Genomic DNA, 72,089 nt, shown 5'->3' with positions numbered 1-72,089 from the left:
GGAAGGGTATGCTCAGACGTGAGTCCCTTGCTCACTGCACCATCAGGATTCAAGCAAGCAGGGCCGAAGACGGCTGTGATGCCAGAAACCGGTCCCCGGAAGCTTGTTTCCTTTCTGGTAAAGAATTGGCTTGGTTGTTTGGTCTGCCCTGTTCCCATGATGCACTGGGCCAGGGACAGACTAATTTGCATATAGCCAGGTTCTGAACTAGGATGGTGCAGTGAGCTAAAAAACGGTGATGGATCAAGCCCTGATCTGTTGACTGGGTAGGAGTGTTCTGCTTAATTCAGATACTCTCTCCATCACCACCCCCTTTACTGTATCCATAGTAGGGATAACAGGCTTAGTGATTTATAATGCTAGGGCTATTAGTGAATTAGCGTGTCTTATGATCCAAAATATTAACCACCGTACATCAATTGCTTTATCGGAGTTTCTCTTAGACATGCGCGGAGCACGACAAGCTATTTTTTGCAGAATAGGGTTACTATCGACTACCTACATTGGAAACATGATCATGGCAGATCACTCTAAGTCAAATCAGTCTCACATCGATGCTTTGCATAAGTTAAGTAACTGTTGACAGAGGCTGGTGGGACTGGTTATTTGGGTGGTTGCCTAATTTTGCTTACCTTCGTTCAATTTTAGGTGGTGCTATATTAGCAGTGTGTATTATTATTTCTTTATGTTGCTGTATTCAATGTGTACCTAACTTGTTATCCATGTTCCATCCTCGAGTTGCTGATTTTCGACCAATAGGTTATAGTAATCATTGGTCAAGGGATGGCTTGCATTTTCTGTGAATAATATTGTTTGTTGATGGTGCTGATCGATGGTCATGGGATGGAATGTACTGAATGTGCCACTCACGTGGTCAAGTGTCGCGTGATGACCATCGGCCACCCCCATTTTTGGCTTAATTAGCGTATTTTTATATAATGTAGAACTGTGTTACATATTCCTGCCTAGTAAGAAGTAGGGCAGTAGGATATATTATCGACTTTGACTTACTTTTATGTTAATCTTGCTTTTCCACTTTATCTTGCTTTAAGGCAGTGCTTGCTATTGGCTTGCATATGATCTCATATTATCTTGCGTACTAATTCTGCTTCTTTACGCATAGAACCGCGTTTGCATGATCGACTCAATTTTCTTGGCTGTTGCAATTTTCTGAGCTTTGCAAGGTGGGGAGGGCATGTCTTGCTCTTCTCCTGTTTTTCACACTTTACCGACTAGAGAAACCGGTTCTTATCAAAGGAATGTACATGGTCCGTCTCGGAGCCATAGCAAAGTCCTGATCAATCGATGCTGTGATCTTGGTGCAGACTGGTACAGGCTCTCATGAGAATAAGGGGCGAGACTTGCTAGAAGCTTCGCTACGTTTGAATTAGTATTAAAGAAGGGGCTTCTACTGGTCAGGCGGAAGTTCACCGTAGAGCAGATGTGCTGCTGCGGGCTGGTGGGAACTTTGGGGCATATTAGCAACAACTTGCGATAATTATCGCAAACAGTGCTTAGCGTGATTTTTTTAATCGTCTCCTATCGCTGGATTTTATCGCGGGGATAACGCATTATTACCAACGTTTATCTCCACGGCGATAAAAATCCAGCGATAGCGGCGAATCCCATCTTTAACGTGAGATTTCCAGCAATAAAAATTCTATCGCTAAGGAAAATCTCGCTAATAGGCAGGTTTGGACTTAGCTGTAGAATCCACCTCCCATTGACTTTTATGGCTAAGTCAGGTTTTTACCAGGTGTAAAATCCTGGCGCTAATCACAGTTAGCGTGTGTTGTTTTTTATCGCGTCGCAGGTATTGCTAACAGGCAATAGCTGTGTTAGCGACTGCTTTCAGACGCTACCAGTTTGGGTATGCCCACTTTGCATGTCATTAGATATAAATATCGCTGACATGCAAAGCGGGCCCCAAACCGGTCTCTATCGCCTGGAAGCTGTCGCTTACTGCTGTTAGCGACAGCTTGGTAATTGGGCGATAAAAAAAAGCGCTGCTTTATAGAAAAAAAGTGCAGATAAAGCAGCGATCTGGTCCTTGCTAATATGCCCCTTTGTGTCTCGATCGAGCTCTTTGCCTGGCTAAGTACCGGATTCCCTTTAGCGAAGTGAGGCAAGATAATGTGCACTCGATGGGTGAGGTGTTCCTACTAACTCTTTTTGATCTTATACCTGTTATTATTATTATATTGCTGCATTTAAAGGGACCGTATTTACAAGGACAGGAAAGGCCACACAGGCTGGCTTTTCCTGTCCTTGTAAATATGGAGCAGTGAAATTCGCCACCAGCACGTCACAAAAAGTGATGCACTGGTGCCGCATTCCTGTGCTCTGAAAGTGACTCAGTGCGGCGCAGCCAAATGGTTTGCGGAATGCACTAGTCACTTTCTCGTAAATCTGTCCTTAAGTTTTTTGTTTTTTTTGTTTATCAAGGTTGACTTTTATTGTTTTTAGGTCTTGCCCTACGCAATGCGCATGCGTTGCATAGTAGGGTTCCTAATGTCATCGGCAGAGCTTTTTCAGCAAAGAAGTGCATGCGTTGCATTGCTTGCAATGCAATGCAACGCGTGCATATCTTGGCGATTTCCTTTCGGGAGCGCGCTGCGCCATTTGGTGGCGACATATGGTTGCACGCTCCCGAAAGGAAATCACCCATGCCCCCTCCACTTGCTGCGTGGCCAATGCTTGTTCATATAATGATGTGTATTTTCATTGCATTTCCTTTTTGCAGCCCTTTTGTGCACCTATTTACTGTGCTCGCACGCCCTCTACTGGCAAACGATAAATGTTTAGAAAATGCCGACTCATCTGAGCACAGCCCCGGATGATAACACGGAGATGATGACTCAGCATGTTATATCAGGTGCCCTCCCTTTCTATTCAAAGCAATGAGATACGGGACTGCACGAGACCACACCACGCCCCAGGGGGTCAGTTAGACCGCAAAAGACCACACCACGCCCTACTCCGCAGACGGCCAGTTTGACATTCAGTAAAATTGTACCAAAGCTGAGGCGGCATCTAACCGCTCAATAGCATAGCTTATTTCTGGGCAGTTGTTATGATGCTAATTTTATCACCCTTGAAATGATGAAATTCTTATTTGGCGGTGTTAAAAGAAGTGTGTGATATGCAGGTGCCTACAGTAGGTGCTCAACCTATCGAGCTGTCTCTCAGACCTGGCGGTAGCCGTTTGCGTTATACAGTGAACAGTGAGAGCCAGGCATTCCATACAAGTGAATAGTCCTCGTCCCCACTGTTGAAAGTTAATGCATATAACAGCACAGCACTGGTCTTGCTGCACAGGACAGCAGTGCATATAAGAGCACAGCGTCACAGTTGGCACACGGATGTAATGACTAGCACAGAACTGGCATATCTCCATAAGACTGCATTGTATGTAATACTATAGTCCTGGCATTCGTGCACAAGGCCACAATGTACGCCATAGTCTGGCGCTGCCCCAGCTGCACAAAGTGCAGCATATGGAATAATGTAGCACTGGCATATTTGTGCCTATTTTTTGGAATCCAAACAGGGTCACTGAGTGGAAGGTCCAATAATGTGTCAGTGATAATATACTTATGAGGCAAGACAAGGCAAATTATGTGGCATACTGCATTATAGTCTAAAGCAGTAATATTTCGTTTTTTTGTCATTTCAACAACTATTACTACTGTTTGGTAAAAGGTGCGCTCCAATAATTTGAGTTTAACCCGACTACAGCAATTAGCAACTGAACGTTGAATAGTTCACCATTGCAAGTGTCAGCTGTAGAATCATCTGTTGCACTTTTCATTTAGTAACTTTTCATCCTTATGAACTAGACACAAGGGGCCTCATTTATGAGGCTATGCGTCAGTTTTACGCTTCCAACGCATCAGCAGCATAAAACATGCCTCCTGTTGCGCACTATTTACTAAGCATATGCGTCACTTTGTAAACCCCTGCGCTACATTATACCTGCGTCAGGTATAATGTATGCAGGGGGGCCTTTCCCCCGCAAAAAGCCTAGTAGATTTGACGCAGTGAAATCTATGAGATTTCACTGTGTCACTTCTAGGACGGTGTTGCGTCAAAATCTTGCGCCGGCCTCACAGCAGGCGTAAGACTGACGTAGGCCCTTTCACATGGGGCATGCCACATGTGAAAGGACGCATTGCTGGCGTTGCGTCACTTTTGTGACACACTCCAGCAATGCGCCACTTTTGCGCTTACAGATAAGTCAGAAATACTGACGTATCTGTAACTCCTTGCGACATGATGCATCATACAGTAAATATTACGCATCAGGTATGTCGCAAGGAGTGCGCACTGAGAAGTGACGCATCGCTGCTTTCACGCAGTGATGCGTCATTTCTCATAAATGAGGCCCAATGTGGTTATGTCGAATCGGGAAATCATGCAGTCGATGGTGGGTTGTGTGAGGAACGTTGCAAATTCATAATTATGCAGAGATGGCCACGGCCACAGAATCATATAACTCCAGTCACCATGGAAATACAATTAAAAGATATACTAAAATAAAAAAATGCTTTCAAAGGTTTAGGGAGCTCTATAAACTGTCCCTAATTGTTTATTAAATTGAACAATGTCAGATTTGTCACAATAGAACAGAATGCTGAAAACGTTGCCCAACATATTAACCAAGCACCAGCGCCCGCAGAATCCCAGAATCTGAAAATATGAGCAAGGGGTGGTATTTGTTTCGGGGTAAGGCGGCCACCCTCTCTTCACTGAAGGCCGCCTGCGCTGCCCCAGTTTTATTTACCACACTCGGCGTCCGGCTTTGAAGTGTGCCAGTCGGACCCCAATGACGCGCTTGAGGAAGGCAGACACCACTCATTCGGCGGGAGGAGCACCTGGGAAAGGGCTCGCTCTGTTTTAAAAAAAAAGGAAAAAGCAAAAGTCTAATTTTAAATTCACCCTACTAACCTGTGTTTGTACTGTGTTTGCACTGTCCTACCTGTTCCAAGCTCCCCGGTCCACAGCCAATCGTCTGCTTTGTGTGGAGGGATGCGGGACGAGATCCGGGCTCCAGGAAGTGATTAACGACTTCCGGGCCCGACGACCAATCAGCTGCCTGCAGCTGTCAGTCCACACAGCTTAAAAACCGATGCCTATCAAGACGCGCAGCGGACGCACTTAAGGAAGGCAGACACCACTCATTTGGCGAGAGTAGCGCCTGGGAAAGGGTTCGCTCTGTTTTTAAAAAAAAGTAAAAAGCAAAAGTCTATTTTTAAATTCACCCTACTAGCCTGTGTTTGTACTGTGTTTGCACTTTCCTACCTGTTCCAAGCTTCCCGGTCCACCGCCAATCGTTTAGTTTGTGTGGAGGGACGTAGGACGAGATCCTGGCTCCAGGAAGCGATTAACGACTTCCAGGCCAGACGACCAATCAGCTGCCTGCAGCTGTCAGTCCACACAGCTTAAAAACCGATGCCTATCAAGACACGCAGCGGGCGCGCTTGAGGAAGGCAGACACCACTCATTCGGCGAGAGGAGCGCCTGGGAAAGAGCTCGCTCTGTTTTTAAAAAAAAGTAAAAAGCATGTGAAAGGGCCTACGTCAGTCTTATGCCTGCTGTGAGGCAGGCGCAAGATTTTGACGCAACACCGTCCTAGAAGTGACACAGTGAAATCTCATAGATTTCACTGCGTCACATCTACTAGGCTTTTTGCGGGGGAACGCCCCCCCCTGCATACATTATACCTGACGCAGGTATAATGTAGCGCAGGGGTTTACAAAGTGACGCATCTGCTTAGATGCGTCACTTTGTAAATAGTACGCAACAGGAGGCATGTTTTACGCTGCCGATGCTTTGGAAGCGTAAAACTGACGCATAGCCTCATAAATTAGGCCCCTTGTGTCTAGTTCATAAGGATGAATAGTTACTAAATGAAAAGTGCAACAGATGATTCTACAGCTGACACTTGCAATGGTTAACTATTCAACGTTCAGTTGCTAATTGCTGTAGTCGGCTTAAACTCAAATTATTGGAGCGCACCTTTTACCAAACAGTAGTAATAATTGTTGAATGACAAAAAAACGAAATATTACTGCTTTAGACTATGATGCAGTATGCCACATAATTTGCCTTGTCTTGCCTCATAATTATATTATCACTGACACATTATTGGACCTTCCACTGCCGAATAACTCAGTGACCCTGTTTGGATTCCAAAAAATAGGCACAAATATGCCAGTGCTACATTATTCCATATGCTGCACTTTGTGCAGCTGGGGCAGCGCCAGACTATGGCGTACATTGTGGCCTTGTGCACGTATGCCAGGACTATAGTATTACATACAATGCAGTCTTATGGAGATATGCCAGTTCTGTGCTAGTCATTACACCTGTGTGCCAACTGTGACGCTGTGCTCTTATATACACTGCTTTCCTGTGCAGCAAGACCGGTGCTGTGCTGTTATATGCATTAACTGTCAACAGTGGCGACGAGGACTATTCACTTGTATGGAATGCCTGGCTCTCACTGTTCACTGTAAACGCAAACGGCTAACGCCAGGCCTGAGAGACAGCTCAATAGGTTGAGCACCTACTGTAGGCAACAACAACAAACATTTAGAGAGGGTCAAAGGGGATTTTAAAGACCACACTCTGATATAGCCCCAACAGTACTAAACAAAATGGAATATCAGAGGGTCTGAAATACCAAGGAAGGGAACGCTATGTATAAATCTAGAGAGGACTAATCACGACTACCCTCATCAACATACCAAGGATGTAAGGGTCACCCTCACAAGGAGTCTACTCAGTGATCATGTGAGGATTCCCATCAGTCACCACACGGAACCGCCCTTCATCATTTGGGTTCCTCTTGAGACCACTATAGGTGTTGTCTATTCTATTTCACATGGAGGGGTCTGATAACAAGATACCCTCTCATGATCAATTAGATTAAAGTGGTCTCTTATCTCAAACGGAGATGATGTTATAGAGAAGGGACTGACATCGTAGTGCAAAAATAGGTAAAAGAAAAGCTAAGTGTGTGTGAATTAAAATTGGTTGAGGGGGTGCTGAATGTAGCTTTATTCTGTTGCTACCCACTCTGCCAATGTTAAAAGAAGTAGACAAGAATAATCCAATAATTCTTCGATCATTTCATGTATTCTGGGGTCAACATGTTTCTGCAAAGTGTGACAATAGTTGTCATTTCTTTCATCAGGACCACCATACAACATACGCTACTACGAATTGGTGCTCTCAAAGTAAAAAACAAAGAGTGCTCGAAATTATAAATAAATAATGAATAATTCAAACCCGATACTAGAGTCACCTGAGTCCACTAGATGTCTGTATCGGTGGTTTCATCGTTCCAATGAGGATATTACTAAAAATAATAATAATGGAAGTGTGAAGTTGTTATATTATAGTCATCTAGAACAAACATAGCATTCCCGTACTTGTACATTTTGTACTAGGTCAATCTCATGTAATCCTAGTGGGAAGTAACATTCTTCCAAGCACACTCATAATGTCATTTGCCATAGTGCACTGCTCTCAACTTTAGAAATGAATTGTCAAATTGGCCAAAGGAGATAAACCTCTTACCCCAATTGGAGGATATATAGACTTCACCCCACCTGGCCTCGGCTCAGGATGAAGGGGAAGCACCGCTCTGAAAAAAGGGCAAAAAACAGCAATGCTGAAAAAGCCACTTAATTCTACTGTTTTGCAGACAATCACAGAAATACACCTAACGCGCTGCCATATGCCCCTTAAACATATCATGGATAGCCTGTAAGCATGATTCGATTGAACTATTATGCTTATACAGCTGTTGCAACATAGGATATTCACCCGATCAAGGAATTATGTCCTGCATCTTGTTAGGGGCGTGGTGAGTCACTCGCACTTAGCAGTACCGGTGCCAAAGATAGTTCTCATTCCCTCTGGATTAGCGCTAAAGATATATGCAGTAACAGATATGCATAGAGGGAGCAACTTGCAGCGCTTACAGAGCTGGTAAGGAACAGACACACACAATGGCGGTAAACCGCAAAAACATATACATCTCTCTCACCTAACCGTCGGTACTTCGCGTTGGCGTCTGAGCCGATCGGGAAGGTGTGGGAGTCAGCCTGAGCCGTTGTATATAACGGCGTGTATGATTAGATAGTAGCGTGTCACATGGGCTATTATGTGAAACGCGGTTGGTTAATCCAAGGACCAATGATGTTACGGTATTCTCGTAATCCTCCCAGGTAAACAATGAAAGCAAACGGGTGCTCGGTATGTGTATAAGAATGATATATCGCCCATACTCATATAAAATACAGCCCAGACTGCGTTAGTTTGGCAAACGTTCCCCACGATATTGCTATAACTTGGAAGGTGTAGGAGTCCGCCTAAGCCGCTGTATAGAGCGGAGTATCAGGTTGAATAATAGTGCGTCACATGGGTTATTGTATGGAACGCGATTGGTTGGTCTGAGGACCAATGATGTTACTGTATTATCGTAATTCAACCAGATAAACAGTGAGAGCAATCTAGAACTCGGTGTGCATATTAGGATGACATATCGCCCTTGTTTGTATACAACAGCCCAAAATAATTAGTTTAACAGACATTCCACATGGCACTGCTATAACTTAGATAGTAATGCCTGTCAGTCAACGTGCTTATTTTACATGAATAAAGCTTTTGCGCAACATGTTCAACCATGGATAATGGTTTAAAGATGTAGAGGTTTGTTAAATCGTACATGTCCTGTGTATCAGACATTAAGTGACATATCAAGACAAAAGGTAGTACAGATCAATTCATTGGGTCTAGGCCCACAGTATTGTCAAGGATTATAGGTTGAAGATGGTACCATCAGGTAAGACACAATTTTACAAGTTAACCCATGGTATATCGTCATTCAGCCCTCCATTATTGGTGCCCAATTTAAAAACCCATTTTTGTTCTTTCAATAGCAGAAATCTGCCTATGTCAGTGATGTGTTGCGGAATGTTAGGCTGTTCAATAACTGTCCACTGTAGTGCAGTGGCAGGATGGCGTGCCTCAAGGAAATGATTCGTTAGTTTCGTAGTTTGCCTCTTGCACCTAATGGTGCTTTTGTGTTCCGATATCCTTATTCGGATTTTCCGGGTGGTCATTCTCACGTATCTTAGTCCACAGGGACATGTAATTAGATATATCAAGTTGTCGCTATTACAGTTTGCGAACTTGGTTTGAATCCAAGGCCGTGATGAGCCTATATCTATTTCTGTAGATTTCTTCGTTTGGGGGCAGGAATGACACGAACCACATGGATGGTGGCCTGTCACCGGAGGAAGGTCCCATAGTGTACTCAGAGCCCTGGGTTCCCTATTGCGTGGTCTCGTATGGATAAGACGATCCTTCAAGTTAGGGCCCCTCTTGAAGGAAAACAAAGGCATCTGAATTGTGGATTCATCAGAATTCAGAATTGACCAGTGACGTTTAACCATTCTCTGGATTTTATTGGACAAAGTTCCAAAGGTGGTAACAAAAGTAAGTCTTTCAAGGGGAGGTTTCTGCACTGGGGGTTCAAGAAGAGCTGAGCGATTGTTGTTTCTAGCTCTTTTCAGTGAACGCTGTACTAACTTCTTCGGATATTCCCTTGATATCAGTTGTGTTTTTAGAGTAGTTATAGCAGTGCCATGTGGAATGTCTGTTAAACTAATTATTTTGGGCTGTTGTATACAAACAAGGGCGATATGTCATCCTAATATGCACACCGAGTTCTAGATTGCTCTCACTGTTTATCTGGTTGAATTACGATAATACAGTAACATCATTGGTCCTCAGACCAACCAATCGCGTTCCATACAATAACCCATGTGACGCGCTATTATTCAACCTGATACTCCGCTCTATACAGCGGCTTAGGCGGACTCCTACACCTTCCAAGTTATAGCAATATCGTGGGGAACGTTTGCCAAACTAACGCAGTCTGGGCTGTATTTTATATGAGTATGGGCGATATATCATTCTTATACACATATTGAGCACCCGTTTGCTTTCATTGTTTACCTGGGAGGATTACGAGAATACCGCAACATCATTGGTCCTTGGATTAACCAACCGCGTTTCACATAATAGCCCATGTGACACGCTACTATCTAATCATACACGCCGTTATATACAGCGGCTCAGGCTGACTCCCACACCTCCCCGATCGGCTCAGACGCCAACGCGAAGTACCGACGGTTAGGTGAGAGAGATGTATATGTTTTTGCGGTTTACCGCCATTGTGTGTGTCTGTTCCTTACCAGCTCTGTAAGCACTGCAAGTTGCTCCCTCTATGCATATCTGTTACTGCATATATCTTTAGCGCTAATCCAGAGGGAATGAGAACTATCTTTGGCACCGGTACTGCTAAGTGCGAGTGACTCACCACGCCCCTAACAAGATGCAGGACATAATTCCTTGATCGGGTGAATATCCTATGTTGCAACAGCTGTATAAGCATAATAGTTCATTCGAATCATGCTTACAGGCTATCCATGATATGTTTAAGGGGCATATGGCAGCGCGTTAGGTGTATTTCTGTGATTGTCTGCAAAACAGTAGAATTAAGTGGCTTTTTCAGCATTGCTGTTTTTTGCCCTTTTTTCAGAGCGGTGCTTCCCCTTCATCCTGAGCCGAGGCCAGGTGGGGTGAAGTCTATACATCCTCCAATTGGGGTAAGAGGTTTATCTCCTTTGGCCAATTTGACAATTCATTTCTAAAGTTGAGAGCAGTGCACTATGGCAAATGACATTATGAGTGTGCTTGGAAGAATGTTACTTCCCACTAGGATTACATGAGATTGACCTAGTACAAAATGTACAAGTACGGGAATGCTATGTTTGTTCTAGATGACTATAATATAACAACTTCACACTTCCATTATTATTATTTTTAGTAATATCCTCATTGGAACGATGAAACCACCGATACAGACATCTAGTGGACTCAGGTGACTCTAGTATAGGGTTTGAATTATTCATTATTTATTTATAATTTCGAGCACTCTTTGTTTTTTACTTTGAGAGCACCAATTCGTAGTAGCGTATGTTGTATGATGGTCCTGATGAAAGCAATGACAACTATTGTCACACATTGCAGAAACATGTTGACCCCAGAATACATGAAATGATCCAAGAATTATTGGATTATTCTTGTCTACTTCTTTTAACATTGGCAGAGTGGGTAGCAACAGAATAAAGCTACATTCAGCACCCCCTCAACCAATTTTAATTCACACACACTTAGCTTTTCTTTTACCTATTTTTGCACTACGATGTCAGTCCCTTCTCTATAACATCATCTCCGTTTGAGATAAGAGACCACGTTAATCTAATTGATCATGAGAGGGTATCTTGTTATCAGACCCCTCCATGTGAAATAGAATAGACAACACCTATAGTGGTCTCAAGAGGAACCCAAATGATGAAGGGCGGTTCCGTGTGGTGACTGATGGGAATCCTCACATGATCACTGAGTAGACTCCTTGTGAGGGTGACCCTTACATCATTGGTATGTTGATGAGGGTAGTCGTGATTAGTCCTCTCTAGATTTATACATAGCGTTCCCTTCCTTGGTATTTCAGACCCTCTGATATTCTATTTTGTTCACCTACTGTAGGCACCTGCATATCACACACTTCTTTTAACACCACCAAATCAGAATTTCATCATTTCAAGGGCGATAAAATTAACATCATAACAACTGCCCAGAAATAAGCTCTGCTATTGAGCGGTTAGATGCCGCCTCAGCTTTGGTACAATTTTACTGAATGTCAAACTGGCCGTCTGCGGAGTAGGGCGTGGTGTGGTCTTTTGCGGTCTAACTGACCCCCTGGGGCGTGGTGTGGTCTCTTGTGGTCTAACTGACCCCCTGGGGCGTGGTGTGGTCTTGTGCGGTCCCTTATCTCATTGCTTTGAATAGAAAGGGAGGGCGCCTGATATAACATGCCGAGTTATCATCTCAGTCTCCAAAAACCGAATAACCCTATGAACATCTGAGTATCTTTTCTATTTGCTTGTACCGCAAACTGTTTAATTTTCTGTCTCACTTGGGGCACCACTTCTCGATGTCACGGATGCAATTGGGTGCCTAAAAACGTCACACTCTGAGAGGATCCCTGTAGTTTGTCAAGATTGATCTCCCATCCTTTGCTTTGTCAGTGCTCCACAATTCTGTCTAATCGAACCTGCACTTGTTCCTGCATCTTTCCCTGTATCATCACATCATCAATGTAATGACAAATCTGTTCTCCAGGAGTAATTGACACATCACCTAAATGCTCTGCCACCAGCCGGTGACAGATCGAGGGACTATGCAAGTTCCCTTGAGGTAAATTTGTGAATGTCATTTGTCTACCGTCCCATGAAAAACTGAATTGCTTTTGACATTCGGGGGCTATTGGTATCGAAAAGAAAGCATTAGCAATAGCAACAGTCGCATACAAAGTACCAAGATGTTTTTGTATTTTGTCAAGCAAAGTAACTGTGTCTGGGACAGCAACAGTCAAGGGAGGTGTATGCGTATTCAGTTCACGATAATCAACTGTCATGCGCCAAGAATTATCACTTTTGCACACGGGCCAACAAGGATTATTCCAAGCGGGTGTAATCTGGGTTATCACACCTACTTATAACAAATCCTGAATAATCGCACTCATTTGCTTGTGTCCACCTGGAATTCTATACTGTTTCACATGAATCACTTTAGTAGCCTGAGGCAATTTCACTGGGGGAATGTTCAAATGACCGACCCTCACAGCAACAACTGAAATGTATTGCTTCGATCCAAACTGCTAATGTCCATCATCTAAATGCAAAGTCATTCCCTTCAAAATATCAATTCCAATAATATATTTGAAGAGAGGCACAATCAATGCAGTATATTCTCTTTTTGGTACTCTCCCTATTTTCATGTGGACTTTAGTCTGCACTGCTGGGGTCTCTTTGCTGTCTAAACCTGTAATAGTGAAATAATGTCCAGTAAACTTTTTTGGATTTCCAGATATCAGAGTGGCCTCCGCTCCGGTATCTACTAAAGCTCGGCCCTCTGAATATTACAATGTCTCCAATAAATTTCAATATCAACATGAGGTCTGTCTGTTGTCTTTGTGAGCCCACCTTTGCACCAGAGCTTGACCTATTTCCTAGTCTGCCTTATATCTGTCTTTCGCCCAGGTCAAATCAGGATACATCGATTTGTATCTTTTTGGAATAAAATCCTCTTCATTCTCTCAACCAACCATTGCTTTCCAAGTCTCTCTTAATCTTCCTGTTCGAGCGGAAAGCTTTCTCCCCCTCCTTTTCTGGTATCTCACCCTCACTGCCATCTGACAATTGTTGCGCCTTTTCTTGCTTATGGACTCTCCTGCTTCCTTCCTTTCTTTCCAAACCTCTTTTTCGATTTATCTGCCACCAACTTGATGTAGTTATCCCATCTATCTCATTTCTCTCCACTCCATCCTGCCATGGGCATCTGCAGGGAGGGGCAAGGGGGGGCACTTGCCCGCCCCTGGATGATCACCCGGCCTGCAATGTCTGGTGCTGAGTCAGTGGCATTTTTATTTTCCATTTTTATTTCCATGCATTGTTTGTTATATATTAGAATGGATGATGATCGGAGATCGGAACTTTTAATTTTGTGAGCAGGCAGGCTTTTTTTGTATAATTTTAGGCCAGCAGGCAGCAGCACCATGGAAATCCCTATGACATCATGGCGGCAGACGGAGAGTGCTGCGCGCAGCGCCACCTATCTTACGCTGCATAGCCCCAGTGCCCCACCTAACTTACACTGCAAAGTATCGCACGCCCATGCCCGCGCGTAAGGTCACAGCCCCCACCCCCACAGTGGAGTGCAGTCAGTGGTGTTTGTTTCCAGGCCAGGGCCGTGACACCGTAGGAGCAGGAATTCGGGAAAACGGCCACCAACATTACAGCGCGATTGAAGGCCCGCGCTTGCCTGCTCCCATCCACAGCTTGAAGTTGAAAGTAAGTGAGTCATAGCATGTCCAAACTGCACAAGAGATATCCTTGTGCAAGCCGCGTGGAGCTATCCACATCCTCATTTGCATGTTCCAAGGTAGCTCAGTAGACTGATGTACCTGCAGCACAGATCTGTTCGTAACCTGGAGATAGTACAGTGAGTGGGGGGTTCATGCACCTGCTGGAAAGTTCTGCTAATTACTTGAGAAAGATTGCTCAGCTCTGTATGTTACTCCACCTGCTGCGGATGTCAGTCTGTAACCGGGAAGTAACAGGAACCACGTATGAAGTAATAGTAATGCATTGATAGCCACTGTTTCAAGTGCATGCCTCCCTCGCCCAGCCCCCAGTGTTACTGCCCCGCCCCCACACTTTCGTACCCTAGATCACAGTTCTCTATACTTCACTATTTTGCACTTTGGTAATCGATTATCTGGTTACTCATAGGTGAATGGGAGACAGTCTAGATGATGTAAAAACTTGAAATAGTTACAACGTATTGCGCCTTTTAAATACGCTTGTTAAGAATGACTTAGTCAAGAACAGAAAGCACGTATCTTCCTCATTTTGTCTTTGTATGTACCCGAAGGCATTCGATGGTTGAGTGCAGTCCACCGTGTACTCAAGACACAAATGGAGAGTGCGGTTAAGCAAGATCCGAGGCTATTCACAATATCCTTGCTGGGAGTTTACCTGCTGGTAGCGCCCTAGTGGAATTAAAAAAATCCTCCGGGAATTCCACGAGACCCCAGCAATGGACTGAATAACCATTGTGTATCCGTAGTCGAAAAAATAATGTGTTTTCTGTAATGGAAATACACCTTGCGTGTGTTAGATGGATAATAGGCGCGCCCGTACCGTATTCCTCTTGAGACGCCCCGCTGTTTGCGTAAACCTCGGGAGTGCGACACGCGACGTTACCTAATAGCAACAGATCCCCGGGAGTAAACTACAGGAATGTTTCCACTCTGGGGCGAGCTTTTGTGAATATGCAGCGTGTGTGGAGTGAATAAACACAACAGGAAGGCACGTTGGTGTTTGCTTCATTATCGTTAATGTTAGAGGTGAAAAGGCGTCGGCAGCGGTCGCGCGCTCTAGCGTGCACTGGGCGGGAAACGTGCAGCGCGCAACGCTTCCTTCACCCTCCTCGCCGCTCATTCCTATGAAAATCACCTTTAGTAACGCGTCTTGGTATTAGAAAGTGACTCGAAAAACATTGTAATTAGCGAGAAAATATTTCGATTTTTCTTTTCTCGGAATAGAAAGGGTGTGGAAACCACAGACGAGAAATAGAAGAAACCTGCATGGGTTCCCTGGAGCAGAAGGGGATTTGAAAAACTAACACGCCACAAGGCAGAATATGTGACTCATGAGTGCATAAATATTCATGTCGCAAGTTTTAATTCAGGACTGACTGATTTATTTATTTCATGGTTTTAGAGTGTGCTGTTGAACGTTTTTCTGTTATTATGGTGTATGAGATCATATGCGGCCTGCTTCCTGCTCCTCCTGCGCCCCAGTTTTTCTTGTGCCCCACCTGGCACACATCATGTCGGAGGATGGTAATGACGTTAACATTTTGCCCCCCCCCTGGAAAAAATTCTGCGGACGCCCATGCATCCTGCAATAGAGCCATGAACAGATCTCTCCTAGACAGCTTGTTATTGTCAGTACGTGTCTAAGACCTTGAAGGTCTCTCAGTTTTCATCCACTCACCTAACTCTCCCAACTCACGAACAGCCTTAACCACTTCTGCTAAAGTATTACCAGTTTGATTTATCAACAAAGTCATCATCACTTGCTTGTATGCGGGAGGAGCGGCACAAATTATTCTATTCTGCACTGATGCGTTCAATACTCCATCCATCAGTTTCTGTGCATGGTCTAGAAAAATAGAAGTCTTCATCACTTCTTCCTTCAATCTCTGTATACAATCTCTCAAAGTATACCAAGGTTTCTCATTCACTGGCCAATCTGACTCTGTTGGATATTTGTGGCTACATCCAACTACAACCAACTGTAACAAACTAACTTGATCTTCACTGGTATAATTCCTAAACTGCTCCTGCACTGTAGAATCTGAACTAAGTGTACAGAACTTTTCTGCATCTCGGGATCTAGCATCACACCAGCACGCCTGGATCAAACAATCGAACCATCCACGTAAGTAGAGATTCTTCAGGTTTCTACCAAAACCAATCTGAAATATCATTAATCTCCTGCTGAGGAAAATCTTCCATGCTATCTATTGAAACTCCCTGTGGATAATTCGGACCACCATGAATGTTTCAACGAATAATAGGTTGCGCTTGAACCACTTTGCACCCCTTCTAGATCCCATTTTCACCAATTGCCCAGACCTTCTAGTGGGAAACCCGTCCTCCCTGCCATGGACGGACCACTTTTTGATTCCCGTCTCCTGGGGCTCCCCACATTCCCACCGTGCCCCCACTATAGTCACCCGGAGGGAACGTAACTGGTCCAAACTTTCCCAAGCGGAATGGGCAGCAACCCTAGACTCCTTTAGACCACCCTGCAACTATCCTAACCAATGAAAATTTCAACAGATGGATCTCAAACTCTTTAGATGCTGTCCTTCCCACAAAACCCATTGAACCAAAGCGCAACACTAAGCCTGCCCCCTTGTACTCCCAGGATTTATGTGAAAAGAAACGCCATTGTAAAAAAACTGGAGAGGAACTGGCGTCTAGACTACTCTCTCCCCAGAAAAATTGTGAACAGAGCTACGATAAAAACCTACAAAAATGAAATTAGACCTGCCCAAGCAACCTTTTTCGAAAGCATGATCAATGTAACTGCATCTAAGCCCAAAGAAATTTATAAAATTGCAAAAACCCTTCTCAAACTTCCAGAAAACCCTCAAAACCCCTTTAACGCCCAACCCTGCTATAATGACCTAGCAGATTTTTTTTACAATAAAATACAAACCATCTATACCTATTTCCTCACACTCAGACCCTCACACCAGTCTAAAACTCCTGAGCTAGAGTCTCACACTCCAGCTACCCTCGCCAGCTTCCCTTCTCTTGACTCCCCCTCGCTACAATCCATCATGCTCCAAGTAAAATCTGGCTCCCCAAATGACCCAGCACCACTGCGCTCCTTGCTTACAGTTGCCGCACACATTCTTCCCACTATTCTAGAATTACTCAATGCCTCTTTAGCCATGGGAATCATCCCGCCCCATAGAAACGGGCCATGGTCAGAGCCCTCCTCAAAAAACCCAACCTAGATCGAAGCAACCCAGGGAACTATTCACCAATCTCCCTACTACCCTGGCTTAGCAAGCTCATAGAGAAACACGTCAACAAGACCCTGATGGATTTTCTAGAGACCCACCAGCTGCTTGACCCCTCCCAAACAGGATTCCGACCCATGCATGGGACTGAGAACGCCCTCATCACTGTGACAGAAGAGGCAAGGAAGATCATGGATCAAGGAGACACTGCAGCAATCATCCTTCTTGACCTAAGTGCCGCCTTCGACACTGTAAATCACAGCATATTATTGCAACGACTTACCAACCTAGGAGTGTCACTGAAAGCACTCACCTGGCTCGAATCCTTCCTATATGAGCGATCCTTCCAAGTCTTTGAGGGCGACATCACCTCCCCAGTAAGCCACTCGGCTGTAGTGTACCGCAGGGATCTTCCTTGAGCCCAACGCTCTTTAATATTTACATGAGCCCCTCTGCTGAGATCGTCCGCCCTTTTGGGATAAAAACAGTCACCTATACGGATAACACTCATGTGAAGAAGCAGTAAATCAGGAAATGCAGGATGATGATAAGGTTTCTTTATTTATATCTCAAGAAGTAAGGATCTCATCCACAGGAGACACAGGCAGGCAGTAACTGACTCAGTACTGGCCCTCAATTAGAATATCAACATAACTACATCATAGGATTCTAAGCATAACATTCTATAATCAGCAAGTCACACATACACAGGGATGGCACACCATAATGAAGGATACCACACACCTTCCCCTGAAACACCAAATTATTATTTTAAAATATAGTCACTAAGAGCTGCAGGAGCACAGGTCAAACGTGTACTTTTCCTGACAGGAATATCAGACTCAGCATGAACCTCCTTATCGGTTGAATTGTTATTTGTTAAAGTCTTCCCAGCAGAAATAACACCACTGTTCAAACTCTTGTCTTTCGAAGCTGAACCTGAAAATGAAGCAACTCGATTCAAATTCCAAATCCTTCCATCATTTAGTTTAACAGCATTACGAAAGAGTTTTGTGACATAAAAAGGAGAAGAGAACTTTGCACCTGAAGATCTAAGTGGAAGACGAATTCTCACCCGATCCCCAACACACACTGATATCAAAGTTCTTCTTCCTAAGCTTGGACTTGATCTTCTGCTTCAACAAACCTAGACCCCTGTTATGATTCTCTGTTTCCACCCCTAGATTCCTCATCCAAGTTTGAAACATGTAAGTGTTCGGTGTGCGACCTCGGAAAAGCACAAAAGGAATCTCTCCTATGGTGGAATGTGGTGTAACTCTATACACCATTACTCTTTCCATCAAATTATCTTTCCAATCTGACCCCTGATCTTTAGAAACCTGAATAGATTCCTTAAGTACTCGGTTGAACCTCTCCACCATTCTGTTACATTCCGGATGGTAAAGTGAACAACGCTTATGCTTAATACCTTTGTTGGCCAGGAAATCCTCCATCTCATTTGATACCAGCTGTACACCATTATCTGTAAGGATTGTTTCGGGGAACCCTTCCCTACCAAATACATCTTGTAAAAATTTGACTACATCCTTGGTCTCAATATTCTGGGTGATTCTTATCTCTGGCCGTCGCGAGAACATATCAATCAAGACTAACACATACCGTTGCCCATTACCACAAGAAATTGGCCCCAGAATGTCTAAGGCTACATCTTGCCAACAACGTACCGGCATTTCTCTAATAATCATTGGTTGTGTTCTTGTCTTACACACCCTGTCAGATGAGTTACATTTAATGCAATCACGTATCATTCGTTCCACAAGAATATCTTTCCCTGGCCACCAGAAATGTAACCGAATTCTCTCCTTTGTCTTAGATATCCCTTGATGTCCTTGGTGAGCTAAGTGAAGAATTTTTTCCCTAATCAGAGAAGGTGGGATAAGTCTAGTACCTCTCCACAACAAACCATCCTTTAAAGACAGTTCGTCCTTAACATTCCAGTACCTCTTGGCACTAACACTCAAATTCTTAAGACATGGCCACCCTTTACTAATCAAATCACAAACTTCCTGTAACTCAGTGTCAGTACTCATGGCCTCTCTCCAATCATTCTCTTGAACAATGCCTTCAACAACTTCACACACCTTAAACTCATCCACTTCCCAAGAATCTTCAGGTGACAATGAAGTTCGGTCATGTTGCTCCAAAACTAATCTAGAGAGATAATCTGCAACCTTATTATTCACACCTGGTAAATATCTCACTTCAAATTCAAAATCCTGAAGAGCGATAACCCATTTACAAATACGTGAAGAAATAGCATCCAAACTCTTTTTATAAAAAACATCCTTCAACTTCCTGTAACTCAGTGTCAGTACTCATGGCCTCTCTCCAATCATTCTCTTGAACAATGCCTTCAACAACTTCACACACCTTAAACTCATCCACTTCCCAAGAATCTTCAGGTGACAATGAAGTTCGGTCATCTTGCTCCAAAACTAATCTAGAGAGACAATCTGCAACCTTATTATTCACACCTGGTAAATATCTCACTTCAAATTCAAAATCCTGAAGAGCGATAACCCATTTACAAATACGTGAAGAAATAGCATCCAAACTCTTTTTATAAAAAACATCCTTCAACGGTTTATGATCAGTGTGAACCACAAACGAATTACCCCACAGGAACTTTTTTAATTTCCTAATTGCCCAATAAATACAAAGAGCCCCTTTTTCAATCACAGAATATGACAACTCTGGACCAACTAAAGATCTAGACAGAAACAAGATGGTAATCTCTATCCCATCCTTCATTTGCTTGAGCACAGCCCCCAAACCACGGGAACTGGCATCTGTGTCCAAAATGGAATCATAATTCACATCAAAACTCTGTTAAGATGGAGCTAGACTTAAATCTTGTTTGACAAGCTCATACTCCTTTTGACACACCTGAGACCAAGAAAACTTTACTCCTTTTTAGGTCGAGCTCTCTCGACCTATTGCTATTGAGTTGCCTCTGAAGGGAGACAGAGCTGTGCACACGCATGGATTTCACACCGTGGGCGCGCACGCCCAGCCCCCCGGAGCCGTGCACATCTCTTGCTCCAACTGTGCACAGCCAGTCAGCCTTTCAATCGCGCGCGTGCACGCACACACACACACACACACACAGACACACACACACACAGACACACAAGCGCACAGAGACACACATCCCCTCCCCCCTACAACTAAGCCCCACACCGCACACACAGACACGCGCACACACACATTCCCTCCCCCCCCACTCACCGGGCTCTTTCCACGTGTCCCTCTCCCTCCGCAGCAGGTCAGTCTCGGCATCGGGCTCCATGTCTTCTCGGCATCCTCCTCAGCTTGCGTGCACGCTCACGGCGACGTCTCGTGCGCTCCCACCTCGTGCACTCACACCTCGTGCACGACGCATGCCTGAACCTGGGGAACGGGATCGTTTTTGCGGTGTCTCGCGCTTGTGCGCGTGCAGCAGTTCGCCGGCGGTCTGTGTTCCTGCTGGTTAATCTATGCTTACTGGAATCGCTTATATGTTTTTTAACAAGTGATTGTTCATAGCGCTTACTGGAATCGCACTTGATAGCACAATAAAAGCGGTGGAGCATGACGGGGCAAGTGTTTACGCTCCAGTAAGTGCAAGTGATGATGCATACATGATAATCTGCAAGTGATTGTTTATAGCTCTATATGTAGCAATATTTCATAAAGGGATATCGACTTTTATTGCTGACACATTTTCATATTTAATATGTTTTTTAAAAAAGCGGTGGAGCATGACGGGGGCAAGTGTTTACGCTCCAGTAAGTGCAGGTGATGATGCGATTGTTTATAGCGCCATATGTAGCATTATTTCATAAAGGGATATCGACTTTTATTGCTGACACATTTTCATATTTAATATGTTTTTTAACAAGTGATTGTTTATAGTGCTTACTGGAATCGCACTTGATAGCACATTAAAAGCGGTGGAGCATGACGGGGGCAAGTGTTTACGCTCCAGTAAGTGCAAGTGATGATGCGTACATGATAATCTTTGTAGAAAGCGCACATGATGCAAGTGATTGTTTATAGCGCTATATGTAGCAATATTTCATAAAGGGATATCTATTTTAATTGTAATTTATTTTATTTTCATATTTAATATGTTTTTTAACGCTACCTACATCGCTAGCAATATGTAGCAATTTTTCTGAAGGGATATCGATAATCTTTGTTTAAAGCGCACATGAGAATCTGTATTAAGCAGCAGTGCCTACATATTTCAGCGCGTCCAAGGGATGCCAAACATCTAAATCGCTAGCTGTGTATTGTGTTTATTTTTATAGCGGAGATACATCGCTAGCTGTGTATTGTGTTTCTTTTTAGAGCGCACATGATAAACTTTTTATAAACTAAGATTTAAGCCCAAGGGATGCCAAACATATACATTAATGTGTTTTTTATTGTTCATATATAAAAAAACATTCACATGCCAAGGTGTGCTACAAAACTGGTTTATTTTTATATAGCGATGCCAAATTGTGCTACAGCGCACATGAAACGTACCCAAATTTTGCAAAACAAATATGCCAAGGTGTGCTACAAAACGTCCAATTAAGAAACATCTGACAACATGTACATATATATGTTATCATTACCACGCGTCAATAACAGGAACAGGATGTGGTCTGACTGATACCTATGCCGACTTTGGTGCTGTCAGACAAGGTTCGATCCTCCTATTAACCCCTCATATCTAGTCATTTACAGCGAAGAATGTTATATTTAATCAACAATGGCTATAGTATTATTCTTATTTTAAAACCATATGACTACTTTCTAGAGGTCTTTACCCCTCATATCAAGTCATTTACACTGCAAAATGTAATATTTAAAAAATAGTGCAGTGGCTCCAGTATTTTTCGTATTGTAAAACCATATCACTACTTTCTAGAGGTCTGTGGGTCTTGCCAACTATTTGGGGGGAGAGGGTAGAGACGGGATCACGCGGCAAGCACAAAAAAACGCGCTGTTTTGACCTGCGGCGTAATGTACTGCGGGGTAAGTGTCAGGCCAATGGGAAGCAATGCAATCGCGTTGCAAATGGATGCGATGTGGTGGAACGCGATCTAATGGAGGAAGCGATGTAAAAGACACGATGTTACAGCGTGCGATCTAGCTGATCGCAATGTAGCGTCATACATCCCGCAGGGCCTTGCTCCCTAGCGTGGGGCAGGTCGGGATATTTAAGGTGGTCCCGCGCGCGGCCCGTGATGAATCCTGCAGCCGGGCGCCTGAGCGCGACTTTGGTGCTCGTGCGGCACCAGGCGCAGGTGGCTGTCTGGGCCACGTTTCTGTTGCTCGGATTTGGCCTGCTCCTACCCGCCTGGGCAGTGGTGTCACTTCTGCTGTTTGCGGGCGGCGCTTGGTGCCTGCGCACTGGGCCTCCGGGGCTGTGTCTGCTGCCGGATGTTGAGTGAGCACTCTGTAGGTGTTTCTTGGGACGCAATTCTAATTGCCACGTGAGCCGTTATGATACTGTTTTCATTTTGAGTAGGTGAACAATATTTACTGGCACGTCTGTTGGGTTACAGGCGATGCGTTACATAGAAATAAAATACTTTTGTAATAATGAAGCAGGTCCGCAGGAGTTCGGTTCGATAAATGAAGCTTTATTATCACAGCCGGCAGTAACCGTGATTACAAGAAAGGCATTCACTGTTTCAGAGTACCTGTTTGCTACTGTAAGTCCTACAGGACACATCCGCTCTGAGTAGAAAATGTTGCCCTCTGCTGTGGATGTGATTGATGTATACTTGATTCTTGATAGGTGTCTGCGAATGACGGTGCTGACAAAAGCTATATAAAGTTCACCTGCGGGTAATACACGTCTTGAGTGGCGCATGTTTTAGATCTTTTGCGCACTGTTTTTGTGACGAAACAATCCAAGCCCTGCATCACATCCTACTGACCTAGCAATATATTTTCGAAGGATGAACGCATTTGTGGGGCGGGTGGGGTTGAAAGTGTGCGGATCAATATGCCAGGGTGAACACGAAGCACTCCTTTCAACATCTGCCAGGTTAGAGGCTCCCGGCTAGTTCTTTGGATTACAAATATTAAAGTTTGCAAAGTAATTTTCTAATGAGGGGGATATATTTCTTCACGTAGTGCAGAGCTGGAGATTGTCGCTTGACCCGTCGCTTTGTCACCGGTTATCTTTAACATCTAAATACATTGCATTGTCTCTGTTCTACACACGATTGTATTAACTATAATGCTTGGCGAGTCTCGGAGTTTGCTGCTGCTTTCTCCAGCATCTGATAATTTAACCTGCTTGAATGGCCTTGCTTAGTTGCCCAGAATTTCATTATTTTCTTTTTAGAGAGCTCCCATGTATGAATCGCTTTGCTCTGACACCTAGACGGCGGTATCCTATTCAACAGACACAGTATGCTATGACTGGGGCAATGCCTATGGTGCCCTGGTATGGCTACTAACGCAAGAACAGTGATCCACACTCCAGTTACAGTGAAGATTGCTCCCCAGATAGCAAGATTGCCCGCTCTCCCATGTAAGTGTATAGCGTCTATTTGCTGTTTTTGTGCAGACAGCTGTACATTTTCAATAAGCATTAATATTTTGTAGCTATCCTTGCATTGAATGTGATTTTTTTAATTTAAGTGACTTATTCAACACTTGTTCAATTGTCTACATATTTGGCTTCCTGTATGCATTGCGGCTTCCTGTATGCATTGCTGTGATTGCTCCTGATGTCTTGTAGACTTCAACTTTAAATCAAACTGTTGGTGGTACCGATGGTTCTTTTGTTGGAGCGTTGTGCATTTTTTTTATAGCTGTTGTGCAACTCGAAGCTTGCTTAAATTGCTGCATGCTTTTTTGCAATTAATTCTTATAACCTGTTCTGTTTTCCATTTGTTGATGATCTAAAAGTGGATTTTGTTATATAGTTGGGAGCACCCTTCTACCCCTTACCCTAATCCCTCTCCCCAAACCATATATGCCCGGCAACATAAACTGACGAGAAAATCCCTCCCAGCTCTACCTCTCTCCACACATCCCAACTCCCCCCCCTATAACCCTTACCCTAATCTTTGCAACTCAATTCAACTCTCATCTCACCTTATTCATGCACCATACCTGCCAGCCTGAGTCTGTTAAATTAATCTAGCTGAATGCGTATAGTATAATAATGTTACGACATCCTCTTAATGTTATATTTTCTTGCTCATCTCTCTAATACCCATTTCGTTCATTGTTATTTTTGTGTACTGTACTTGTTTGCTTTTTCTTTTTGATACATTTGTCCTGTATTCTTTTTACTATCATACCTACAATGTAAAGCGCTCTGATACCCTTGGGTGAAGCCAGCGCTATATAAAACTTCAATATATAAAAAGTAAAAATAAATTTTAAAAAAAGCACGAAATAGCATCACTGCCAAAAATGTAAAATTAGTAGTCTCACTGAATTCTTGTCTCTGCAGCTTTGACCAGTTGACATCTCCAGTATTTAAATCTGTGGAAAACGTCACACCAGACCCATGTGCGAGAGAGACTGTGCTTAATGCCCTGAAAGCAAGTCGAAAGAGGGTTGTGGAAGAAGATATAACACGTTTAGATGGCCAGGAAAACAAACGGAGGTAAACGGGTATTGCCTTAAGGGCGATAGGGATCCTAGTTACAAAGCCCATTTTTTCAGCAGCCTTCTAACTATGATTCAGTTTTCATTGAGCCGCTTTGTGGGGTCCGTCTTGCTGCCATGACTCTTCCATGTTTTTAACATTGTAAGCCTTTTTAGTACTAGTTGTTGTGTTATAATTTAATAAACGCAGAAGTGATCAGTGATGAAGCATGTTGCATTCAGCTCGTCTTTTAATGTGGCTTGTGGATTTCCCTACAGTAGATGGTTACTGGCTTTGCTCTAGGGATTGTGTTCTCTCACGGCCCATATGGACTGTATTCTACCATGACTGTGGTATGCTTAAAGTACTTTAATTTCTATGTGATATGTATAGTATCTCTAGAATAGTTGTGATTGTTTCTGAAATGGAATCTTGTTCTGTTGTCTCCTATTTTATTTGCTTATGCTCTGTCCATCTTCTACAGACGGCATGACAGCAGTGGCAGTGGACAGTCTGCATTTGAATCCCTAGTGGCAAACGGCTCGCCTGCGTCCCTGATACCAAAGTAAGTAAGAAGGGAAAAGTCACATGGATAAACTGTTTCATATAGGGGGGGTTGCATTGGGAATATTAGTGGATGCGTGTAAGGATTGTTGGTCGTTGCTGATGTTTTAGTTTAAGGCGAGAGCATATCTGGTCTAGAGACAAACTGATTCTTCTCGAGATTTCCTTTTTCACAGTATTGCAACAACCTTCTTCTTCAAGCTGATATCTAAGTATTCCCATTTCCCTTCTTTTTTTGTCGATGATGGTCTTTGTTGTGAGGCATGATGGATTTCCTTAATAGATAAGATTGTTTTAAGTGCTTTTTACATAACTGATGTAGTACGTTACAAGCCAAATAATAGTAAAGTAACACAAGTAATACACAAGGTTATCAACCAATTCCCTTAGTTAATAATGTTCAGCACATAGTAGTAAGCTGGGGCTTGCAATTTCTTTAAGTTAAGAGAAGATAATTTCAAAGATAGGTGAGTTATCTGGGGCATGGCAGTTGGGACTAGGTAGAGCGGTTCAGAACATTCTAGAGTAGGACCGATTCTTGAGGAATCAGTGAGGTATGGGGTTTTAAATGATGGATAGAATCCATACAAGTAGGTACTCTTTCAGACTTTTGTCATAAGCAATATGAGGCATTTGTGTCTGTAGGGATGCTGTTATAAATCTTCATTGAACTTTTTAAAATCGCGGAGTGCAAGCAGAGTACAGTTTTGCTATCTAGCACTCTATCCACCAGAGATGGTTACCACCTTTGCCTTAATTTAGCAATATTGCAGTAGATGGAAAGGCTCCTTCAGGAGTAGGAATTGTTGGAACAGCTCTGGCTTCTTTTGTTAATTTTAAGTTGTCTCATAGTAATACAGCTTTGAATCAGGAAAGCGACTTTTCGATTGGAAAATGGTGCTGTTTCGGTTAATCATCCAACGTCATCTGGATATTTAGTAGTCTCACATTAGTACTTTTTAGGTCTCTCCTGAGCCAGCGCATACGCTGCTCTGGCGAGACATTTAGTAAGTGGGCTTTTAAAAGTCCAACCACACACTTTTGCTGGCCTCAAGCTTGCGGTTACGTGTGCGAGCACGTGCACAGCCGCCATCTGGCTTTCCTCGCAGCACCCTTGCAGCGCGCCTCGCTCCGCCCCTCCACCACCACAGAGCGCGTCCCCACGATCGATTTCGCGGCTCCGTTAACTTTTACTTCTCTTATCTCCCATTCCCCATTTAATCTTGAATAATGGCGGTCGAGTGGCTTCATATAAAGCAGGTCACCCAAATCTTTTGTTTTTAATTGTATAATTTTCAGTGCATACGGCGGCAGCGTGTCTTTCTTATAGCATGCACTGCCAAAATCCTTATTAAGAAAATGCAGCACCCAGGCCACTCCGATTTCCCCCCGAATCCCCCCCCCCCACCTGACCCGCGTCAGCCTTTAGCCGCCGTTGCAGCATTTATGCTTTATCCTTGAATCAGCCCAGACCATTCTGCTTTCCTTCCCTGGTACGTTCACTTCAGGCTGCGTGAATCCTCTGCATGTGTATAGGGTAACATTCTGTTGCTCCTGTCCGTGCTTAACTAGTTACGTGCTGGATTCTTTTAGTACAGTTTCTGTTCACTAGATGTTCCAGAGATGAAAAGTTAATTGATATTTTATAAAGTGCTGCATGCAAAGCTTAATTTTTATCAGCACTGTTTTCTAATTGTGCCTGTTCAGTTCTGTCTCCCAACACCATTCTGCTATGCAGCTTAACCCCCCCACCCCCTTACCTCCCTAATAGCTTTATCTATGTTGGCCTCGTAAATGCTTGTTATTACAAGACACTGGCTAAACGCTACATCAGTCAAACCTGACCTAAAAATCTGCCCAATCTTTTCCCACCCGAAAACGTTTCAGAAAATGTAGAGTTTATGAAGGTCTTCCAGGGGTATGAGAAGCAGATTGTGTGTTTTATTGCCTGTAAACTGATGTTTAATGAGCATTTACAGTCGCACTTCGAAGCAAGTCATTCTGATCACGTCACAGTGCTCCGACCCGGTCGTCTAAATCTGTTCATGAGATGACCACGCTTGAAAACACTTCATTACGGCGCCGGGGGTCTGCAGGCATGGGTTTAAAGCAGCTCTGCTAGCACAGCGATACTGTATGCATGTCGTGTCTATGGAATGAACCGTCATCTCTTTCCCCGTCTTACATCTTCGGGTTAGCTTAGAATGGAAAGGGAATTCGGTGAATGAAAGACGGACTGCTTTTTGGCCATCACAAGGTACCTATGCCGACTGGCCCATCTGGCAATGCCAGAAGGACAAATTTGGTAATGATAAGTGCATTTGTATGATACATTCTGAAGCGGAGAGCTGAAACGTGCCCACACTTTCTCACCTCCTTATCCTGTTTACCACCTCTACAACCAGCAGGCAGGACTTCCACCCATGGGTGTAAGATATATCACCCCAGTTTTTGGGATCATGGGAGAAAAGGCGACGCAACAAAGGGGATTAAAAAACTCTTCTGAGTGCCTCCAGGGTTAGTAGGGCCGTTAGCGCTTTGCTGAGCCATCAGCACACTAAAGTGCTACCTACGATGGTCCTGCTTTCGACCTTCTGACCTGTCCCTAGTACTTGTGACCAATCTGTAGGTTATGCAGTGAGGCAGAGTTCTGTGCTTCTGAGGATAAGAGAAGAGCAGGAAAAGGGGAGGAAGTGGTTTACTGCCTGCAGCTTGCCCTGGAAGAGAACCAGTCACCCACTGGCTGGCAGGCATAGGCTGTGGGCAGTCTAGTGCTCCCGGCCCTCCTTAACCATAGCCCTACGAAGTTTCCCATTTCCATGAGTTATGAATTGCTCCAATCCAGGTTCTATTATTTGTAGAGGGAAAACTGTCACCTAAAAAAAAGTCATCCTGACACTAATCTAAACGTAGACCCATCCAGACATGACATGTAAGAGCTTTAGAGCTTACAGAGCCCGCTCTTTAAGGCTTTCCTAAAGGCACAGAGATAGCTAACAGAATGAAGATAGTCAAGCATACTGTCCCATAGCCAAGCCACTTATACAAAAAATGTTCTACCACTAAGGTGAGCGTTCTTAAATTTGAGAACTCTGAGCAAATTGGCATTCGCAGAGTGTAATGACCTAGTTGGAAGATAGCGTTGCAGCTGTTGTCGAAGTGGAAGGGGACCAGTGTGATGAAGAGCTCTATGGACGGTGCTTCAAAACTTTATACGCTTGGCCATGGGGGAGAAACCTGCTGACTTATAGAACATAGTACATAAGTAGGGGGTCCCAGTACAGAACCATTGAAAGCAAAGGTTGAATAGAAAATAAAGTTTTTTAGCAGAACAAATATACATACAACTTAGATTCAATGTTATTTAATCACAATGAATCCAAACATAGGTTTCATATGCAGATTATTGAGTCATAAATTATGTTGTCCAAAATACGACAAACAAAGAAGTGCCCCAGGGAGGGTGGAGGCGGGAAGGTGAGGTCAGTGCAAGGTAAGTGCGAAGGTTTGCTGGGAAATCGGAAAGGAGTGCTGGTCAGGGTGACCTACTTCCTTGAATAGTTAAAACCGTATTGACTAAGAAATGTAGCCACACTTATAACATGAATGTTCAAACAATTGCATCATAAGCCATCAGAAGGGAAACCATTGCAAATAAATCAACAATATGGTCAAAATGCAGGCACATAGGATGAGCGTCAATGTTTCAACCCCACAGGTTCTAGGTAGCAGTATGAATTTAGGAAAGGGTCTTCTTCAGGACAAAAAGGGATTGAGGAATACAGGGGTGTGGGGGGGCCGGGAACCTGGGAGACAAAGGCAACAAATCAATATATGAGTAGGCTCACTAAATGGCAATAAATGGTAGCTAATGTGGCAAAAAGGATTAATTACCGTGATCAGCAGTATCACAATGTGGGATTTACATGGTATTAATGGGCCCGCAGGGCTCCAAAAGCGAGAAGAGATGACATAAATGGGTGTCTGGAGGAGGAAAATAAAAGATAAAAGAACTAAATCCTATGCGTGTTTACGGAAAGCAATCTGAACAGCAAGGTAGGCAGTTACTCAATATACTCACCCCGCGTGATAATCACAGTATTCAAGAAGTGCGGGTGCCGCCAGGAGCAGGTCGGCACAGGACGTGGTCTGAAATGGAAAGGCCAACACTTAAAATAGTTGTGGCGGTCCGGGGACCGCAACTACACCAGCCCACTCAGTATTGAAGAGTGGGACCCCGCATGGAGGGGTATGAACACAAACAGCAACACTCCGAGGCAAAGTATACAGGCTTTACTCACTTGGCTCACGAGCTTGATGAGCGCGAGGACGTCACGCCAATGCTAGATGCGTGAAACCTACAGGTGGTAGGGGGAGTGGTTGCGCGTCGATGCAGACGCTAGCCTGATTGATGTGGTTGCCTAGGTGACACTGACACCATAGACATAAAAAATACATATACTTAAAAGGACAGAGACTATCATGTGCCATAGTAGATGACCGATTACTGGAATAGAGCCCACTGTGCGGGTGAGTGCACATAAAGTATCACAGTCCAATAGTTTAGGCCGCGGCTCTAATTCACTGGGGTGCAAAAGCTGTGTCAAACCCGTATCGCTGGATATGAGAGGGCAGAGGGTCAAAATGTAATGAGGTCAATCATTTATAACGTTTTCTTGAAATTACTAAAGACAAACGAGCATATTAGTGCGTTGCCACAGAACTATCGAGTACTTCACATCGCAGGAGAGTAAAAGCGTCTGTTCGGATTGAGGAAACCTTCAATGGTCTAACACGTCATCCTTCAAAAAAAGGTTGTCCAAATAATTTATATATTGGCAAATTGAAGCCAGTGCCTCTCATCGCAGGAGGGTAAAAGCTCCAGTATAGATCAGAAGTACATTTCAAGAAAGATAGCAAGTCATTTTTAGCTAGGGAAAGGCAGGGATTGCAGGGAAAGAATTTATATGGGCATATTACAGCCAGTACCTCTCAAAAGCAGGAGGGTTAATTCGTCTTGTTCAGTCCAAAAATCAAAGCCCTCGATAGCAACTTTAGAGAGAGAATAAAAGACCAAATTTGAAGACAGGATAGATTCAAGGACAGATAGTTGCCAGATGGGCATGGCAACTTTCTATTTCATTCAGACCATTCACAACAGAGTCAACAAGCATTTGCAATGCAATAGGTCTCGCATTAGGAAAGTTGGAGCTATTGGTATTGTAAATGACACATTTTGTATTTATATGTTGGTTTTGAAAATAGCTAAATTAATAGCTTTGTCATTTACAATGCCAATAGTTATACTTTCGCAAATGTGACACCTATAGCCTTTGTAATGCAATATGTGTTGTATTTACGTGACTTAGATGTATTGATATTACAAATAACAATTGCTTTTGTTTTTTTAAAAAGTAATTAATACTTAAATAAATGTTATTGTAAGTTATAAAGGCAATATCTTAAACTTTTGTAAATAACTTTTGTGAAGATTATGTTCAGTGTATTTTATTGTGACGAAAATCCAAGAACAGAAGTGAAATATTAAAAAAATTTTGTGACATTTGTAATAAAGCTTGAAACATTGAGAGAACATATTTGAACCAGTTGTTGTTGAATGGTTGCACAGAGTGATGCTGTGGTGGCGCAGAGTGATGCTGTGGTGGCGACGAGTGATGCTGTGGTGGCGACGAGTGAGGCTTTGGTGGCGACGAGTGATGCTGTGGTGGCGACGAGTGATGCTGTGGTGGCGACGAGTGATGCTGTGGTGGCGACGAGTGATGCTGTGGTGGCGACGAGTGATGCTGTGGTGACAAGTGATACTGTGGTAGCGACGAGTGATGCTGTGGTAGCGCATAGTGATGTTGTGGTGCCCCTGAGTGATGCTGTGGTGGTGCTGAGTGATGCTGTGGTGATGCGATAGACACATAAATAAAAATATTGTCATTTACAATGCCAATAGCTCTAAGTTTGGCAAAGGCGAGACTGTTGCATTGTAAATGCTTGTTTTAATAAAGCTCTCATATTAAGGGTTTTATTTGCAAAATGAGGCACAAACTTATTATAATACTCCGCCATACCTAGGAAAGTAACCAACTCTAGACTTTGGTGTAGGCAAACTGTGTATAGTTTTCACCAACTTTTCTTACACCATCAGGAGTCAAATAGTGACCTAAATAGTCAATCTCAGTCAAATTAAATCTGCACTTGTTTTCCCTTAATGTCTATCCTCTGTCCGCAAAACGCTCCAGAACAGATTTAACTCTAAGATCATGTTCACTTTGTGATGAACCAAATACAAGCACATCATCTTGATAAATTTTAACACCAGTAATACCCTTTAATACATCCTCCATTACTCTCTGAAAAACAGAGGCCGCAGAGATTAAGCCAAAAGGTAAGCGAGTAAACTTATATGTGCCAAAGGGTGTGATAAAGGTTGTGAGACCCATGGACGTCTCATCAATCCTCACCTGATGGTACACAGCCCTAAGGTCAAGTGGAAAACATGCAGGAATCCCCAAGTTGAGTTAACATGGTATTAATATTGGGAAGAGGATATCTATCCGCCACAACCTCCCTATTAAGACCCCTAAGGTCAACACAAAAACGAATCTCGCCTGAGGGTTTACGCGCTAAAACAACAGGCGAAACCCAATAACTTGCCTCCGATTTCACAATGATCCCATGACTCAAGAGTTTCTCTAATTCCAACCGCATAGGTTCCTGCATGGCTAAAGGAACGCTACGCACTTTACATGCCACTGGAACTGCATCTGTCTTCAAGGTAATATTATGAATATAACCAGAAAGACAACCTAGTTTGTCACTAAAAACATTCTTAAATTGTGTACGCCAATCAGGATAAGACACTTCATTTAAAGTCAAATTAGTAACATTTTGTACACCAACCACATCACAGCCAGTTGCACATGGAGACACATCATTTAACACAGCATTATCCACACCAGTGTGAGATACTATGGGGCAGATTTATGAAGGCCTTGCCTTCCCATGTTAAAAATGACGCACCGGCGGCGCAAGGCCTTCATAAATCTGCCCCTATGTCTCTTAGAATAATGCAGGGGTTCCCACCAGGAACTAAGGAGACATGTAGGTCAGCCTGATGAAACCAACTTAGAATGCTGTCCCCCCTGCAGGAGTTGTAAATTTTCCCTGCAGTGAGTCTTACCTTGTAGTCAATCTGACCATTGAAATAACCTACAAGTATAATAGATTGTCTGCCATAGGCTAGTGGCCTTATATCAGGCTTGAAAACTTTTACCTTTCCATAAAGTTTTTTGTCAAAGAAAACTTTGGGTATTAAAGTGATTTTTGCCCCAGAGTCAAATAACATCTTGACTTCACAATTATCAATACGTACCACATCAATAGCACCTTTACAGTTTTTCCCATCAGATAAGGAAATTTCACCACAATGTAAATCATCAGAATCAGAATCAGAGTCTTCATCTATTATAACTTCTTTCACTCGCTTACTCTTGCCATTTGTTTGAGACCTGCAAGCCTTCGAGTAATGTCCCACCTTACCGCAGTTGCTACATTTAGAAGGTAAAGCAGGGCATGAACTATCATTGGCCAGATGGTCTGAGGCAGTACAACGAAAGCACTTCAATTTGGAACTAGTAGAGGGTCTCGAGAAATTAGAAGAAGAAGGAGTGAAGTTAGACAGTTTCTTAGTAATTTTAGTTGTTGCTCTAGGGTCTGTTTTTTCAAGAGAACATTATTAACAATTAGGACTTTTTCCTCAGATGTTTACTTTTCCTTCTTAAAAACTTTTACACAGGCAAGAGTATGTTCAAGTCTTTTGGCTATAGTGATGACCTCATTTAAAGCTGGGTCATCTTTTTGCCACAGCTCGTCCTTAATTTTTTCCAAACAACATCCTAACATGAATTGATCACGTATTCTTTCCTCTAGGGTCCCATCAAATTTACAAGTGGCAGCCAATTTGCGTAAAGCCGTGACATAAGTCTCTATTGACTAATCTTTCTGCATACGCCTGCCAAAGTGGTACCTTTCTAAGATGGTACTCACCTTTGGTAGGTAATGATTGTCCAATTTTTTAAGATTAATCTCAAATTCATTTAAGTTGTTCGCCTCCTCAGTAGTCAATTCAAGTAAATGTTCAAATACCTCTTGCCCCTCAGAGCCTAAACAGTGCATTAAAAGTGCAGACTTCCTTTCCGCAGAGAGAGGTGTACCACACACCCTCGCATAATTTAGAAATACCTTTTTCCATTTGACCAATGAATGGGTGGATCACCTGGTTTCGATAGGAAAAAAGGTGCAGCTGTAACGTTCTGCATTCCTAACAGAGTACAAGAAAAGCACAGAAATAAAACAAAGTAATTTCACAGTAATGAAATTAACCACTAAAGCTTTAAAACAATATCAGTATAATAAACTGAAGAGAATTTAGTGAATCAAAGTATCATAAGATACTAATAAATGGGGTCTGCGGGGCAAGATGGCCGCTGACAGGCCGTAGGGAACAGTCGCTCCTGTCTCTGCTCCTGCTGTGTGGGTGAAGTCGGACGGAGTCGAGGGAATAAATGCCTCTGACCGCCTGGGAGGTTTGATGTTAAGGCATGCTGCTCTCGCTTGATGTAATAAGCTGGTTTGCCTTTTGGATAGAGAAAGTAAAAGTTATATCTCGGAAGCTGCCGAGAGCGTTTAACTGGACCGGAGAACTAACAACAGAAATTCTGCAAGGGGTAATGCAGAATATGGCCCCTCGAATACCAAAGCCGCGAGGAGAGGTACAGAAAGAGAAAGACAGAGACAAAGCTGTCTCGAGTGATCCTGGAATGGCTGTCATGGCTACAACGAGCGCGACCCTAAGGTCAACGGCCCAAGTGCGGAAGGAAAACCCGGAGACAAATGAGAACTTTGTCAGACTCGAGAAACTTGAAAAGCTAAAAGAAAAGAAGAACCCGTTAAATAAAAAAGGACCCAAGTGCCAGAACAGTGAAAGCTCTAACAAGGAGGGAAAATTTAGGCAACCTACTCTCCTTGAGTCCTTTGTAACCGTTGTAACGGGCCCGGTGTCATCCCACGCACGAGAGGAGGAGGCTTTGGCGAATGGAAATGTGGGTGTCTTTGGAGAGCCGAGCCCGGATCTGTCGGATGATCAGGCGATGACGGGAGCCGCAGGCGGGGAGCACGGTGTGCGGAGTGCAGCAGAGTCGAACAGATTGGCGTCTCTCTCCGCACTTTCTTCGGGACAGGTGCGGAACGTTCCGAGTGATCAGAGCAAGCAGGCTGAACCCTCAGATTTGCAAATGGATATTCCTGGTAAGGAGTGTGTAGGTGGTGATACAGTATCAGCACTGATCAACATAATGGATATGGGGGCACGAATGATGGTAAAGCCGCCCAGAATGGACAGTGCTCCAGTGCTAAATCAATGACTGAGTATGATGACAGCACACTTGTAGAAACAGACTGTAGCGCAGAGGGGGCAGCTGTATGTGTGACACCAACTCTACAAGATAACTCCACAACTGGTACGAGTAAGTCAGCAGGTCTGGAAGCTACTAGGGGGCCTTGTCTGGGCGCAGAATAGGCAACATGCCGCAAGGATACTAATCAGGGACAAAATGTGGTTGGTCTGGGCCCCAAGGAATATGATGATGGTACAGCCATGGTACAAGGGATGGCAGGGGGAGCTATGATTCCTGGTTCCCCGAGTGATGAATGCTTTTTCTCCTTACCTGAGACGGAGGAAGAGGAGGATAAGGTATCTGCTGATGGCATAACAGAAAGTGAAGCTGATAGTTCAGAAGTGGAGTCAGGCTCGATAGTATCAACACCAGAGAGTGAGATTTCGCATAAGGCATATACCAAAAGGAGAACCAAGAAGGGTAGGTCCCGTAGCAGGGTAAGCCCGTCGGTGAGCCCTGTACATACTGAAGTGACTAAAAAATTGGATTGGGACTACTCTGCCACCTCCCAGCTCTACCAAGAAGGAGGAAGCAATGCACTGAACACACAGACTAATGGTACAAGTCAGACAACCACTATGGATATGTTGCATGATACGCTGAAGCAAATGCAGGTCGGGCCGGGAACGAATCACGAAGGGAAAAGCAGGCCAGCCAAACAATACAGGGCTCAATCTGAAAAGTGAACAAACTTTATGCAGACATGGCAGCAAGGGTAACGGAGGTTGAGGCCAGAACTGTAAGGCTGGAAGAAGATGTTGGGAACTGGAATGAGTTTAAAACTGAGCAAGAAAAATGGGCGGCTGATGTACATTGGAAGCTCGAGGACTATGAAAATCGTCAGAGGAGGAACAACGTTAGACTACTTGGGGTGGTTGAAGGGAAAGAAGGGCAGGATGTCCGGGGGTTTGTGGTGAATTTGCTTAGGGGGGCTTTCCCAGAGCTGACCACTTGGAGTTGGGAGAATGAGATACAGAGGGCCCATAGGTTCCCTCTGGTGTAGAGAAAAGGGGTGGCAGCAGACAAACCGAGGGCAATTCTGATATCTGTTGGAAATTTCTTATTGAGGCAGGAAATCATGGATAAAGCCAAGCCGGATGCGAGGCGGTCGTACAATGGTACGACGTCTTTTGCCCGCCCAGATTTCTGTCATGCGACAGTAGAAAGGAGATGGCGCATGAGGCAAATGATAACCCCTTTTCAGAATATAGGCTGTGAGGCCTATTTAATGTTTCCATCCCGCCTCAAAGTAGTTAGTGGTGGGCAGGGTAAGATCTTTTTCTCCGAGATTAAAGCACAGGCTTATTTGGATGAGATAAAAGGTAGGAAAGGTGGCTCAAAAACCACGACAGTCTCCTTAAGGCAACCAAAGGGAAAATGATCAATGGCAGAAAGTAGTTATAACTAAGGAAGGAAGAATATTTTTGCAGCACTTTATAGCATCTAACAGTATTTAATAAGATGGATGTGGCATGTCATGATATAGTTATAGGTAAAGGATAGAGGCACGTTACGGAGTCAGCAGGAGCGGGGGTTCGGAGGGGTGACTGGCACCTGGGACTACAGCTGTCACGCATAGGTCAGGACTGACCTTTTTGCCTGTAAGGGGGTGGGAGGGGGTCGGGGGCCGGGTGGTTGGGGGAGGGGGTACAGGGCACACTGGTTGCGGGTCGGGTGGATGCATGCATGAAAATGCTGGTAAATAGCTATTGAAGAGACAACAACGGAGACATGTCATAAAAATGTTTTTTGCTGATGAAAACTTGTTGGGGCAATTATCTGAGGTGCATTAATGGGTACACGTATAATGATGGTGGATGTTTGTGGTCTAAATGATCGGAATAAGAGGCAAAGGGTTGCGGTGTGGTTAAGATCTTTAAATGTGGATTTCGTGTGCCTTCAGGAGACCCATTGTAAGAACTGGGACCGCCAGTTCTCCGGGGGGTAGCATGGCTCGAGCAGGAAGGCGGCCAGGGGCTTATGTGTAAAGCAGCTACTTAACACACACATCCGATGTAACACACAGTGGCGCAAAAATGGAGACCACACCAGATGTTGTATTTGAAAAATCAAGATCTTTTATATAGGCTTTCAATTAGAGCAAGGCATTGGTAATTCACTAGCATTTCAAATCAAATGAGCATTTCATTAAGACATTTCATATATCTCGTGCAGGTTGCATTTCCTGTGAAGAGTAAACATTTCAGTAAGGCTTTTCATTAAAATAACAGCCAGCTCATCTATGCTGTGAAACATTAACTGACCCCGCCTGTCGCATCAGACTCTTTGACAGGCAAAGGGGTAATGGTATAAACCTGGAGGATCCTACAAGAAGCGACAATTATAATGCATCTAAGCAGCACATCAAACCTCTCATGGTCGCTTTTCCTAGAAAGAACAAATAACTTCAAAGAACACAGCCTTTAGTCATCCGTGACAAGCCTTTCTTATTGTGAATGCAGGTCGGCTGCGACCCAGATCAGATCAATAGAATATTATGGAAGTCCACCTCTGCAAGAAAATTCAGTACAGTAAAGTGACTCTCCCTCTCATTAACAGGCTTGTAAATACAGTACACGATGAACCTTTCGAGGTTGTAAATATGGTCACGATGAGTAATTCAGGCTTGTAAATATGCAGGTAAAACGATATAGTGAGGCACATTCAAAAGGGGGCCAACAGGGCCCAGTCACAGTTAACCCCGGGGGAGGGGCAACCTCGGGCCTCTCTCGGCCTACCGCCCTCCTCCCCAGGGGGTTACCTCTATTTTTCGGCCCTCCGGGGCCCTTGCGAAGATGCTGGCTCTGGACAGAGGGAAGGGGTGTTCGTCCCTCCCAGGGCCTCCCTCGGCCCGGCGCGGTGTTACTGCGGCTTCTGGGCACCATCGCCGGGGCCGGGGCAAGGCCAATATGCGGGTCTAAAGGGGAGGGGGCACTCAGGCTCCACGGCCCCCTCCGCGTTATTGTTGGGCCTACTCGGGGCCTACTGACAAGTCTCCGGGACGCTGCAGGATGCGGCCGGGGAGGCTCCAGCCAATCGGGTGGCCCACCTCGAGGGCTTACTGCGGCCCAGCACAACGAAGAACGGCAATTATACAGCTGTGCTCTCGCAACTACAATAGAGTGTTACACAATTGATTACAATAGACAAGTATCAATAATGAAATAGAAGCAGATTCTTTGGTGTGTTTCTTGTCCCAGCAGGGTGAAGATTTATTGTATCCAGACTTGAGGAATATCACAATATGCCGACACGTGTTTCGTCGTGTGCCGTTGAGTCAACACGACTCTTCAGGGCTTCAGACTCAACTCCTGGATGTGGGTTGAGAATAGTCTGGAAATTATGGTAATGTTTCACGTGGGTGAATTAGAGAGAGACTGAATAGCGGTGTGTTTCAGGTATTGACCGGGAGGGGATCCATCAAGTAGAAAACCTCAGAAAACGGGTACGTTTTCTCGATAGGCGGTATGCCGTAGTTTAGTATCCCTCCTCCGTTGGTTCCCGGTGGCCGTCTGTCGTGAACGGCACACGACGAAACACGTGTCGGCATATTGTGATATTCCTCAAGTCTGGATACAATAAATCTTCACCCTGCTGGGACAAGAAACACACCAAAGAATCTGCTTCTATTTCATTATTGATACTTGTCTATTGTAATCAATTGTGTAACACTCTATTGTAGTTGCGAGAGCACAGCTGTATAATTATCGTAGAGTCTCTGACTTGTTAGACGGTTAAGGGTGTTTTTCCGTCTGCTCTTAACGCACTACACAGCTACCAATTTCGAACTACACACATTAACGTAAGATTTGAGGCAGTGCGCCCCTGATATCTGAACTCTAAAAATACCCCCAAGCAGTATACAACGAAGAACGGCGGCCCTCTCCTCACATATGGGGGCCGCTGATGAGGGCAAATGACTCTGGCGCGAGGCGCCACACACCGACCAGGCAGCCTCACCTCAGGGGCGTCGCGGGGCAGCGTGAAGGCCTCAGATGGTTTCCCACAGCTCCGGGCTGCGGCGGTGAGTGGGGAACAGATTAGCACCTCGTAGAGACAGTGTCGGGCGCCACAGCGCTACTCGTGAGGGGAATAAATCAGTCAGCTCAGGAGGGCGCTTTGGGGGCAACAGCAGCAGAAGGTGTTCTGAGGTGAAAAGCGCCTCAGAGTCACAGCGCTTGACAGAAGGGCAAATTACAGCGCTCTGCACGTTAGTTAGTCAGAACTGCAGGCAGGATGGGGGCAAATTATAGCGCTTGTCACACAGTTCAGTCAGGGGAGACAGGTAGGCCCAGCTGAAGGCAGGGAATGCGCAGGGCAGCTCAGTCTAGTACCTGGTCCCAGGAAGTAGGTTTCTTGGCGCTTGGATGGTTCTGCGCCCTTAGTTGCTTGTTTCTTGAAGTTGAAGAGGGGTGGGGAATGAGTTGAGGGCTTGAAGAATTTCTCCTCAGTCACTGCAGATGGGCCCTGGGGTTCCCTACCACTGGGCCAGATCAGGGGGCTAGCTTTGAACACCTCACTGAGCTTAAGAGGCCGCACCTAAATCCTGTCACTCCCAGTAGCATAGGTTCCTCACTAGGCCCTCCCGCCTAAAACTCCTGCGTGGGTTCCCCATGTCAGTGATGCCCCAACTGACTGGAAAAAGTTCCCTCCCTGGCTTATATATGCCCAGGTCAGGTGACCACTCTCTAAGGCAGGAAAAGTCAGGTCCGCCTTCCTTCTGGAAGGTTCCAGGAGCTTCCCCACTCTAACTATGGACAGGGGCTGGGTGGCTGGTGTTGCAACATTGTATGGGGACCCAGCCTGCTCCTGGCAACTAGGGTGCTACACTAAAAAGACCACGCTGCAGTAGCAGGGGCCAGTGGCAGCCATGTTGAAAGTAGAGAGCACCTGCACCCTAACACAGGTTAGCTGTGAAAAGGTGCCCGAAGACCTAAGGGCCAACAAAAAAATAGGTGGAAAAAATGAGGCCAGGGCAACAAATTACCGGGGAAAGACCACCCTCAAGCTGACAGGTCTAACATGCATCCCCCCAGCTGAAAGTGGGGAGAGCTACCCAACCTCTAGGGAGTTCTCGTCGCTAAGGCGGAAAAACCGGGAGAGACCCTCAGCATTGGCGTGGTCAGCTCCGGGCCGATGTTCCACCCTAAAGTCGATCCCTTGTAGGGAAATAGACCACCTTAGCAACTTTGGGTTTTCGCCTCTCATTTGCATGAGCCAGCGAAAGGGTTGGTGGTCGGTTTGAACCAGGAAGTGAGAGCCAAAGAGGTATGGCCTCAACTTCTTCAAAGCCCAGACCACAGCAAAGGCTTCTCGTTCGATGGTACTCCATCGCTGTTCCCGAGGAAGGAGTCTTCGGGAGATGAAGGCCACAGGTTGGTCTTGGCCATCATCGTTGAGTTACGACAGCACGGCGCCTACGCCATGCTCTGAGGCATCTGTCTGCACGAAGAATTCTTTTTGGAAGTCCGGAGTGGCCAGCACCGGAGCGGTGCACATCGCGCGCTTCAGTGTTTCAAATGCCTCCTGGCAGGCAGCCGTCCAGATGACCTGACGTGGCTGCTTTTTGGACTTCAACTCGGTCAAGGGGGCCACGATGGTACCATACCCCTTGACGAATCTGCGGTAATAGCCAGTGAGGCCGAGGAAAGCTCGGACCTCAGTCTGAGTTTTGGGGGCCTCCCAGGCCATGATGGTCTCAATCTTGGCCTGGAGGGGTTGCACCTTACCTCCGCCCACCAAGTGTCCCAGGTACACGACAGAGCCCTGTCCAATTTGGCACTTGCTAGCTTTGATGGTCAAGCCAGCCCGTTGTAACGCCCGCAGCACCTCCTGGAGATGCTGCAGATGGTCCTCCCAGGTGCTACTGAAGACAGCTATGTCATCCAGGTAAGCTGCTGAGAAGGACTCCAGGCCAGATAATACCTGGTACACCAACCGCTGGAAGGTGGCCGGAGCATTCTTGAGCCCGAAGGGCATCACTCGAAATTGGAAGTGACCCTCGGGGGTGGAGAACGTTGTCTTCTCCTTCGCTCCATCGGCCATGGCAATCTGCCAGTACCCTGATGTCAAGTCGATGGTGCTGAGGTACTTGACTGCTCCCAGCCGGTCAATCAGCTCGTCTGCCCGTGGTATCGGGTGAGCATCTGTCTTGGTGACAGAGTTCAACCTCCGATAATCCACACAGAACCGAAGTTCTGGTGTGGTGCCCGGTAGAGCCGCTTTTGGCACTAGAACGACCGGACTAGCCCACAGGCTGCTGGAGGGCTCGATTACTCCCAGCTCCAGCATCTTGGTCACCTCACCCTGGATGCTGTTCTTTACTTTGTCGGACAGCCGGTAAGACTTGCTTTTCACTGGCGTACTGTCCCCTGTGTCCACATCATGGGTACACAGATGCGTAATTCCAGGTGTGAGGGAGAACAACACGGCGTGCTGCGCCAGAACCTGGCGGCAGTCCCTCTGTTGTTCTGGGGTCAAGGATGGAGAGAGGACAACTCCCTCTACTGAACCATCCTTCTCCTGAGCCGCTAGAAGGTCAGGGAGAGGCTCACTTTCCTCCTCCTCGCTCCCATCCGTCACCATGAGGAGAGAAAGCTCCGAACGCTCATGATGAGGCTTCAGGCGGTTGACGTGGAGCACCCGGTGGGGCTGTCGGGGGGTCTTCAAGTCCACGACATAGGTGGTCTGGCCTTTACGCGCCACAATCTCATACGGTCCAGTCCACCGGTCCTAGAGGGCACTAAGCTCCCAGGCTCCATGACCCACACCTTCTGTCCAGTGTCCAACTCCACCGTCCGAGCGTTGTGGTCATACCACTCCTTCATGACGGCTTGGCTAGCCTCCAGGTTGTCTGAGGCTTCCTTCCACAGCTTAGCCATCTGGCTGCGGAATACCAGCATATAGTTGACAACATCCTGGGGAAGCTTCTTCGAAGTCTTCTCCCAACTCTCCTTGACCAGACTAAGGGGTCCCCTAACGGGGTGACCATAGAGCAATTCGAAGGGGCTGAACCCGACTCCCTTCTAGGGTACCTCGCGGTACGAGAACAGCAAGCAAGGGAGGAGGATCTCCCATTTCCGCCTCAGGTCTTCTGCCAGACTCCGGATCATCCCCTTCAAAGTCTTATTGAAGCGCTCCAGGAGCCCGTTAGTCTGGGGGTGGTAAGGAGTGGAGAATCGATAGGTCACACCGCACTCTTTCCACATGGCCTGCATGTAGGCCGACATGAAATTTGTGCCCCTGTCTGACACCACGACCTTGGGGAATCCCACTCGGGTGAATATCCCCATCAGGGCCCGCGCCACCACAGGTGCAGTAACGGTCCTCAGAGGAATGGCATCCGGGTACCGAGTGGCGTGGTCCACTAACACCAGAATGAACCGATGTCCCGCAGAGGTCGGAGGGTCCAACAGCCCAACGATGTCAATACCGACCCGCTCGAAAGGGGTCCCGACCACTGGGAGTGGTTCCAATGAGGCCTTCAATTTGGTCCCAGTCTTGCCACTGGCCTGGCAAGTCTTGCAGGTCTTGCAATACGTGTCAGAGGCAACTCTCATCCTAGGCCAATAAAAATGTGGGACTAGCCTCGCAAAGGTCTTGTCCTGGCCCAGGTGTCCGGCTAGAGGTATCTCATGCGCCAGTTCCATCAAAAAGGCTCGGTAGCACTGGGGGACCACTAAGGCCCTCGAAGATCCATGCACCGGGACCCTTGGCTCACTGTACAGGAGGCCACCCTCCCAATACACGTGGTAGTTGCCGGTCTCCTTGTTCACCACTTGGGCTTCGGCCTGTCGCCGCATGCCTTCAAGCGTGGGGCACTCCTTCTGCGCCCGACAGAATTCCTCCCGGGTAGGATCTCCTTCCACATGCCACTCGGCAAGGGTCGGCAAATCTCCCACAGGAACGACATCCACCTCCACGGACTCCGGGGTTACCTCCGCGGGCTCCCCATCCGTCACACGGGGTGTGTCCTCCACAACACTCTCCTCTGGACCGACAGTGGGTTGGGCCGTTGTTTCAGGCTCCAACCCGGGTTGAGCTTCTTGCCGGGCAGCCGTGGACCGCGTGACTATGCACGTCCACCCTGGTAATCCCAGCATCTCAGTGTGGGCCTTAAACTCCACTTCCTTCCAGGCGGTATGTTCGAGGTCATTACCGAGCAGACAGTTCACAGGCAAGGCAGGGCTGATCGCAACTATCAACGGGCCTGACACTCCTCCCCATTCAAAGGGAACTTGAGCCACGGGATAGTAGCTCATTCAGCCGTCAGCCAACACGGCCGGATGGTACACATCAGGAACAACCTGCTCAGGGGACACCAGCCGCCTCACTACGGTCGTCATGCTGGCTCCTGTGTCCCTCAGAGCGTCCACCTCCTCCCCATTGACCTTCACCCTCTGCTGGTACTTAGCAGTATTCGATGGTAAGGGCGTCACTGGGACCATCTCCTTATCCCCGAGTGAAACCAAGGTCAGGCCTGTCCACTCCCCTTCCCTATCTAGGGGCAGCTCCAACCCAAGCGCTATACTAGCCACCCCGGGACTCTTGCCACCAGTGGGGGCTGGGGGTCGTTTGTGACACTGGGGGTCTCCCTTGTAGTGTCCGACCTCTCCGCACTCATAGCACCGGACCACTTTTGGCTGCTGACTCTTGTCAGGGTAAGTAGGTTTTGGGGAACGGTTCTGAGGTGGGGTACCTACTCCTTTCCCAAACTGTCTAGTTTGTGGGCCTCGTGAGAACTCTGTTCTTTTATCACCACCCTCTTTCTTCTGAGGGGCGCCCTGTCCACCTTTCGGGCCATCTCCCCCGGGGCCCTTGTGTGACACCCGGGTGCTAACCCAAATATCCGCCTCCTCCGCGAGCTCACGGGAATCAGTAAGCTTGCGGTCCAACAAATGTTGGCGCAACTCAGGAAAACACTTATCCAAGAGGTGCTCTCTCAAAAAAAGGTTATACAGACCCTCAAAATCACGCACCTCGCTGCCACGCACCCAACCATCCAGAGCCTTTCGGGCATACTCAAAAAAATCCACCCAGTTCTGCGTGGACAGCTTATGGCTGCCACGAAACCTCTGGCGATACCTTTCAGGGGTGAGGCCAAAATGTTTGATAAGCGCCTCCTTCATGGGGGAATACCTAAACTGGTCCGCCTTCTCCAAATACAGAAGTGAGTCCCTGACATCAGGAGGTATATACCGGTACAAACCACCTCCCCAATGTTTCTCAGGCACGCCATGGGCAGTCAAGGCCACTTCATACGCCTCCAACCACCTGGCAATGTCATCCCCCTTGGTGTATCTCGCTATCACCTCCTTGGGTAACCAGAATCTGGGCTCCTGCTGAGCCTCTGGTCCGCTGCCACCATTAGGACTTCCTGGCGCACTCAACTGCAATGCTTGCAGCTCCATTTCCTTGAGCTGTAGCTCGTGCGCTAGCTTCTTTTCCTCCAACGCTAATTTCTCTCTCTCCAAAGCAAACTGCCTATCTTCCCTTTCTCTCTCCTTCTCGTGCTCTAATTTGGCAAGCTCCCACTTCAATCGCCTTTCCTCCCTCCTGTCCTCGTACTCCTGCGGTGACACACTCTTCCTAGAAACATTGCTCCCTGCCCTGGAACGTGGTCCTGGCAACACTTTATCTGACATGTCAATGTTGAGCAGGCCTGGGTCTTCCTGAGTGTCCACCTACCCATGTATGACCTGTTCTCCATCCTCTTTTTCCTCTGGGTGGGCCCTTACCCATGCCCTTAAGGCGGTACGCAGCTCTTCTTTTACAGCTCTCGTCCCCACAGGCACCCCCATCCCCTGACAAAACTCCCTTAACTGCACTGCCGTATACTTATCAAGGTCAGCCAGCTGGAACTCCATTTTATCAGGTGAGGACCTAGATAACCTGGAAGAAAAAATTCTAGGACGTGGGCAACAATACTGGTTCAACACACTTTGCTGCAGGCTAGACAGTCCTGAGCAATTGGGTTTGCTTGTAGCACGATAGGTGTCCAATTAAGTGCAGCACACCCTGTCTCACTGGAGGGTGTTAGGTAGCTACAGGTCCTGGATCCCACCGCTCGGCACCAATGTAAGAACTGGGACCGCCAGTTCTCCGGGGGGTAGCATGGCTCGAGCAGGAAGGCGGCCAGGGGCTTATGTGTAAAGCAGCTACTTAACACACACATCCAATGTAACACACAGTGGCGCAAAAATGGAGACCACACCAGATGTTGTATTTGAAAAATCAAGATCTTTTATATAGGCTTTCAATTAGAGCAAGGCATTGGTAATTCACTAGCATTTCAAATCAAATGAGCATTTCATTAAGACATTTCATATATCTCGTGCAGGTTTCATTTCCTGTGAAGAGTAAACATTTCAGTAAGGCTTTTCATTAAAATAACAGCCAGCTCATCTATGCTGTGAAACATTAACTGACCCCGCCTGTCGCATCAGACTCTTTGACAGGCAAAGGGGTAATGGTATAAACCTGGAGGATCCTACAAGAAGCGACAATTATAATGCATCTAAGTAGCACATCAAACCTCTCATGGTCGCTTTTCCTAGAAAGGAACAAAACATATCAGCAAGTACTTATCAGTCTAACAAATAACTTCAAAGAACACAGCCTTTAGTCATCCATGACAAGCCTTTCTTCTTGTGAATGCAGGTCGGCTGCGACCCAGATCAGATCAACAGAATATTATGGAAGTCCACCTCTGCAAGAAAATTCAGTACAGTGAAGTGACTCTGCCTCTCATTAACAGGCTTGTAAATACAGTACACGATGAACCTTTCGGGGTTGTAAATATGGTCACGATGAGTAATTCAGGCTTGTAAATATGCAGGTAAAACGATATAGTGAGGCACATTCAAAAGGGGGCCAACTGGGCCCAGTCACAGTTAACCCCGGGGAGGGGCGACCTCGGGCCTCTCTCGGCCTACCGCCCTCCTCCCCAGGGGGTTACCTCTATTCTTCGGGCCCTCCGGGGCCCTTGCGAAGATGCTGGCTCTGGAGAGAGGGAAGGGGTGTTCGTCCCTCCCAGGGCCTCCCTCAGCCTGGCGCGGTGTCACTGCGGCTTCTGGGCACCAGCGCCGGGGCAAGGCCAATATGCGGGTCTAAAGGGGAGGGGACACTCAGGCTCCACGGCCCCCTCCGCGTTATTGTTGGGCCTACTCAGGGCCTACTGACAAGGCTCCGGGCCGAGGACGCTGCAGGATGCGGCCGGGGAGGCTCCAGCCAACCACGTGGCCCACCTCGAGGGTGCGCCTACCGGGACCAATGGCAGCGCGGCACCCGGGGGCGGGGCAGAGGAGCTCCCCGGTCACGTGATCGGGGACAGCTTGGCTTCGGCCTACTGCGGCCCAGCACGACGAAGAACGGCGGCCCTCTCCTCACATATGGAGGCCACCGATGAGGGCAATTGACTCTGGCGCGAGGCGCCACACACCGACCAGGCAGCCTCACCTCAGGGGCGTCGCGGGGCAGCGCGAAGGCCTCAGATGGTTTCCCACAGCTCCGGGCTGCGGTGGTGAGTGGGGAACAGATTAGCGCCTCGTAGAGACAGTGTCGGGCGCCACAGCGCTACTCGTGAGGGGAATAAATCAGTCAGCTCAGGTGGGCGCTTTGGGGGCAACAGCAGCAGAAGGTGTTCTGCGGTGAAAAGCGCCTCAGAGTCACAGCGCTTGACAGAAGGGCAAATTACAGCGCTCTGCACGTTAGTTAGTCAGAACTGCAGGCAGGATGGGGGCAAATTATAGCGCTTGTCACACAGTTCAGTCAGGGGAGACAGGTAGGCCCAGCTGAAGGCAGGGAATGCGCAGGGCAGCTCAGTCCAGTACCTGGTCCCAGGAAGTAGGTTTCTTGGCGCTTGGATGGTTCTGCGCCCTTAGTTGCTTGTTTCTTGAAGTTGAAGGGGGGGGGGAATGAGTTGAGGGCTTGAAGAATTTCTCCTCAGTCACTGCAGATGGGCCCTGGGGTTCCCTACCACTGGGCCAGATCAGGGGGCTAGCTTTGGACACCTCACTGAGCTTAAGAGGCAGCACCTAAATCCTGTCACTCCCAGTAGCATAGGTTCCTCACTAGGCCCTCCCGCCTAAAACTCCTTTGTGGGTTCCCCAGGTCAGTGATGCCCCAACTGACTGGAAAAAGTTCCCTCCCTGGCTTATATATGCCCAGGTCAGGTGACCACTCTCTAAGGTGGGAAAAGTCAGGTCCGCCTTCCTTCTGGAAGGTTCCAGGAGCTTCCCCACTCTAACAATGGACAGGGGCTGGTGGCTGGTGTTGCAACATTGTATGGGGACCCAGCCTGCTCCTGGCAACTAGGGTGCTACACTAAAAAGACCACGCTGCAGTAGCAGGGGCCAGTGGCAGCCATGTTGAAAGTAGAGAGCACCTGCACCCTAACACAGGTTAGCTGTGAAAAGGTGCCCGAAGACCTAAGTGCCAACAAAAAAAATAGGTGGAAAAAATGAGGCCAGGGCAAAACGTCACGGGGAAAGACCACCCTAAGGCTGACAGGTCTAACACCCATATAGAGGGGCAGCAAGGTTATCTATTAGAGCAGTTAGGGTTCACTGTATTGGCGCACTCCAAGCAAGGGGCAAAAAATAGGTGAGTTGCAATATTGTCAAAACGTAGAGATGTCATGGTAAGGAGGAAGGTTGAAGATCGATGGGGGAGATGGGTGTTGATAGAACTCAAAATTAATGAGGAGTGGGTTACTTTAGGGTGTTTATATGGGTCAACGGAGGACTATCCGGATATTTTCGATTTCATGGATCTGGAGTTAGCTGCTTGGTCCTCAACTGTTATCCTGACTGGATATTTTAATATCAATGGGGCAGTGGGAGTGGATGGGATACTGAACGGCCAGTACCAGGGTAGAAAGAAGAGAGTTTGGCGCTCCTTATGTGGCCTAATAAGAAACAATGCTTTAGTGGATGCATGGGGGGCTTTAAGGACTGGAGAGCAGGGATTTACTTACTATTCAGCCCCGCATAGAGTCTGTGCAAGACTAGATTACTTTTTTGTTTCAACGTCTACACAATCCAAGATTAAAATCGAGAGGCATCCTCGGATAGTTTCCGACCACAACCCATTGATTTTAACAGCAAACCTCGGTACAACTGAAGAAGTGGGACGAGTATGGACATTTGAGAGAGGGCTGCTAAAAGAAGAGGCTTATATTGTACACATGACTGATTGGATAGGGAGCTTTCTGGACATAAATAGAGGAAGTACAATGGTAGGGAACGTGTGGGACGCCTTCAAGGCGGCAGCTAGAGGGGAAACAATAAGCTTTAGCGTGGCAAGTCGGAGGGAGGGAAGGCAAAGAGAGGCGGAGCTGGTCAGGGCTGTGGTAGACGCAGAGGAGGAACTAACTCCGAATGTGGTAAGGGGCGTACCCTTAGATCAAGTTTTAGTCAGAATAGCAAAAGCAAAGATGGAGGCTGAGGAAAGCATAGCTAATAAGGCCGCTAAAATATACTTAGCGAATAGGGAAAGATGCTATGAATTTAGTGAGTCTGTGGGTCGCACCCTTGCTATTCGCACGAGGCAGAATGTGTCCACAGGACAGGTGAGGGAGATCCTTGATGAGATGGGAGTACCATTTGTAGATCCGGAGGGGATAAGAGAAGTATTCAGGAAATTCTATATTTCTTTGTACGATCAAGAGTTACCAGGTGATATATCTAAAATAGGGGAGTATTTGCGGGGCACTCCGGTAGATACTCTACCAGAAGATGAGGCAAGGAAGTTGGAGGCACCTTTTACTGAGGAAGAAATTTTGTTTGCCTTGACTAATCTCCCCTCCGGCAAAGCTGCAGGCCCTGATCAAATCCCATTGGAATTCTATAAAACATTCTGGGATGTAATTAAGCAGGATATGTGTAGAACAATGCAGCAAGCGCAGGCAGGGACATCAATCCCGAAGAGTTGGGCAGGTGCAGATATTGTTATAATACTAAAAAAGGGTAAACCAGCCAACCAACCTGGGTCATATAGGCCAATAACTTTAATGAACTCAGGCACCAAAATCTACTCTAAAGTACTTGCACTAAGAATAGCGAAAGTAATTGTCACTTTAGTAACCATTAATCAGCATGGGTTTATACCAGGAAGGGGAACCACACATCACACTAGAAAGGTCATAACTCTTTTTGATGCTGCAGAGGTCTCAGGAGACCCGTTCGCAGTGATATTACTAGATGCCGAAAAGGCCTTTGATCGGGTCTCCTGGGACTTTCTGTGGCTCATTTTGGCAAGGGTGGGGTTTGGGGTGGTCTGGTAAGAGCTCTCCAGGTTCTATACACTGATCCAACCGCTCGGATACGAGTAAATGCGGGGTACACGCTACCATTCCAGATTAAGAGGGGCACACGGCAGGGGTGCCCATGCTCCCCGCTCCTGTTTGCTCTCTATATGGACCCATATATACGGCAAATTGATTTAAATGAGAAGATCTGCCCAGTAGGTACTCTAAGGGGACAATGTAAAATTTTGGCATATGTCGATGACGTCGCTATTGTTACTCCTCACCCTTCAGAAGCCATAGGCTTTGTTGAGGAGGAGGCACAGTTTTTCGGTGAGGTGTCTGGTTATGCCTTAAACACGAAGAAAACACATATCATTAAAAATAGCAGTACGTCCTGTCTGGATCATCGGGTGGTGCAGAGCGGTGTATATTTAGGTGTAACAATAATGTCAGACTTAGATAAGCTTGTGGAGTCAAATATAACACCAGTAATAAAAAAGGCAAAAAAGGACTTAGACCGGTTGCATAATATACATTTTTCAATTGTAGGGCGAATTAATATAGTTAAAATGATGCTGCTACCGAAATTTCTGTATTTGTTCAGGACTAAACCCTTATTGTTTGAAGCTAGGTGGTTTAAGGATATCGAGAATATGATAAATCGATTTGTTTGGGCTCATGGAAAGACCCGAAGGGCATTGAGATCTATGACACTTCCAAGGGAGTGGGGTGGGTGGGCATTACCTGATGTGAGAATGTATTACTGGGCGGCGTGCTTTCAGTATATGGCATGTCTATTCGGAGGGTCTGAAAGCGAAGGACAGGACGAGTTAGGAGCTTATGCAATATACTCATTACTGCTAGGAGATGATGCGCAGAATTGTTTCTTGAAATTTACAGAGCATAGTTATTTTAAGAGAACTACATTTAAAACAGTTATGACGGCCCATAAAATCTGGACCTCGTTTGCAAAAAGGTTTGGCATAGGCAGGTACAATGCCTACACCAGGCTGAGTAATAATCCTACCCTGCCTGGGGACATATTTTCCGGGGTTGTCTTTTCGGAATGGTATAGTCACGGGATTAGCAAAATGGGGGATATGATAGGAGCACAGGGGGTAATGCAGTTTAGTAGTCTTCAAGCAATATACGGATTAGATTCAACTCATTTTTTCAAATATCTGCAAGTTAGGAGTTTTCTGTCGAAAAAAACTGGAGGGCCGATGGGTTTTGGTATAAACCCCATTTTGGATATAGTGCAGGATGGCAAAGAGTGTACTATTAAAAGGTTTTACAATGAATTAATAGACCATCAAGTAGACAATTTGGAAAAATATGAGGGCAAGTGGGAGCAGAAGGTGGGCAGAGAAGGGGTACCATTTCGCAGGTCATTGGAGTTGGGACAGAAACTCTTATATGCAGCACCACTCCAGGCGCAACACTATAAGACGCTTTACTTCCTGTATCATACACCTGCCAGGATCGCGCAATGGGGAGGGGTAGCGGGCACTACGTGTCCAAGATGCGACAGTTCTGATGCTGATTTGTTGCATATGTTTGCGACCTGTACTCACTTAAAGTCTACCCAGGACGAAATTGAAGTCTTTTTTAGAAGAGCATTAAGGATAGAGGTTATCCTAACGACGGAAATGGTACTCCTCGGAATAGAGAAGAAACCTGGGCAGATTCAGTATGAATACTTTATTTTCGTGGCAATGGCTATTTTAAGGCTATGTATTGCGACGGCTTGGTTAGATCGTGTACCGCTCGTGTACCGCCCACTTTTCACCAGTGGCTAATGAAATTGCTAGCTGGCTATAACTTAGAGAAAGCGATATATGCAAGGAGGGGAAGAAGAGGCAAGAAATTAGGTATGGAAATATGGGAGCCGATACAAAGCTGGAAGGAAAGGGAACCTGGGTAGGAGACATTGAAAACAATGGCGGTGGAATTTAATTTAGGGTATTGTTTTATTTGTTCCGACATATCCTGCAATGTAATTTAATTTTGTTTAAATTGTATAGTATGTTGTTTGTTATATGAAAATGGTGCATGTTAATCATAATGAACTTGATTATTTTGTGCCCTGTACAATAAAAGGGGGGGGGCCTGAATAAAAATATTTTTTTTAAAAAGATACTAATAAATGAAATAAAACAATTATTTCCATGGACCTGTAAATAAATAATAATTAAAAGGCATGTAAAAAAAAAATTATGTTCAGTATCAGCATAACAATAAATACCTTGTTAAAAGAAACGAGTTTATCAGCATAGACACACCAATAAAGCTGAGTGTGTCAGCGTAGCCACAAAATTGAAAGAGCCTTTAAATCTCACGACGCGAATATAAAACAGTACTTTGGGAAATGTTCGTGAAACTCAAATTAAAATGTCACTACCTCCTCTCGTCCTTCTAGTGTCCAAGTCTGTGAGGAGAAAAGACAAGCGTCATTGAGAAGACTCACTCCGAGGCGGCGTAGTCAAGCAAAGTCAAACGTTGCCAAGGAAGAAGCTCCGTCTAAGTGTGCCGTAGCTGGAGCGCAGCGCAGAGGAGTTTGGAACGCAGCGTTCACGTAGAGCGTCAGAAGCAAGCGTGCATTGTTTGGTAACGCAATGACGACATGAGTTGGAGAGCCTGGAGCGTGACTGATCACGAGAATGGAGAACGCGCGAGTGAAGGTAGTTATTTGTTTTTCAAAAGATGCTTCCTTATGAGTTTGCTATGCTCTCAGTCATAAAATTGTTAATAAAAAGTCATTCAACCCAAAATGACTCTGCCGCCAGTCCTCAGAAACGTGACTCTGCCGCCATCCCTCAGACATGTGACAAACCACTCTCCAAAGCAAGTAAAATCTTCCACGAGTGATCAATGTCTAACACTTCAATGAGATGAATGTACATTAAAAGACAAAGTACTTTAAGAGTCAAGCAAATGTAAATGTAAATGTATTGCGACTTATATAGCGCACGTATCACCCGAAGGTATCAAGGCGCTTGCTTAGGGAACCCGTCCTGGTATTCCCCTGTGAGATACCCCGGCAGGGTATCCACAAGGTGAAAGCCAGGCATCCCGCCGCGAGGGGCCGTAGTGGAGATTAAGCAAGCTATTGCCCAGAGTCGCAGAGTGTGACCCCGTGAGTCGAGTAGGCACCGGAGCGAGAATTGTCAAGTCCGTGGAATTTTTGAGCCCGAGACCCGCCGAGGCGGGGAATCGAACCCTGGTCCACGGCCGATCTCAGCATCCGGGTCTGCCGCCTCTAACCACAGAGCCACGCTCTTCCGCGTTTTAAAAAAAAAACATTACGTAAGGAGTAACAAGCGGACAGATCTTTTCAAGCCTCCCAGGAAAAGTACGCTCTAATAAAATTGTTCAAACCCAAAATAATCTGAAGAGCGTAAGAAAGTTATTGAAAGAATGCTCTTTTCCTCTAGTTTCACTGCCCAATAATAGGTTTACAGTTGCACAAAGTACCTTTAAGTGAGGCTTGGTGTTGAGATCCTTTTGAGAGATTTTCTTTTGAAGTAAACCTTTTCTTCTTCAATATAAATATTGAAAGTTGAAAGACAAGTTTTCATCCCATCCTCGTCACCAATGTGAAGAAGCAGTAAATCAGGAAATGCAGGATGATGATAAGGTTTCTTTATTTATATCTCAAGAAGTAAGGATCTCATCCACAGGAGACACAGGCAGGCAGTAACTGATTCAGTACTGGCCCTCAATTAGAATATCAACATAACTACATCATAGGATTCTAAGCATAACATTCTATAATCAGCAAGTCACACATACACAGGGATGGCACACCATAATGAAGGATGCCACAACTCAGCTAGTGGTGGCACTGAACCATCCCCATACCGGGCCCAACAAACTTAGGGATTGCTTAGAAGCAGTAACCTCATGGATGACATCTTCATGTCTCAAACTAAACGGAGACAAGACCGAGCTGATGCTCCTAGGCCACTCCCTCAATCCTACTCTTGACCCCCTCTTGCCTGCGTGTCTTGGACACCCCCCCACGCCCAAGGACACAATCAAGAGCCTAGGCATCTGGCTGGATAAGTCTCTCAGATTTAAACATCAAGCAGCCAAACTTTCAGCCACCTGCTTTGGTTTACTCAGGCTTATCCGAAAAATCATCCCCCTACTGCCATTTAAAGCCAGGCAGATCATAATCCAGGGTCTCATCTTGTCCCATTTGGACTTTGGAAATGCCCAATACCTAGGGGCCCGACAGGCCACCTTAAACAAGCTCTAGGTCATCCGTAATTGTGCGGCACGGACCCTCCTCCAGATCCCTCATCGAACCTCTGTTAAAGCTGAACTTAGGAAACTCCATTGGCTCCCCGTCAGGGATAGAATTGCATTAAAGGGCCTGTGCATCGCCCATCGAGCCTTCCGGAAAATGGGCGCCACTATCAGTCACTCTCTGATCACCCCGTACCAACCCAACAGACAGGACAGCTTAGATCGGCTTCCTCCTTCCTTGTCACAGTACCCAGAATTAAGAGAGCCAGATGTGGGGGCTGCTCCTTCTCTCACAAATCGGCCAAAATCTGGAACTCCCTCCCCCCCACCTACGCTCAGAGCACAATCTTCTGTCCTTCCGAAAAAAGCTAAAAACCCTGCTGTTTAACAATTCAGACTAGGTCCCCTCCGCCCTCCCCCCCAAAAAGCGTTTGTCCGCAGCGCTAGGACGCCTCAGGGTAGCGACCGCGCTATACACATGTTCTTTTCATTTCATTTTATTTCATGATACCCTGAACACACAGCCTGCTTTCCCGCTGACCCGATTAGAAGTGCCCAAAGGCTCGGGGAGGTCACCGCCCCGTATTGTCAGCCTCCTTAGAGGCTTCAGCGCACTTTGATGTGATGTGAAGCCGCACCGACGTCCATTGTTGTGCGGGTCATGGCTTGGTGAGCAGGCCTCCCCCACAGTGCCCCTCTCCCTGTGAGCTGGGGGCTGGAGGGGGCGAGGTAACACTCTGACACAGACCCCCTGACTGGGAGGGGTACATCAATCAGGTGGCTGGCCTTGTAATCTGTTAACATGGCTTCTAGTGCTTGCTGTTACATGGCGAGGCACTGTGTGATTCTTGGCAAATCCTTTCCCATACTTGTAGAGTTGATCGGAGTGGAGATATGGCCGGGGGGGGGGTGTTACACCTGCAGAACAGGGCTCGAACTCTGATCTAAACTTGACATGCTGTGATAAACAACATTGTAAAGTCATTTGGCCCTTGGGGCAATTTCGCGTTTCATAAAACTGCGAAAAAGTGAAGTATATGTGATGTGATACGAACCGTGGAATTGTGCAGTGTGGCACTGTTCCAAATGTGTATCCCAATATTCACACTGCTCCGGTGAGGTAAGAAGGGGGTTATGTTAAATCTCCACAGAAACGTATTGATACCTTGCAAGGCTTTGGAGTTTATTGCCTAAGCCGCCTGCGTGGGCTCATTGAGCGCATCAACATATATTTTCTTTGAGTGTTAATGCATTAATTAATTTATTATACGCACACTCAAGGGCTCCTGGCGCCAGGGATCTTGACTTCTTGGAACACCCGGGATTTGAGAAGTTTTCTAAGTTTCAGGTGATCTTGTGTGGTGGCCAAAAGAATGGGCCACTTGTGCTCTGGGAGTTCTTCCCCAGGAAAGGTTTTCAGAAAGGGACACAATGTCAATAGATCAGGGATTCTCAGATGCCGGGGGCCTCAAAGGAAAAGAAGGTTTCCTGCACCAATTACCTTTAGGAACACGTTCATTTTTTAAGAAATTGTGCTACAAACTTGTAAAAATATAATAAAGTCTCTTCAAAATTCAAAAAGGTGTATTTCAGTAACATGCAGATGTGTTTTTCCTTAGTAAATCAGATGATATCCCTGCAGTGAGGGGCATTTGTTAGAAAAGTGATAGGGCCTCATTTATGAGGCTATGCGTCACTTTTATGCCGCCGGTGCGTCACTTTTTGTGACGCACCAGTGGCGTAAAAAATGCGCCTTGTTGTGCCATATTTACAAAGTGACGCATCTAGGTAGATGCGTCACTTTGTAAACCCTTGCACCGCATTATACCTGTGCCAGGTATAATGTATGCAAGGGGGGAGTATTGACGCAAGAAAGGGTCATAGAAGTGACGCAGTGAAATCAAAGGGCCCGATTCACAGAATGAACTTAAGACTCAATCCTAAACGTATTACTATTTTGGTATTCACAGAATGCACTTACTACTTTTGGCATTCACAGAATGAACTTACTACTTTTGGTATTCACAGAAGTTAGGATTTTGTCTTAAGTCTGTCTTAAGTCTGTCTTAAGTTTGTCTTAAGTTTGTGGGGGAGGAACTTATACCTCTCCCCTTCCCCCAATTCGGTCGGAAGTGATGAGCGGAACCCTGAAGGGGTCTCCAGACATTAGGCTGTCCAGTGTGCCCTCCTGTGGCACTAAAGGTGCCGCCCTCTTATGAGGGTCCTCTTCGGGGATGTCAGTCAGCCCACATAGTGCCAATATCGGCAACACTCACCAGCCCTCATGCAGCAACACATAGGTAACATAAATAAGCACACAATACAACTTTTGGTGGAAAAAATAGCTGTAAGTTTATTTGCATACCAACTATGCCAAAATGGTGGATTATCTTACAAGCAAGCCTCCCCTCGTGGCCTAACACCTGATGGGCCAACTTGCATCGTAGCCTTAGCCAATCGTTGCTTAGCAATTGTGGTGAGGGGCTAGCCCCTCCCATTTCTGGTGAACCATCGGTCCACACCCTTACTCACGCCCCCCGCCCCCCTACGAGGGGCGGAGCGTTCAAGCGACCCCCGATTGTACAGGTTTCCAACCGTCTGTAGGACAGACGAGCCGCCGTCGCACCTCAGGGTCCACCGCAAAGACTTCCTGAGTATATTAGGCCTCAGCGCCCTTTGTGCTCCTGAAGAGTTTACCCCTGAGTACCTTTCTGACTCTGGATCGCCCTGTAACTCAGCCATAGACCTGGGTGTGGCGACCGTCGCAGCCAGGCCTGCCCACCAAGGCGATTCACAAAAGGGGGTGGTGATGGACAGAGCATCTGAATTAAGCAGAACACTCATACCCAGTCAAAAGATCAGGGCTTGATCCATCACCGTTTTTTAGCTCACTGCACCATCCCAGTTCAGAACCTGGCTACATGCAAATTAGTCTGTCCCTGGCCCAGTGCATCATGGGAACAGGGCAGACCAAACTACCAAGCCAATTCTTTACTGGAAAGGAAACAAGCTTCCGGGGACCACCAAGGCCGGCATTCCTACTTACATCCTGCTATTTCTAGGGCCCCTCCCAGATCCAGCAAGAACAGGTCCATGCCTGTTCTGGACAGATGTACCCCATCGTCCTCAAAACACCCTGTGGATTTGGTGTGAAGCAACCCATGTCTAATGAAGCCAAATCCCTGCTGCCCTGTGAATTTACGCATAGCACCATTCACCCTCCTGCGCGCAGCCTCCATTGCCTCCCTTGATCAGCTCCATGCCACCGGAACCGAAGGGTGGGCTCGTACCACCAAAGTTCACATGTCCCTAACTGGTTGCTCAATTTGCACATTGTGGTTTTAATGTTTTGAAGCAATGTCCTTTTCCCCAGCGCAGTCAGGTCGTTCCCACCCAGACGTATACCTAGGATGTTGGGAAGATGGGTGCCTCCCCCCAGGCACTGTTGCAGTTTGCCCAACAACCCATTCCATTGCATGCCTGGGTGCCCCAGCCAAATTATCTCGGTGTTGGAAAAACCATGCCTCCACTTCAGGCGTTCAGCCCACTGTGCCAGTCTCAAGACGCCAGAATGGCCCATCACTCAGACCTTTGTTCATGGCAAATAAAGAAATGTGATGTTGCAAAATGTTTATTGACACCACAGCACATCAACATGAAAACAGTAAATTACACTCCTAAACACACTGCTGCCAGTCCCCGGCACTCCGTGACAGAAACAAAATCAACGTCCGTGGGCTCATGGCCGTATGTATCATTTGAAACATTGGGATTCCCACCGCTCCACTTGTTTGGTCCCTTCTGCTGGCAAGCCTTCATTGAATGCTATTGTTGCCACCCCTATGTAGAAAGAGTGACTGCAGAAACGCTTGCCAAGATCCACGGTGCTGGACAGCGCCTAGCATGCGTGCATAATGTGTTCCACCTGGAACTTTGTCAGGGGCATGCCATCTGCGTGCAAAAGCAGATACCCATCCACTACCGGGCGCAGGGCCAGATAGGCGGCGAGCAGGCCCACAGGGCAATACTTGCCATCGCCCAAACTGTGCAGCCAGAACACCTTCCCTTCCTCGGACTGGTCCATCTTAGATCTTCTTAGAGTTATTTTAAGGGAAGAACCCAGAGAGCACCGTATCCTGTATTTTCAAAGCCACCCCAGACCTGTCGTGCTTAGATCTAGCCACTAGTTTACTAATTCTGAGGGCCTGAAGAAAGCCAGGCTGAAGGTGGCCGCAAATAATGCTGCCTCAAACGCAGAGTGGGTAGCCTAGTGCGCCCAGTCCAGCATCCCCTGTAAGGTCTCAAGGTCTATGGGGGACCTATTGTCCAGTGCCCTCGGTTCGTTCCTGGCCCAACCTTTCAATGCTGCTCTGATCAGGAAGGATTTGGTGTGGTCGGACTGGCCCCACAGTCTAGCGTGGTGACTAATTGCCACAAGATGACCTGAAATCCAAGAATGACACTTCTTGTTGTCCTTGGCCCACACTATGAAAGACTATACTCTGTTATCTAGAGATGGCGTGCCTTCCTCCTAGGATCCCACCGCTGAACTGAATGTGTTGCGCTCTGCATTTGACGTTATTGTACAGACACGCCCGTACCAACTCCTCCAGGAGGCACAAAACCAGAGGGCAACTCGCTGACTGGAAGTTGATGGCCTGCACTACTGCCAGGTTGTCAGACCAAAAGAGGACCCTCTTAGCCACCAGTACTGCAGGCCACAGGTGAAAAGCTACCACAATTGGGAACAACTCTAACACTGTGATGTTGGCCGTGATCCTCTACTTATGCCAAGAGTTGGGCCATTTTTCAGCACACCACTCCCTATCCAGGATGGCCCCGAAACCATCTCTGCCTGATGCGTCTGTAAATAGTGCTAGGTCAGGGCTGCCTGCCCAAGGAACCCTCCAAATTACAGAGCCGTTAAAATTGGCCAGGAACTCCGCCCACATGACCAGGTCCTGTCTCATTCCATTATTTAGTTTCACCATGTGGTGCTTCTTTTTTACCTTGGCAGTGGCCCTGGCTAGCCTCCTGGCAAACACCCTGCTCTGTCCTGCCCCAACACTGACTGAATAAGTTGCTCTAGGTCCCAAACCTTGTCTGAAGGCAGTCTGGACTCCCTTGCAATGGTATCTAGCTTGATCCCCAGAAAAGTTAAGACCTGCGCCGGGCCAACTTTTTTACCTTGCGCCAGGGGGAACCCCCAGGTGGCTGGTCAATTTCTCGAAGTCTGCAAGGGCCTGATTACAGTCCTGCATGCCATCACTCCATATGAACAGGAAATCGTCTAGATAATCGGTCACTCCTTCCACCCCACAGGTCTCCTGGAGAGCACACTGCAGGAAGCAACCTCAAAATATGCACAGGACACCGCGCAACCCATGGAATATCTCTGTCTCCTCCATTGGCGCCTGCGCCACCTTCTCATGCAAAACCTCGTTGCCTTTGGGACCTCTACCGGCCCTATCCTGTATGTACAACTTCCACTTAATCACACTTGTTTCCTGTGCAAGTCCAATCCTATGGGTTTTAGGGGAACTCATCACCCACGGCAGTATCGGGATCTTAGGTCTCAAAATCACATCACTTCCTAAGGTTAGTTGCTCCGTATCCACAAGAGCCCAGTAACATGCAAGCAATTATTTCTCAAAAGCAATATAATGTTCTCCAGCGTCTGGCAATTTCTTCGTCCAAAACCCTAAAGGTACTTTGGTTATTCCCTGCTTTTGCCACAAACTCTAATTAGCATATGGTCCCTGCACTGTTACATTCAAATCAACATCTACATCCCTCACTGGCCACAAATCGAAAGCATGCTGAATTGCCTCTTTTGCTGATTCAAATGCCGTTTGCTGCTGCTCATCCCATACAAACACATTCTTCTTTCGTGTAACTTTGTACACAGGGACCAAAATCAGACTCAAATGGGGAATATGATGTCTCCAAAAACTGAATAAACCAATGAACCTCTGAGTATCTTTTCTATTTCCCGGTACCGCAAACTGTTTAATTTTCTGTCTCACTTGGGGCACCACTTCTCGATGTCCCTGATGCCATTGGATACCTAAAAACTTCACACTCTGAGAGGGTCCCTGTAGTTTGTCAGGATTGATCTCCCATCCTTTGCTTTGTAAGTGCTCCACAATTCTGTCTAATCGAACCTGAACTTGTTCCTGCGTCTCTCCCTGTATCATCATATCATCAATGTAATGACAAAACTGTACTCTAGGAATAACTGACACTTCATCTAAATGCTCTGCCACCAGCCGGTGACAGATCGTGAGACTATGGAAGTACCCTTGAGGTAAATTTCTGAATGTCATTTATCTACCGCCCCATTAAAAACTGAATTGCTCTTGACATTCGGGGGCTATTGGTATCGAAAAGAAAGCATTAGCAATATCAACAGCCGCATAACAAGTACCAAGATGTTTTTGTATTTTCTCAATCAAAGTAACTGTGTCTGGGACAGCAACAGTCAAAGGAGGTGTATGCTTATTCAGATCACAATAATCAACTGTCATGCACTAAGAATTATCAGTTTTGGGCACGGGCCAACAAGGATTATTCCAAGCAGATGTAATCGGGGTTATCACACCTGCTTCTAACAAATCCTGAATAGTCGCACTAATTTCGTTTTGTTCACCTGGAATTCTATACTGTTTCACATGAATCACTTTAGTAGCCTGAGGCAATTTCACTGGGCGGATTTTCAAATGACCGACCCTCACAACACCAACTGAATTGTACTGCTTCGATCCAAACTGCTAATGTCCATCTTCTCAATGCAAAGTCATTCCCTTCAAAATATCAATTCCAATAATATATTCAAAGAGAGGCACAATCAATGCAATATATTCTCTTTTTGGTATTCTCCCTATTTTCATGTGCACTATAGTCTGCACTGCTGAGGTCTCTTTGCCGCCTAAACCTGTAATAGTGAAATACTGTCCAGTAAACTTTTTGGGATTTCCAGATATCAGAGTGGCTTCTGCTCCGGTATCTACTAAAGCTCGGGCCCTCTGAATATTACGATGTCTCCAATAAATTTCAATATCAACATAAGGTCTGTTGTCTTTGTAAGCCCACCTTTGCACTGGAGCTTGACCTATTTCCTAGTCTGCCTTATATCTGTCTTTCGCCCAAGTCAAATCAGGATACATCGATTCGTACCTATTTGGAATAAAATCCTCTTTATTTCTTCTCTCTACCAGCCTATCACTTTCTAAGTCTCTCTCAATCTTCCTGTTTGAGCGGGCAGCTTTCTCCCCCTCCTTTTCTGGTATCTCACCCTCACTGCCATCTGGCGATTGTTGCACCTTATCTTGCTTATGGACTCTCCTGTTTCCTTCCTTTCTATCCAAACCTCTTTTTCGATATATCTGCCACAAAATTGATGTAGTTATCCCATCTGTCTCATTTCTCTCCACTCCAACCTGCAATAGAGCCATGAACAGATCTCTCCTAGACAGCTTGTTATTGTCAGTACGTGTCTCAGACCTTGAAGGTCTCTCAGTTTTCATCCACTCACCTAACTCTCCCAACTCATGAACAGCCTCAACCACTTCTGCTAAAGTATTACCAGTTTGATTTATCAACAAAGTAATCATCACTTGCTTGTATGCGGGAGGAGCGTTACGAATTATTCTATTCTGCACTGATGCGTTCAATACTCCATCCATCAGTTTGTGTGCATGGTCTAGAAAAATAGAAGACTTCATCACTTCTTCCTTCAATCTCTGTATACAATCTCTCAAAGTATACCAAGTTTTCTCATTCACCGGCCAATCTGATTCTGTTGGATATTTGTGGCTTCATCCAATTACAGCCAACTGTAACAAACTAACTTGATCATCACTAGTATAATTCCTAAACTGCTCCTGCACTGTAGAATCTGAACTAAGGGGCAGATTTACGTTTCCTGAAACATCCCTGCAAATAAGCAGGGATGCACCAGGAAAGATGTGTGATGCAGGTTTACCCTTGCACCACCAGAGATGCGCTGCATTTACAATGCGGCGCATCATGGGGCAAGGATAAATAGATGCGTGTCGCATCTGCTGGTGTAAGGTTGGCGCAGTGCTGGAGTTATGTTGCGGGTGCAATGCAACTCTAGCACTGTTCCAACCCTGCCTATCCTTAACATGGTGCGTCACGCCTTACGCCTGCTTCAAGCAGGTGCAAGGTAATGACGCAGCAGCGTCGGAAAAGTGACTGAGTGAAATCTTGTAGATTTCACTCAGGCACTTTTCCGAGGCATTCCTTAGACCGACCCCCCCCCCCGCTCCAGAACGTCCACATGAAACCTGATGCAGGTTTCATGTGGCGCAGGGTAAATAGGGCCGAACGTGGTGCATGGTTTACGCTGCCGTTGCGTTACAGAAGTGATGCAACAGCAGCGCAAATGAGGCGCAAGGGGCTTGTAAATCTGCCCCTCAGTGTATAGAACTTTATTTCATCTCCGTGATCTAGTATCACACCTGCACCGCCTAGATTAAACAATCGAACCATTCACGTAAGTAGAGATTCCCCAGGTTTCGACCGAAACCGATCTGAAATATCATTAATCTCCTGCTGAATAAAATCTTCCATGCTATCCATTGAAACTCCCTGTGGATAATTTGGACCACCTTGAATTTTTCGACGAATAATAGGATGCGCTTGAACCACTTTACGCCCCACTGATTCATTCTGTTTCTCAATCTGAACGGGCTCCTCAACCTTATTCTCATCTCCGCTATAGTCGGAGAGCTCCGAAGAAACCCAGATTTTTCCATCCCACATTTCAGGATCTCAATCAATTCCAGCATTTGAAATAGCTAAACACACTTTCCTCGTGTTAACTCTTCCTCTCCTCTTCCTATGTTTATACTTAGCAATCCGTACTGAGGCTTTTTCGGTTACAGTCTGATAAGTTTCTAGATTATCCATCAATAGTTTATTCTGACAAGTTAATATCGTAGAAGTATTCTTACTCTCAACACACTGTTTTTCTAATTTCTCACACTCACACTGCAACTTAACGTATTTTTCATGCATAATTCTGTAAGCATCGAGGAGAATCCTAACCCTCATTCCTAAAGTAGGAAGTTCTTCTCCTTTCTTCACAGGCGCTTTTTGAAAACACGCAACCACTTGAGCTGGTTCAGCATCAGCCAAACACGCACTTCGATTTACACTCAACCCAGCACAATTAGCCCACTCATGGGCAAGCACCTCATACGGGGCCATTTCCCATCCGGAAATTTCAGTTATTAGTTGGGAGTCAGCCTTTGATTTTCTGGCAAACAATCTCCTTCCCCTAATTCCACCCCTTCGATCCTGTGAGTCATGACGCCAAGATGTATTAAAATCTGCTTTTCACAAAAAGGACAGATTTTCAACTCAATTCTCCCCTGGGTCGAAGTATAACCGACACTCCCCCAAGGTTAGAAAAAATTATCAATCCAAACTTATGGAGTATACTTTTTGCACAGCACTTCCTAGGGCGGTCAAACTCTTAACACCCAAAGGCAAGGCAAGAAAACAAATTCAAATGTATGGGATGTAACACATATACCAATTTTATTAACATATTTCTCTAACAATATGTAGGCCGAATAATTTTATTATGGCAGACTTCCAACTAGCAAATGAACGATTGAAATGCATAATAAAAAATAGATATGTAGAGATATATATATATATATATATATATATATATATATATATATATATATATATATATATATATATATATATATATATATATATATATATATATATATATATATATATATATATATATTTACTCACTCTCTCCCCTTTCAAGAAGACCACTCGGGACACATTTGGACTCCAAACAGGTAATTTATTCAGGGCTTTTGGCGTGACCGGTTTCGGCGTGTGCCTTCTTCAAACACCATTGTCCTTAAACCTCGATAGCTCCCACAAGGATTCTTATGAGCTCCTCCTTCAAACGATAGTTGGTCTCACCTGGGGCTGATTGGTTGGTGCTCGCTTCAGTTTTGGGGACTACCAGTCCCAGAATACCGCGTGCTTGCAATCACCTTCAGGCACTGGGGCTTCGAAAATAAAACAAATGTTTGTGTCTGCTTTGGGGTCCCGAAACTCTCTTCCACACCCCAGTGGCATCACAGCTGACTGCACAGGCCAAGTGTCAGCGTCGCTCCACACCCTCTGTGCACGATGTCCCCAGCTGCTGGCAAAGCCTCGGAGGTCTTTGTGGCGGGCCGCTGAATTAACCCGACTCCTCGGAAACACTGCATTACTCTCCAATTATTTCAGCTAGGCCACTTTATGAGATGGTCCGACGTGCGCGTAACTGGAAACCGCGCTAGAATTGCACTCACTCTCTCCCCTTTCAAGAAGACCACTCAGGACACATTTGGACTCCAAAACAGGTAATTTATTCAGGGCTTTTGGCGTGACCGGTTTCGGCGTGTGCCTTCTTCAAACACCATTGTCCTTAAACCTCGATAGCTCCCACAAGGATTCTTATGAGCTCCTCCTTCAAACGATAGTTGGTCTCACCTGGGGCTGATTGGCTGGTGCTCGCTTCAGTTTTGGGGACTACCAGTCCCAGAATACCGCGTGCTTGCAATCACCTTCAGGCACTGGGGCTTCGAAAATAAAACAAAAGTTTGTGTCTGCTTTGGGGTCCCGAAACTCTCTTCCACACCCCCGTGGCATCACAGCTGACTGCACAGGCCAAGTGTCAGCGTCGCTCCACACCCTCTGTGCACGATGTCCCCAGCTGCTGGCAAAGCCTCGGAGGTCTCTGTGGTGGGCCGCTGAATTAACCCGACTCCTCGGAAACACTGCATTACTCTCCAATTATTTCAGCTCGGCCACTTTAGGAGATGGTCCGTCGTGCGCGTAACTGGAAACCGCGCTAGAATTGCACTCACTCTCTCCCCTTTCAAGAAGACCACTCGGGACACATTTGGACTCCAAAACAGGTAATTTATTCAGTGCTTTTGGCGTGACCGGTTTCAGCGTGTGCCTTCTTCAAACACCATTGTCCTTAAACCTCGATAGCTCCCACAAGGATTCCTTTGAGCTCCTCCTTCAAACGATAGTTGGTCTCACCTGGGGCTGATTGGCTGGTGCTCGCTTCAGTTTTGGGGACTACCAGTCCCAGAATACCGCGTACTTGCAATCACCTTCAGGCACTGGGGCTTCGAAAATAAAACAAAAGTTTGTGTCTGCTTTGGGGTCCCGAAACTCTCTTCCACACCCCCGTGGCATCACAGCTGACTGCACAGGCCAAGTGTCAGCGTCGCTCCACACCCTCTGTGCACGATGTCCCCAGCTGCTGGCAAAGCCTCGGAGGTCTCTGTGGCGGGCCGCTGAATTAACCCGACTCCTCCGAAACACTGCATTACTCTCCAATTATTTCAGCTCGGCCACTGTATGAGGGCTTTTGGCATGACCAGTTTCGGTGTGTGCCTTCTTCAAACGCCATTGTCCTTAAACCTCGATAGCTCCCACAAGGATTATATATATATATTCACTGAAAAAACCATAGGTTTCACACCAGTTATAGTTAGCTGGAAGTTTTACTCGCATAAAACCATTGAAATTCCCACGTTATAGTTAGTTGGACTCACTATAACTTGCGCGTGCAATGCACTGCTGATGACGTCACATATTACATCACTCATGACATGGTCAGTGACATCACTCATGACATCACTGATGACACCATCCAGTGAATGTGTGTCTTTCTAAAAAATAAATATGTGTTATATATGTATATGTTATTGAATATCTTAGTGAATACATATATTAGTGAGTAATGTTTAAATATTTAAATATATGGATTAGTGTTTCACTTTGTGCATAAGTGGCTGCATGGGTTGGTGAGTAGCTACATGTGTATGTATATGGGTTATTAGATGTTTTTCTTAGTATCAGTATGAGTGTTTGTATGGTTTGGTGGGGGTATTACTTAGCACATAGATGCATGAATGACTGACTCTCTCGTTGTATGTCTTTTGAAGACAGCATATGTGCAGGACTGTATGGGTGGATGAGTGTGTATATGTGTGTGTTAGTGAGTGAATGACTGTTTCACTAGTGTCTTTATCAGTAACTACATATGTTTTAATCTAGTATATGTGAATATTGATGTATATAAGTGAGTGCCCCTCGGTGCGCCTACCGAGGCGCGCCTATAGATATATATATTTTTTTTAACCTAAATTACTCAAAATCCACTGGAGCGCATATCTTGAGACATAGCAAAGGCACATCGGGCTACCAGTCCCTACAATTTTGCCAAATTTGGTGGGAATTCATTCAGCCGTTCGGGCTAAAAGTGAGTCCAACCGCCCTCTGGAAATTAACATGGGGAAAACATGTTTTGGGACCCCCCTTTTATCTCGGCCCCCGCTTGACGAAGCCCCCCCCCCTTTCAGGGAGGGACTGGAGCACCACGAGGCAAATTTGAGGAAAATTTCAGGCAGATTCCTCAACCGGCGCCAAAGTTTTTCCCAATAGAATGTTGCGATTTCCCTATGGAAAACAATCCTAACTATAACTAGGTAATTAATATATATATATATATATATATATATTCTCCATTGCTGGTTCCTTTTTGCCACTCATGCAGCGCTCGGAATGGGTGCGGCGCCCTGCAGCTGAACCACGCTGCTAATCTATTTGCCACTGTTCCCTCTCAAAGGGACAAAATGGGTCGCACTCCACGGGCCAATTTTGCAATTTTTATTTTTTCATATTCCACAAACTCAGGCAGATGTTAAGACCTACGCGTTTCGGTAATACAAGTATTTGTAATACCGAAACGCGTAGGTCTTAACATCTGCCTGAGTTTGTGGAATATGAAAAAATAAAAATTGCAAAATTGGCCCGTGGAGTGCGACCCATTTTGTGCCTTTGAGAGGGAACAGTGGCAAATATATATATATATATATATATATATATATATATATTACCTACTGGCGGTCGCCAGTAGGTATATATAGTTAGGATTTTTTCTCTATGGGTTATTTGAAAATTCTATGTCTAATAACTTTGGCGTTTGTGGACGGAATTGGCTGAAATTTTCAGGAAAATGGCACATTTTGTTTCTGAGCAGCCCTTGAAAATTTGGGGGGGGTTCGTCCAGTGGGGGCCGAGAAAAAAGGGGGGTCCCAAAACGTGTTTTTAACATTGAGTTTTCCATAGGGCGGTTGGCCTCACTTTTAGCCCGAACGGCTGAATGGATTTGCACGAAACTTGGCAAAATTGTAGGGACTGGTAGCCCGATGTGCCTTTTGTAGGTCTCAATATATCTGCTCCAGTGGATTTTGAGAAATTAACGTTTAAAAAAAGATATATATCTGTAACAGCGGACCGGGCAGCGCACTGGTTCGCGGACTTTTCGCGCAACGGAGCTTTGTGAAGCGAAGCTGATTGGTTCTCCGGCGTCTGTCAACATTCCAAACAGTCCGTAGCGGCCGCCATCTTGTCTCTCGGTAGGATCGAGAGACAAGAGGAGGTCAAAACAAAGGGGGAAATAACTATAAGGGGGCATAGTAGATCCTCGCTGACCCCCTAGGTTTGATGTGGAGGTTTTAAAAGGGCCCCGCGGGGCAAAAAAAAATAATAATAATAATAATTGAACGGCTGAATGGATTTGCACGAAACTTGGCAAAATATTAGGGACTGGTAGCCCGATGTGCCTTTGCTAGGTCTCAATATATGTGCTCCAGTGGATTTTGAGAAATTAACGTTCAAAAAAAGATATATATCTGTAACAGCGCTCCGCTTCGCGTAACGGAGGTTTGCGAAGCTGATTGGTCATTCTGTCACTGGGCTAAAGTTGGGCTACATCTGGCTGATATTTGGGCTACATTTGTTTTTTTGTGTGTCTGGCGGCCATCTTTGGGCTACATTGGGCTACATTGGGCTTCATTGGGCTACATTCGGCTAATTAGCAAATAGCTCATCGCAAACTAGGAATGGTAAAGAATCGCTATTTATTCCTTAAAGTTCGCTATTTAGGAAATGCAAATAACTTTGATGATACATATGGCGGTTCATCTCTAACAAGATAAGAAGCATAGGGATACATTTATGATGACTGGCGCATCACCAGGGATGTGTTAGTCATTTTGTGCCGCTGTTCCGTCACCTATGGTGTGCTGCATTTACAATGCGGCGCATCATGGGGCAAAAACAGCACAGATGCGTGATGTATCTGTGCCGTAAAGGTGGCGCATTGCTGGAGTTGTATCGCAAGTGTGATGAAGCTCCAGCAAGGGTCGGGGGTGCCCCTGCCGCAGGGTTTCTGTTCTCACACAGAACTGTGGACAGAGGATTGGAACCTCGGCGAATTAGGGTGTCCCAAAACTCACGTTAGTAATCAAAAACTCCTTAGCAAGCTAGGTACAGTGTCACATTGGATATAACAAACTCTCAATGTTTAGACAATCCAGAATATGAACTTATAGTACCTCAGGATACGTGGAACTCATGAACAGTCGGTCGTTATATATTTCTTAGAAACCAGAACATGGAGTTAAGAAGAACACATGTGTATTTGAAATGTTTATTTACTAATGCCGTCTTCTCAGGCGTAGTATCTTAGATAATACAAGTACACATATTATCAGTAGCAAAATTACCAGCATAGTTACTAGTACATAAAAAGCGAATGGTGACAGTATGTTAACATGCTGTAAATGAATAAGAGTTAGCAACACTTATAAGCAGCCGCGGGCCGTGGAGGGAGTTACGGTGGGGCAGGGAGGCGGGGAGGGGGAGGGGCAAGGTAGAGAGGGCTCCACCCTGCTTCTCCCCCTCCCCGCCTCCCTGCCCCATCGTAACTCCCTCCACGGCCCGCGGCTGCTTATATCTCACCCTCCCTAATACACATATTATATTATTTGCTAAGAAGGTCTCTTTGTGTTGGTTTAGGGCGTGCCCATACTTTAGTGTCTTAGATTTGAAGGAATCACATCAGCATACACCAGCTCTCTCTTCATGTGAACCGCATCAACTGTTGTGTATGTGTGTTCGGCAAAGCAATATAAAACCCGCCTCATGCCCAGAATTGGCAGAAGTTGCACTTATGTTATGAGTGTGAAGTCGTGGAGATCAGACCTCATAACAATTCTGTATCGTGTTGTTCTTGAAACTTTAGCACTCGCTGTACAGATATAGTTTAACAAGTAAAGCAGATAGTAGACCAATAACATATTATTCTCATGTAAACCACGATGAACTACTAGGTGGAAAGCTAAAGCAACAACTAAGTGTCGTGTGCAGAAGTTGCAAAAAAGGAAAAATGGCGTTTAAACCGGTAATGAGCCCATGCTAACTTAACACGGTGTAAAGATATCCAGGACCTAGATGACACCTCCTCATGATCCGGAAACGAACTGAATAAGATAATAGAAGTGCCATCTCATGAGAGCAGATTGCAAGTTTATATGTGGACGGTCCGCAAGGTAAAGCATTAAAAACTAGGAAAATTTAATGCTAAAGAAAAATAAAACAGCCAAGTACTTTATCGAGTCTTAAGCCAATAGGCAAGGTAAATAATAAAAACTTGACAAATAAGTCAATGAATTGTCAATGAAATGCTAGTACTCAGCATATCAAACATGAAAAAGGTCTATGACATAACTGTGTATGCAAAATAAGCTGCAACAGCCTCCAATAGGAAGTCACCGTCTTCATCCGAAAACAGTTCAGCCATCCAATTTAAAAGCGGAAAAGAACATACGTGCTCTCCCAGCACCGGATCCTCTATCACCATCAGAGGACAGCTCGGTGGGTTTTCAAGAAAGCTCTGTTCCAAGAAAGACTGTGCTGCCGCCAGTAAATTCCAGGGACCAAGTAGTCCATGCATCAATGCCACAGCCATAATCCTTTCGCCAGGACAAACCAACTCGTGAGTAATGATAGGAGTCATCAGCTGATTAAAGTCGACGTCAGGAGAAACCGGTCCGCAGAGACACAAATCAATGGCCCAATCGAAATCACAGGTCAGGCAGTGAAATACAGGCTGGACACAGGTGAAGTAGGAGAACCGAAAAGATAATCCATATGCCGTGCTTAATATCGCCAACGGCATTGTGCCATAATATTCTAGCATGCGATTGCGGAACAGTGTCAGCAGCTGCAGGGTCGGAGGTTGCATAGGAGGGACATCCATATTTAAAAATGTAAAAAAGCACAAGAGCGTCCGCTGGTAATTCAAGTAAAAATGCCAATCTACGAACCAGAGTGCAGAAAATACAATGAAAGGAAGCAGGGATGACTCCAAAGATTTTCTCAAATGAAGTCACGAGACCACTGGTAACAACTTTAAAAAAGTGTGCCAGGGACTTTGTGGAGGATGCGTTAAAGATAGTCGGAAACATGTTGCTGAAATTGAAAGGCAAATCTTAATTGAAAAGGGTGTGCACCTCTGTATGGGTGTTCGCTATGTGAAGTACGAAAGTTTCACGGGCCGAACTCAAGGCCACCTCTCTCTGAGACAAAAGAGCTCTTATTCTTGCCATGCCGTTGAAACGTGTCCCAAGGTTGGTATTTGTGGCCAGATTGAAAACTCCCTATGTTCATGTGTGGGAGGAAATAGAACATTTCTGCAGCAAATAACCCGTTCACTTACTGTTACGATAAAAGGAATACTTTTAATTAACTCAGAACAATCTTCATTATTGAGCATCAAATAACTACCATTTTCCAACAACTTGAACGTGGGGATGATAGCAGGAACTGGCGTGCCTTGCAACACGCAAGCCATATTTGGTCGGTGTTTGTTGCATGAACCGTGTAACTGTATGTGCCTACACATTAGTGAATGATCTGGCGTCTCAGTGCATTCCTCTCCATTCAGATAAACTTCTTGATCATCTTTGAAACATCTGTATGTGTATGGAAGCGACCAGACCTCATGAAGAAAAGCACTACCTAAAGGTTCATAACGACCTATTGGTATATATTTCATACAATTTGAAAACTTATATAAAGCAAAAGGCAGCGTTATTAAACCGTGGATAAGGCATGTTGCCAAAAAACCCGCAATCCTCTGCTGATGATGTCACTGAGCATGTCATGAATGATGTAATATGTGACATCATCAGCAGTGGATTACGGGTAATGGTATCTCTAGTTTACTCCCTTATAGCTGTGTTTCTTTTAACATAAGTGTCTGTTTCCTTCCCTTATACTTACTGTTTTTGGTTCGCTTCCGGTTCGCGTACCAGCGAGCGAACTAGGAAGCGAACTAAGAGAAATAGAGGTTGGCACAGTTCCAAATATTGTACCAATTTTTTAATAACGGGGAGGTAGTTCTGAAAAGAACTTTTTTTTTTATTTTTCTGAACATTTTTTTACTGTTTTTGAATTTTTCGGAACAGTTTTATATTTTTTTGGGTTTTTCTTGGAGGGGGCAATGAAAACGATTCATTGTAAAGGGCTCAACAGGAGCAACAAAACAAAAAAAAGAAGTATTTATTATTTTGGGCGTTTCGGACAAACTTGCATATGATAGTCAATAGCTCTGTTGATCAGAGTGATGCTTTTTTCTCCGTAGGAAATGAATCCATCGCAAAATGCGCAGATGTGTTTTACATCACCAAATCTCATTTGTATATTTGGCACCATCTCCCTGCCCTCTGGTCCCGTTACTTCCGGTACAACAGATCTTCTGGCCATAATAGGGAGATTATCTAGGTCGTTCCGAAACTGTGCAGCACTGTAGTTGTTAGGATGCCACCTAGTCATATGGCGATGCATTGTGTAGTTTCCGAAACTGTATTTTTTGTCGGTCCCTCTGGACAGTCTATCTTGACATATAAGGCAAGTTACGTATCTTGCATTTACTTTTTTCTGACCTTTGGGAATTTTAAAAAATTGCCAAATGAAGTTTTCTTTCCGGTGAGACGTCCTGGGCTGCTCAGGCAAAAACTGCCTCTCTTCGTGCTCGTCCTCCTGTTCCTCTTCTTCTTCTTCTTGTTGAATTACAACTTGAGCAGGTGGTCCACTCTTCCTTGGATGTGGTGGAGGTGGTGGGGAAGCACCAGCTGAAGCTACTAAAGAAGCCATTGCTCAGTGATCACAAAGGGTCTTTCTCTCACAATGATGAAAGTCAGAGTGAGGAAAGAAGGAGGGATTTTCATCATTTGGGAAAAACAAGAGTTCTCAACCAATCAAAAGTGTTCATTTTAGATTATATGACCTAGTCTTACATCATTAGGAAACCAAAAGTGAAATGAACCAATGAAAAGTGTTATTACCAAGTCACATGACTTGCTGTGTTTACGTTAAGCGCTTTGCAGGGCCTCCCGGTTTGCTTCCAGAAACCTGCGCTTTGCGACTCGCTTCGCGTACCAGTTCGCTAACGTAGCACGTCATATGACGTATCACGCGACAACGTGAAACGTCATGCGGACGGGAGGCGTCACGATGTTGTTTTCTAACGCGGCACTTGCGGTAAAGAAACGTTTACTGGCTCGCGGTCTATTTCGCGGCATCAAGGTCAGCTAACGGGAAGCTTCCCGATTCGCGAAGCGGGAACGAAGAAAAAAAATATTTAAAAAAAAAATTATTCATAAACATATAAAATATATTTTTGGATTTAAAGAAGAATACATTTTACAGCTACAGATATTAGCTGTTAAAAAACCAATGAAATTCACAGAAAAAACCATAGGTTATAGACCATATATAGTTAGGA

General features: G+C 45.6%; 1 long non-coding RNA gene across 1 annotated transcript; it reads left to right on the top strand.

Moving 5' to 3' along the window:
* Positions 1-23,679: 23,679 nt before the first annotated feature.
* Positions 23,680-51,898, top strand: LOC144771486 (uncharacterized). Its single transcript, XR_013599308.1, has 4 exons — positions 23,680-23,788; positions 24,722-24,877; positions 25,344-25,424; positions 51,558-51,898. It is a non-coding gene; the product is annotated as an uncharacterized LOC144771486 (long non-coding RNA).
* The last annotated feature ends 20,191 nt before the right edge of the window (positions 51,899-72,089 follow it).

Source organism: Lissotriton helveticus, chromosome 8, assembly GCF_964261635.1.
Source record: "Lissotriton helveticus chromosome 8, aLisHel1.1, whole genome shotgun sequence".
In the NCBI taxonomy this organism is placed as follows: domain Eukaryota; kingdom Metazoa; phylum Chordata; class Amphibia; order Caudata; family Salamandridae; genus Lissotriton; species Lissotriton helveticus.
The sequence above is the reverse complement of the archived record's forward strand: the minus strand, read 5'-3'. Positions and strand labels throughout refer to the sequence as shown.